The 72,089-nt window shown below is 43.6% G+C and overlaps 3 protein-coding genes across 3 annotated transcripts; all 3 read right to left on the bottom strand.

The window, feature by feature from the left end:
* Positions 1-34,297: 34,297 nt before the first annotated feature.
* On the bottom strand, positions 34,298-39,135 carry LOC124701257. Its single transcript, XM_047233304.1, has 7 exons — positions 38,684-39,135; positions 38,260-38,574; positions 36,565-36,842; positions 36,042-36,413; positions 35,456-35,929; positions 35,284-35,362; positions 34,298-35,174 (listed from the first exon to the last, which is right to left on the bottom strand). Exons 2-7 carry the CDS (start codon positions 38,414-38,416, stop codon positions 34,501-34,503), a joined length of 2,034 nt encoding a protein of 677 aa, XP_047089260.1. The 5' UTR covers positions 38,417-38,574; positions 38,684-39,135; the 3' UTR covers positions 34,298-34,500.
* A 14-nt stretch (positions 39,136-39,149) lies between these two features.
* LOC124701255 lies at positions 39,150-43,689 on the bottom strand. The gene is made up of 5 exons (XM_047233302.1): positions 42,014-43,689; positions 41,828-41,925; positions 41,608-41,677; positions 39,415-39,543; positions 39,150-39,234 (listed from the first exon to the last, which is right to left on the bottom strand). The coding sequence occupies exons 2-5, from the start codon at positions 41,894-41,896 to the stop codon at positions 39,179-39,181; spliced, it is 324 nt and encodes a 107-aa protein (XP_047089258.1). The 5' UTR covers positions 41,897-41,925; positions 42,014-43,689; the 3' UTR covers positions 39,150-39,178.
* A 4,908-nt stretch (positions 43,690-48,597) lies between these two features.
* On the bottom strand, positions 48,598-49,120 carry LOC124701256 (histone H4). The gene has a single exon (XM_047233303.1). It carries the CDS (start codon positions 49,082-49,084, stop codon positions 48,773-48,775), a length of 312 nt encoding a protein of 103 aa, XP_047089259.1. The 5' UTR covers positions 49,085-49,120; the 3' UTR covers positions 48,598-48,772.
* Positions 49,121-72,089: the final 22,969 nt, after the last annotated feature.

Here is a 72,089-nt window from a genome sequence, read left to right as displayed (position 1 = left end):
TATTGTTGTCGACCTCGAGCCTTCTCACTCTACCGTATCATATGGCGACAACACGTGCTCTAAGGTATTGGGTCTTGGCAAGGTGGTGGTAACACCCGACATCTCACTTGTGAATGTCCTCCTTATCGAGACCCTTGGTTACAATTTACTCTCCGTTCATCAAATTTCTCGTATGGGTCTATGTACTTTCTTTGATGAACATATGGTGGTCCTCTTGTGGAGCAAGACACTCAATGTAGCTTTTGTTGGGTATGTAGAGAACGGTTTGTATGTTGTTGACTTCTCTGGAAAAACAACATCTTCCGCTCTTTGCCTATTCGCCAAAGGTGACAAGGGTTGGTTATGGCATCGCCGACTAGCCCATGTCAACATGAGGACTTTGCAAAGTCTTCACAAGGGTGGCCACATTCTCGGACTAAAAGAAGATGTCTCTTTTTATAAAGGTCGTGTTTGTAGGGCTTGCGTACAAGGAAAAATGCATGGAGCTCCTCACAAGGCCAAGACTATCATCTCTACCACAAGATGCTTGGAGCTCCTACATGTTGATCTCTTCGGTACACCGTCTCATGAAAGTCTTGGAGGAAAGAAGTATTGCCTCGTCATTGTTGATGACTATTCACGCTATTGTGGGTATTCTTCTTCAAGTACAAGAGTGAGACTCAACGGACCATGATGGAGTTTTCCAACCAAGTTCAACGCAAGTACGACAACAAGATCCTCGCAATAAGGAGCGACAATGGAACGGAGTTCAAGAACTACACCTTGGATGACTTCCTCGGCGAAGAAGGAATCCAACTTCAATACTCCACGCCATATACTCCCCAACAAAATGGGGTCGCCGAAAGGAAGAATCGAACCTTGATCGAAGCCGCTCGAACCATGATGATGGAATACAAGTCTAACTACAATTTTTGGGCGGAAGCTATCTCTACCGCATGCCACGCTACTAATCGTCTCTACTTTCGCAAAGGTCTTGAGAAGACACCATATGAGATCCTCACCGGCAACAAGCCAAATGTGTCATATTTCAAGGTCTTCGGATGCAAATGCTATGTGCTTGTCAAAGACACACGCCTATCTAAGTTTGATTCAATATCTCAAGAAGGAATTTTCGTTGGCTATGCTACGGATTCTCACGCCTATAGAGTCTTCAACAAGTCAAGTGGGTGAGTTGTAGAATCTTGTGATGTGACATTCGATGAAGATGATAGATCTTTGGAGGAGCGAAGTGCTTCTTGTGAGAAAGGAGATGTAATTTCACCGGATACCATAGGAAGGATGGGTGTTGGCATTCGCCGACCTCAAGAGCTACCTTCTATGAGTACCGGGGAAGGACCAAGTTCCACCCAAGTGGAGCCATCTACACCGTACAAGGCCAAGCTTCATCTGTTGATCTTACAAGTGAAAGCCAACCTCTACAACAACCTCAAGTTCAACCTCAACAATTACAACAACAATCAAGTCCAAGTTCACCTCAACAAGCTCAAGAACAACATTCACCGCAAGCTCATCTACCACAACAACCAACATCAAGTGACCAAGGCCAAGCTTCAAGTTCTTCTCCGAGTGGTTCAGGGATAATCTTTATGGACAATACTATTCCTAGTACCCCCGAGCCATCCGGCTCTCATGATGATGATGCCTCTTTCAACAACAATGGAGGTCAAGGTGAGGACCTAAACCGTGATGAAGGCCAAGAGGACTCACAAGAAACTTCTCCTTTAGCCGACACTCGCCGTGAAGATCCTACTACAAGACACTTGCGTCTCAAGTCTCATTCCTTGCGTAATATCATTGGTGATCTAGAGAGCAAAGTAACCACCCGAGGCAACTAGCAAACTTTTGTGAGCACTACGCCTTTGTCTCTATGGCGGAACCACTCAAAGTTAATGAAGCTCTTGAAGATCCCGATTGGTTGAATGCAATGCAAGAGGAACTCAACAACTTCAAGAGGAATGATGTATGGACACTCATGAAGCGACTCGATCATTGCCGCAATGTTATCGGCACCAAATGGGTTTTCAAGAACAAGCAAGATGAAAGTGGCATGGTCATCCGCAACAAAGCAAGATTGGTGGCACAAGGCTATTCTCAAGTCGAAGGCGTGGACTTTGGTGAAACCTTTGCACCCGTTGCAAGGCTTGAGTCCAGCTGTATCCTTTTGGCCTTTGCCTCTCATCATGGCTTCAGGTTGCAACAAATGGATGTTAAGAGTGCTTTTCTTAATGGTCCTTTACATGAGGAGGTATATGTGAAGCAACCCCGGGGTTCGAGGACCCCCATTTCCCGCACCATGTCTTTAAGCTCAAAAAGGCCCTATATGGACTCAAACAAGCTCCTAGAGCTTGGTATGAGCATCTAAAGGAGTTGCTTGAAGACCGTGGTTTCGAAGTGGGGAAAATTGATCCCACTCTTTTTACTAAGAAAGTCAATGGGGAGCTTTTCGTATGCCAACTCTATGTAGATGACATCATATTTGGCTCGACTAACACAAAATTCAATGATGAGTTTGCTATGTTGATGACAAATAGGTTTGAGATGTCAATGATGGGTGAACTCAAGTACTTTCTTGGATTCGAGATCAAGCAAATGCGACAAGGCACCTTCATCAATCAAGAAAAGTACCTCCAAGACATGCTCAAGCGCTTTGATATGAAGGACGCCAAAGGCATTGGAACTCTGATGCATCTCAAGTGTCAACTCTCCCTTGACGAGACCGGCAAGGCGGTGGATCCCAAGCTCTACCGTTCGATGATAGGTTCGCTTCTTTACCTTTGTGCCTCTCGCCCGGATATAATGTTAAGCGTTGGTATGTGTGCACGGTTTCAAGCGAGCCCGAAGGAAAGCCACATTGTGGCGGTCAAAATGATATTTCGATATTTAGTTGATACCCCACACTTCGGACTATGGTACCCAAGGGACACGGACTTTGCTTTGGTTGGTTTCACCGACTCCGATTGGGCGGGCGACAAGGTTGATAGGAAGTCTACATCCTGAGCTTGTCACTTTCTCGGAAGATTTTTGGTGTGTTGGTCCTCGAAGAAGCAAAATTGTGTCTCCGTCTCCACCGCGGAAGCTGAGTATATTGCCGCGGCAAGTAGTTGTGCTCAAATCTTGTGGATGAGGCAAACCTTGCGGGATTATGGACTCGAGTATAGCAAGGTGCCTCTTTTGTGTGACAATGAGAGCGCAATCAAGATCGCCTACAATCCGGTTCTTCATGGCAAGACGAAGCACATTGAGATACGGAACCACTTCATCCGGGATCACATTGCTCGCGGAGATATTGTACTATCCTACATTGGTACCAAGGAGCAATTGGCGGACATCTTCACAAAGCCCTTGGATGAGAAGCGTTTCATTGAGTTGAGGCATGAGCTAAATATCACTGATCCATCGAACTTTGCTTGACCGTCGTGCGCAAATACCACTCCTAACCTTTATATCTAGATGAAAGGCACGCATGAACATAGGGGGAGTGCGGTTTAAATCTATTGAGCTATCCATCCCCCCATAATGCATAAAGAAATCCAAAACATATGCTATTCGTCAATTGAGTGACTTATGAGCTTCATGTTGAGATGTAGTCCGTGAGTCCTAGATACATCTACGCGACCATGATACGTCTCCAACGTATTTATAATTTCTGATGTTCCATGCTTGTTTTATGACAATACCTACATGTTTTGTTCACACTTTATGTCATATTTATGCGTTTTCCGGAACTAACCTATTGACGAGATGCCGAAGTGCCGCTTCTGTTTTCTGCTATTTTTGGTTTCAGAAATCCTAGTAAGGAAATATTCTCGGAATTGGATGAAATCAACGCCCAGCATCTTATAATTCCACGAAGCTTCCAGAACACCCGAGAGGCACTAGAGGGGAGCCCTGTGGGCCCCACACGTGTGGGCGGTGCGGCCCAAGGGGGGCGCCCCCCTATTGTGTGGCGGCCCCGTAACCCCTCCGACTCCACCTCTTCGCCTATAAGAAGCCCCCTGACCTAAATCTTCGATACGAATAAGCCACGGTACGAGAAACCTTCCAGAGCCGCCGCCATCGCGAAGCCAAGATCTGGGGGACAGAAGTCTCTGTTCCGGCACGCCGCCGGACGGGGAAGTGCCCCCGGAAGGCATCTCCATCGACACCACCGCCATCTTCATCACCGCTGATGTCTCCCATGAGGAGGGAGTAGTTCTCCATCGAGGCTAAGGGCTGCACCGGTAGCTATGTGGTTAATCTCTCTCCCATGTACTTCAATACAATGATCTCATGAGCTGCCTTACATGATTGAGATCCATATGATGAGCTTTGTATCACTATTAATCTGTGTGCTACTCTAGTGATGTTATTAAAGTATCCATGATGTAATGGTGATAGTGTGTGCATCATGTAGTACTTGGCGTAGTTTATGATTGTAATCTCTTGTAGATTATGGAGTTAACTATTACTATGATAGTATTGATGTGATCTATTCCTCCTTTCATAGCTTGATGGTGACAGTGTGCATGCTATGTTAGTACTTGGTATAATTGCGTTGGTCTATCATGCACTCTAATGTTACTTAAATATGAATATCGAATGTTGTGGAGCTTGTTAACTCCGGCATTGAGGTGCTCTTGTAGCCCTACACAATTAGTGGTGTTCATCATCCAACAAGAGAGTGTAGAGTGGTTTTATTATGTGATCAATGTTGAGAGTGTCCACTAGTGAAAGTATGATCCCTAGGCCTTGTTTCCGAATAGAAAAGCTACACCACAAGATTCCTATCTCCCACGTCAACTGCACGCCAGCAAGCTATTTTCTGGTGCCATTGCCGGGGGAGGTCACCGTTTATTTACTGTTCCACTGCATGTTTACTCGCTGCCATATTTTATTCAGATTGCTATTACTACTCATATACATCCATATCACTTGCATCTCACTATTTCTTCGCCGAACTAGTGCACCTATACATCTGACAAGTGTATTGGGTGTGTTGGGGACACAAGAGACTTCTTGTATCGTGATTGCAGGGTTGCTTGAGAGGGATATCTTTGACCTCTTCCTCCCCGAGTTCGATAAACCTTGGGTGATTCACTTAAGGGAAAACTTGCTGCTGTTCTACAAACCTCTGCTCTTGGAGGCCCAACACTGTCTACAGGAAAAGAAGCGTGCGTAGACATCAAGCTATTTTCTGGCGCCGTTGCCGGGGATGAAAGGTAAAAGGCACTCACACTCTGGTCCCAGGTAACTAAGTTATTTTCTGGCGCCTTTGTAAGTGCTCGAAGCTATTTCCTTTAGATTCTGCAATTGCATCTTTTTGTTTCTTGTTTTTCACTAGCTAGGCATAATGGAAAGTAACAGTGAGCTTTTTAAGCTATTTCCTGAGTTAAGACATGGATTGTTTGATGCAAAAATTAAAAAACCTTATTTGCATGCTAGTAGCAATGATATTAGTATGAACGCTTTGAACACCATTGTTGCTAATGATATAGAAAGTTCTAAGCTTGGGGAAGCTGGTTTTGATGAGCATGATATTTTTAGTCCCCCAAGCATTGAGGAGAAAATTTACTTTGATGATACTTTACCTCCTATTTATGATGATTATAATGATAGTAGTCTTTTGGTGCCACCTACAATGGAGAGTAAATTTTATTATGATGATACTATGCCTCCTACACTTGATGAGAATAATAATGATAGCTACTTTGTTGAATTTGCTCCTGCTATTACTAATAAAATTGATTATGCTTATGTGGAGAGTAATTATTTTATGCATGAGACTCATGATAAGAATGCTTCATGTGATAGTTATATTGTTGAGTTTGCTTATGATGCCAGTGGACATTATTATGAGAGAGGAAAATATGGTTGTAGAAATTTTCATGTTACTAAAACACCTCTCTATATGCTGAAATTTTTGAAGTTACACTTGTTTTATCTTTCTATGCTTGTTGCATTATGCTTCATGAATTTGTTTATTTACAAGATTCCTTTTCATAGGAAGTGGGTTAGGCTTAAATTTGTGTTGAATTTGCTTTTTGATGCTCTCTTTTGCTTCAACTCTTATTTCTTGGGAGTGCATCATTAAAATCACTGAGCCCATCTTAATGGCTATAAAGAAAGCACTTCTTGGGAGATAACCCAAGTGTTTATTTTACTACAGCACTTTTATTTTATATTTGAGTCTTGGAAGTTGTTACTACTGTAGCAACCTCTCCTTATCTTTATTTTATTGCATTGTTGTGCCAAGTAAAGTCTTTGATAGTAAGGTTCATACTAGATTTGGATTACTGCGCGTAAACAGATTTACTGCTGTCACGAATTTGGGCAGGGTTCTCTGTAGGTAACTCAGAAAAATCTGCCAATTTACGTGAGTGATCCTCAGATATGTACGCAACTTTCATTCAATTTGAGAATTTTCATCTGAGCAAGTCTGGTGCCTCTAAAAAATTCGTCTTTACGGACTGTTCTGTTTTGACAGATTCTGCCTTTTATTTCGCATTGCATCTTTTGCTATGTTGTATGGATTTCTTTGTTCCATTAACTTCCAAGTAGCTTTGTGCAATGTCCGAAGTGTTAAGAATGATTGTGTCACCTCTGAACATGTGAATTTTTGATTATGCACTAACCCTCTAATGAGTTTGTTTTGAGTTTGGTGTGGAGGAAGTTTTCAAGGGTCAAGAGAGGAGGATGATATATGATCAAGAAGAGTGAAAAGTCTAAGCTTGGGGATGCCCCCGTGGTTCATCCCTGCATATTTCAAGAAGACTCAAGCGTCTAAGCTTGGGGATGCCCAAGGCATCCCCTTCTTCATCAACAACTTATCAGGTCACTTCTCTTGAAACTATATTTTTATTCCGTCACATCTTATGTGCTTTACTTGGAGCGTGTGTGTGCTTTTATTTTAGTTTTGTTATTTTCATTCTCTGAATAAATGCTTGTGTGGTAGAGAGACACGCTCCGCTTGTTCATATGAACACATGTGTTCTTAGCTTTTAATGTTCATGGCGAAGGTTGAAACTGCTTCGTTAATTGTTATATGGTTGGAAACAGAAAATGCTACATGTGGTAATTGGTATAATGTCTTGAATAATTTGATACTTGGCAATTGTTGTGCTCATATAGATCATGTTTAAGCTCTTGCATCATATACTTTGCACCTATTAGTGAAGAAATACATAGAGCTTGCTAAAATTTGGTTTGCATGATTGGTCTCTCTAAAGTCTAGATATTTTTTAGTAAGGGTTTGAGCAACAAGGAGGACAGTGTAGAGTCTTATAATGCTTGCAATATGTTCTTATGTAAGTTTTGCTGTACCGGTTCATACTTGTGTTTGCTTCAAATAACCTTGCTATCCTAAGCCTTGTATTGAGAGGGATTACTTCTCGTGCATCCAAAATCCTTGAGCCAAAAACTATGCCATTTGTGTCCACCATACCTACCTACTACATGGTATTTCTCTGCCATTCCAAAGTAAATTGCTTGAGTGCTACCTTTAAATTTCTATCCTTTGTCTTTGCAATATATAGCTCATGGGACAAATAGCCTAAAAATTATTGTGGTATTGAATATGTACTTATGTATCTTATTTCTTATTAAGTTGCTTGTTGAGCGATAACCATGTTCTCGGGGACGCCATCAACTACCCTTTGTTGAATATCATGTGAGTTGCTATGCATGTTCGTCTTGTCTGAAGTAAGGGTGATTTATCATGAGTTGAATGGTTTGGGTATGCATATTGTTAGAGAAGAACATTGGGCCGCTAACTAAAGCCATGATCCATGGTGGAAGTTTCAGTTTTGGACAACAATCCTCAATCTCTTATGAGAATATTATTTGTTGTTGAATGCTTATGCATTAAAGAGGAGTCCATTATCCGTTGTCTATGTTGTCCCGGTATGGATGTCTAAGTTGAGAATAATCAAAAGCGAGAAATCCAATGCGAGCTTTCTCCTTAGACCTTTGTACGGGCGGCATAGAGGTACCCCTTTGTGATACTTGGTTAAAACATATGTATTGCGATGATAATCCATGTAAATCCGAGCTAATTAGGACAAGGTGCGGGCACTATTGGTAATCTATGCATGAGGCTTGCAACTTGTAGGATAGAATTTACATAATGCATATGCTTTATTACTACCGTTGACAAAATTGTTTCTTGTTTTCAAAATAAAAGCTCTAGCACAAATATAGCAATCCATGCTTCCCTCTTCGAAGGGCCTTTCTTCTACTTTTATGTTGAGTCAGTTTACCTACTTCCTTCCATCTTAGAAGCAAACACTTGTGTCAACTGTGCATTGATTCTTACATGCTTACTTATTGCACTTATTATTTTACTTTATGTTGACAACTATCCATGAGATATACATGTTACAAGTTGAAAGCAACCGCTGAAACTTAATCTTGCTTTGTGTTGCTTCAATGCCTTCACTATGAATTTATTGCTTTATGAGTTAACTCTTATGCAAGACTTATTGATGCTTGTCTTGAAAGTACTATTCATGAAAAGTCTTTGCTATATGATTCAGTTGTTTAAGCATTATCTTTATCATTTCTTTGAATCGTTGCATTCATCTCATATGTTTTACAATAGTATGATTAAGATCATGGTGGTAGCATGTCACTTCAGAAATTATCTTTGTTATCGTTTACCTACTCGAGGACGAGTAGGAACTAAGCTTGGGGATGCTGATACGTCTCCAACGTATCTATAATTTTTGATGTTCCATTCTTGTTTTATGACAATACCTACATGTTTTGTTCACACTTTATGTCATATTTATGCGTTTTCCGGAACTAACCTATTGACGAGATGCCGAAGTGCCAGTTCCTGTTTTCTGCTGTTTTTGGTTTCAGAAATCCTAGTAAGGAAATATTCTCGGAATTGGACAAAATCAAAGCCCAGCATCTTATAATTCCACGAAGCTTCCAGAACACCCGAGAGGCACCAGAGGGGATCCATGTGGGCCCCACACGTGTGGGCGGCGCGGCCCAAGGGCGGGCGCGCCCCCTATTGTGTGGCAGCCCCGTAACCCCTCCGACTCCGCCTCTTCACCTATAAGAAGCCCCCTGACCTAAATCTTCGATACGAATAAGCCACGGTACGAGAAACCTTCCAGAGCCGCCGCCATCGCGAAGCCAAGATCTGGGGGACAGAAGTCTCTATTCCGGCACGCCGCCGGGACGGGAAGTGCCCCCGGAAGGCATCTCCATCGACACCACCGCCATCTTCATCACCGCTGCTGTCTCCCATGAGGAGGGAGTAGTTCTCCATTGAGGCTAAGGGCTGCACCGGTAGCTATGTGGTTAATCTCTCTCCCATGTACTTCAATACAATGATCTCATGAGCTGCCTTACATGATTGAGATCCATATGATGAGCTTTGTATCACTATTAATCTGTGTGCTACTCTAGTGATGTTATTAAAGTACTCTATTCCTCCTCCATGATGTAATGGTGACAGTGTGTGCATCATGTAGTACTTGTCGTAGTTTATGATTGTAATCTCTTGTAGATTATGGAGTTAACTATTACTATGATAGTATTGATGTGATCTATTCCTCCTTTCATAGCTTGATGGTGACAGTGTGCATGCTATGTTAGTACTTGGTATAATTGCGTTGGTCTATCATGCACTCTAAGGTTACTTAAATATGAATATCGAATGTTGTGGATCTTGTTAACTCCGGCATTGAGGTGCTCTTGTAGCCCTACACAATTAGTGGTGTTCATCATCCAACAAGAGAGTGTAGAGTGGTTTTATTATGTGATCAATGTTGAGAGTGTCCACTAGTGAAAGTATGATCCCTAGGCCTTGTTTCCGAATAGAAAAGCTACACCACAAAGATTCCTATCTCCCACGTCAACTGCACGCCAGCAAGCTATTTTCTGGTGCCATTGCCGGGGGAGGTCACCGTTTATTTACTGTTCCACTGCATGTTTACTCGCTGCCATATTTTATTCAGATTGCTATTACTACTCATATACATCCATATCACTTGCATCTCACTATTTCTTCGCCGAACTAGTGCACCTATACATCTGACAAGTGTATTGGGTGTGTTGGGGACACAAGAGACTTCTTGTATCGTGATTGTAGGGTTGCTTGAGAGGGATATCTTTGACCTCTTCCTCCCTGAGTTCGATAAACCTTGGGTGATTCACTTAAGGGAAAACTTGCTGCTGTTCTACAAACCTCTGCTCTTGGAGGCCCAACACTGTCTACAGGAAAATAAGCATGCGTAGACATCAGACCTCACACTACTACACTCTTACACGGTGGCTTCGGCCACCAACCTCCTCTTTGAGGAGTTTTTCGGTTCTTTGTGTTTCTTTGTGACCTTCTTTTTGTCCTTCTTCTTTGCTATATTTTTCTTCATGTTTTTGGAGAACCTCATTCAAGCTTGTTTTCCCTTTTGGTTTTTGCAAGTTTGGTTGTATGTTCTTTTTCTCCATCCTTCTAGTTTCTTTACCCTCCTTTTTGGTGTTCCGATGCCAAAGGGGGAGAAGTTCCTATGTGGATGGGGACCTTTGTTGTTTGTATCCTTTTGGTCCTAGTTGCTTATCTTTTCTTGCTTATCTTTTCTTATAGCTACATCAACAACTCTATGGAGGCATCTTACGGTGAGTTTGGGTATTCTCAAGGCTATGGTATGATAACTTCACCCAAATCTCCTTACATGATCTTGTGTTGCCTCCATATTGTGCATATGCTATTTGAACATGTCAATTATCCGTGTTGCATATGTGCTTGGTTTGTAAAAACTAGGGGGAGTGATGCCTCTAGAACATGTGTATTTGTATTCAAATACATATTCATGATATGCACATGTGTAGGGGGAGCTCCGTTGAGTTTTTGCAAATCTAAGTATCTCATCGTAATATCATATTTTATTGTAAAGTCTTGTGTTGTCATCAAACACCAAAAAGGGGGAGACTGAAAGAGCAAAGTCTAAACCCCGGGTTTTTGTGTGTTTGATGACAACACTTGAGTAATCTCACTGTGTGCCTTGAGTATCATTGTTAGATTTGCAAGTGCACGGTGACCTCGCTGGACACGTCAAGATCGGAAGACTGAAGCATAGTTTATAGGTTTTCTGGTTTTGTGTGTGTATCGCGAGGTGACATGGCTGGAGAGAAAAAGGGGAGAAAACCAGTTTCTGCCAAACCGGTACTACCGGTACTAGTAGCGGTAGTACAGCTACCCCTACTAGTACCGCCCACGGTACCGCTCTGTAGTTCTACGCTGATTTGACCCACAATACGAGTTACGGTACCTCTGCGGTACCTGGAGCGGTAGTACCGCTTGCGAGCAGTAGTACCGCACATGGTACCGGTCAGGTACCGTAACTAGTTACGGCAGTACCGCTCTGGTACCGCCCTGGTACCGCTTTGAGTCCAGTAAGGTTTGGACCCTATTGCGGTACCTCGAGCGGTACCGCGAGCGGTAGTACCGCTCTGTGTCCACGTGGACCAGATCTGTGGGATTTCGAACTCAGGGCGGTAGTGCCGCTTACCCAAAGCGGTAGTACCGCTTAGGCCAAAACTGGTCATAACGGTTGGATTTGGAGGAGCCTATTTAAGGGCCCCTTCTTCCCACCCTCGTTTTAATCTCTCCTCTCTCTCTCTCCATTATTGATGAGCCAAAACCTTGAGGATCTCCCCAACCATCCAACCAATCTTGCCCAAACTTTGAGGAGTGGTGGAGGAGACCCGATCTATAGTTCTACCAAGAGAGATTTCACCAATACTAGCTATTCCTTAGTGGATCTTGGTGGCAGGGTTCCTATGGTGGGATCTTGGAGAAAGTGCAGCTATGGAGGCTAGCTTGGTGACGTACTAGCTCCATAGGGTGTTGGGAGCCTCCTTGGTGTGGAGCTCGCCCCAACCTTGTGAAGGAAACACCGCCTCGACCGATGCCTTAGTGGAGAAGGGGGAGCACCTTCGTGGAGCTCTCTCGAGGAAGAAGGTGGGGCCTTCCTTCGTGGTGTGGCCGTCTAGTCTCTTGTGTGAGACTAGCACCTCCTCAACGCAGACGTACTTCCTATTGTGGAAGGAACTACGGGAAACAAACCTCACATCGTCTCTGCGCCCTCCGGTTGTCTCGCTCCTTACTCTTACTATCTTGTTGATTCCTTTGCTTGTTGCACTTGTCCTAGGATCATTGTAGGAACACCGCTATCGCTAAAGCTATCACCTTTACCTTCCGTTGCACTAAAAATTGAAAAAGGCTAAAACTTGTCGTTGCGCCATTCCCCCCCCCCCCCCCCCTCTTGTTCGCCACGATCCATTCATTTGTGCTTGTAAACTAAACGATAGTTTAATTCCGCATTCTTACAAGACAAATCCGCAAGAGTTTTTAATTGCCTATTCACCCCCCCTCTAGGCGACATCTCGATCTTTCAGCCGGGCGCCCCGGCGCAAACCGACTCCTACGCTGATGACATCCGGGGGCATTACTGCACAACAATGACCTGCCCCGGTCAAGGCCCGGTCCCAGCTCCGGTTTGGACCAGATGGCCCTTGCGCCGGTCGGCCCGGTCCCAGGCCCGGTTGATCGGGTTCCTCTAGGAAGTTGCTGAGGTGGCAAGTCATCAACGGCCATATTTCAAGTGACACTATATATACCCCTTCTCCTACCTCTGAAGGGTTAGGCACTACACTACAAGTTGTTCATGAGCTCTCTCTCACATACTCCATTGTTAGAAACACCAAAAGCCTCAGATCTCTCTCCTCCTCCACCCAAACTCAAATCCCTCCGGGAAAAAGATAGAGAAGGACCCGATCTACCGTTCTACCAAGCCAAATCTTGTTCCCCTTGTATTCATCAAGATACTTACTCTCTAGGGTTCCATGGAAACCCTAGGTGGGCAAAAGAGGTCCGGAAGCATCCGGGCTGCGGATTTGCTCCTGACAAGATTGTGAAGGCTTGGAGGCTACCTCAAAGTCTACCACAAGTGAATGAGCTATTCCTTCGTGGGATAGGCTCCGGAGAATAGGGTGAGCCTTCGTGGAGTTGGGGAATCCTTCGTCGGACCTCCACCCCTCCAAATGTGATGTACCTTCTTACAAAGGAAGGGAACACGGGAATAAACCCTCGTCTCCGCGTGCTATCGGTTATCTCTAACTGAACTCCTTACTTGTGATATAATTTCCTATGAGAGCCTTCATGCTCGAGTTACTCGTATCATCATATAGGTTGCCTCACCTAGTTTGCATTAGGCTCACCTTTATATTCGGCAAAGCCTAATATTGCAAAGAAAGAATTAAAATTTGTAGAAACCTATTCACCCCCCTCTAGGTTTACCATCTCTGGACTTTCAATTGGTATCAGATCCTGGACTCTTTTTAAGGGCTTCACAGCCTTAAGAGTGAGATGGATAAACTATTCGAGGGTCTGGATGAGGATTCTACCCTTTCAGTTAAGGAGATGAAATCCAGATTCTTGGCATATGATGATGAGAAAAAGTTGAAGGAGGATGAAGTCCAAAGCCAAATGGCACAAATGACTGCCATGCTTAAGAACCTGACTAGTGGAACCTCTAGTGGGACTTCGGTTCCTCCGGAAGGTTTCCATCAAGTCAACCATGACTATCCCAAAAACACTTCACTCATGCCTCATATAAACCATAGTGGGAATGTTCCCCATTTTGACGGAACTCACTTTCCTTTTTGGAAATCTTCTATGGAGTCTCATATTCGCAGCTGCAGTGTGGAGTTGTGGGAGATCATTGTTGATGGATACCGGAAGCCAGAAGATCCCATTCGGTTGACCTCCACTGAATTCTACAACTGTCAACTCAATGCCTCCACATGTGACAAGATTAGGAGTGGCATCAACCGCAAGCTCCTTGATCAAGTCAATGACATTGACTCCGCTAAAGAGTTGTGGGATCGGATCGTAGTACTCCAAGAGGGAACCGATCTGATCCAATCAGCTCTCTATGAGTCAGCAAAGACTGAGGCAACTATGTTCATGATTAAACAAGGAGAATCCTTGGCCGATGCCTTTGGAAGGCTTGGTGCTCTGAGAGTGAAGGTGGCCTTGGATGTGAGAAATACAACGACGACTTTGAGATGAATGAAGCATTCATAAAGTCCAAGGTCATTGCCATGATTGCAGTCAAGCAAAAGGACACCAACCTTGCACTCAACTTGCAAATCATTACCAAGAGCGCTGATCTGAATGCATATGATCTACTCTCCTATGTGGCAGCCAATGAGAACATGGCCAAGATAGGAGAAGGCTCATGGCGATGAACCGTGTTGATGAAGCCTCACACAACCTTGCCCTGAAGGCTAGAGCTGACCATGAAAGAGAAGAAGTCTATGAAATTGAAGAAGATGAAGAGATGACTTCAACTAGTGACATCGCGACAGACTTTGCTTTCTTTGCCAAGAAGTACAAGGCAAAGTTTCCAATGTTCCTCAATGAGAAGAAGAAGAAGAGAACCTGCTACAACTGTGATGAAGATGGCCACTTTGCAAATGAGTGCCCTTATGAGAAAAGGGTAGACAAGCCAAAGTTTTTCAAAGGAGTCAAGCCAAGATTGAAGCCAAACCCAATCAATGATCGATACAAGAAGAACAAGGGAAGAGCCTTTGTTGGGGCTGAGTACACTTCCGATGAAGAAGAGGAAGATGAGGAGAAGGAGGCCGGAGTGGTTTGTTTGGCTTTCTCCAAGCCCGGGTCACTCTTCACATATGACTACTCCAAGGATTACTCCACGGAGAATGATGTTAGTTCTTCCTTCATGGCAAGAACAACTCAAGATGATGACTTTGATGACTCTCCCTCCTCTACAATCGTTGGCTCTTGTTTAATGGCAAGAGAAACAAAATGGTATTCCTCCGGTGGTCCAAAATGGGTGTTTGATAGTGGATGCACCAATCATATGACCGGAGGAAGAGGTGTGCTTGACCAATTCATTGAGGATATTAACAAGAAGTCAAGCATCACCTTTGGAGACAACTCAAAGGGAAAGGTACTTAGGTATGGCAAGGTGGCAATCTCTAAGGACTTGTGCCTTGAGATGGTCATGCTTGTTGAATCCCTTGGCTATAACTTGCTTTCTATATATCACCTTGCAGATGCCGGTTATAATTCATATTTTACCAAGTATTGTGTGAAAGTCTTTAGGAGTGATAACCTCAAGTTGGTCCTTGTTGGATATGTGGAGAACAACCTTTATGTGGTTGACCTCTCGAAAGAGAGCCCCTCTCCCTCCACATGTCTAATGGCGGCCAAACATGACGAAGGTTGGCTATGGCATCGCCGCCTTGGTCATGTCAATATGAGAAATCTTAAACAACTCCTAAAGGGTGAGCACATTGTTGGACTAACCGGCATTTCTTTTGAGAAAGATCGTGTATGCAGTGCATGTGTAGCCGGAAAGCAACTTAAGAAGAGACATCCTATCAAGAGCATCGTCACCACGTCTAGCCCTTTGGAGCTCCTTCACTTGGATCTCTTTGGGCCATCACATTATGATACTCTTGGTGGGAGCAAGTACGGACTTGTCATTGTTGATGATTACTCAAGATACTCTTGGGTCTTTCTCCTTAAGTCTAAGGATGAGACCCATAGAGAGTTCATCATCTTCGCCAAGAAGGCTCAACGTATGTATGAATCTGAGATCAAGGCGATAAGGACCGACAATGGCACCGAGTTCAAGAACTACACCATGCAAGAGTTTGTTGATGATGAGGGCATCAAGCATGAGTTTTCAGCTCCATACACCCCTCAACAAAATGGTGTTGTTGAAAGGAAGAACCGGACCATTGTTGAGATGGCAAGAACTATGTTGAGTGAATTCAACTCACCCCATAACTTTTGGGGAGAAGCCATCTCAACGGCTGTCCACTACTCCAACCGGCTCTTTCTTCGTCCCCTGCATAATAAAACTCCATACGAGCTTCTTACAGGTAACAAGCCTAATGTCATGTACATTCGTGTCTTTGGATGCAAATGCCTTGTTAAGAACAATAAGGTGAAGCTCGGTAAATTTGAAGCTAGATATAGAGGGTACATTTGTTGGTTATGCGGAGAACTCTCACGCCTATAGATACTACAACAAGTCCACTGGGACTATTGAAGTATCTTGTGATGTGGTGTTCTTGGAGGATAATGGCTCCCAAGTGGAGCAAGTTGTTCCATGTGTTGCAGGTAATGATGATGATCCTTCTAGTGCCATCAAGCTTATGGGCATTGGACACATCCGGCCCACAGAAGTTCATAATGATGATCAAGATGATGGAATAGAAGTATCAAGCTCAGCCTAAGTAGAGCCTAGTGATACGTCTCCGACGTATCGATAATTTCTTATGTTCCATGCCACATTATTGATGATATCTACATGTTTTATGCACACTTTATGTCATATTCATGCATTTTCTGGAACTAACCTATTAACAAGATGCCGAAGTGCCAGTTGTTGTTTTCTGCTGTTTTTGGTTTCAGAAATCCTAGTAAGGAAATATTCTCGGAATTGGACGAAATCAACGCCCAGGGTCCTATTTTGCCACGAAGCTTCCAGAAGACCGAAGAGTCAACAAAGTGGGGCCACGAGGTGGCCGGGAGGGCAGGCGGCACGGCCCCACCCTTGGCCGCGCCGCCCTGTCTCCTGGGCCCCTCGCGACGCCCCCTGACCTACCCTTCCGCCTACAAATAGCCTTCGTCGCGAAACCCCCAGTACCGAGAGCCACGATACGGAAAACCTTCCAGAGACGCCGCCGCCGCCAATCCCATCTCGGGGGATTCCGGAGATCGCCTCCGGCACCCTGCCGGAGAGGGGAATCATCTCCCGGAGGACTCTACACCGCCATGGTCGCCTCCGGAGTGATGAGTGAGTAGTTCACCCTTGGACTATGGGTCCATAGCAGTAGCTAGATGGTTGTCTTCTCCTCATTGTGCTTAATTGTCGGGTCTTGTGAGCTGCCGAACATGATCAAGATCATCTATCTGTAATTCTATATGTTGTGTTTGTTGGGATCCGATGAATAGAGAATATCATGTTATGTTGATTATCAATTTATATCTATGTGTTGTTTATGATCTTGCATGCTCTCCGTTATTAGTAGATGCTCTGGCCAAGTTGATGCTAGTAACTCCAAGAGGGAGTATTTATGCTCGATAGTGGGTTCATGTCTCCGTGAATGCGGGGAGTGAGAGAAACCTCTAAGATTATGGATGTGCTTGTTGCCACTAGGGATAAAACATTGATGCTATGTCCGAGGATGTAGTTATTGATTACATTACGCGCAATACTTAATGCAATTGTCCGTTGTTAGCAACTTAATATCGGAGGGGGTTCGGATGATAACCTCGAAGGTGGACTTTTTAGGCATAGATGCATGCTGGATAGCGGTCTATGTACTTTGTCGTAATGCCCAATTAAATCTCACTATACTCATCATAATATGTATGTGCATGGTCATGCCCTCTTTATTTGTCAATTGCCCAACTGTAATTTGTTCACCCAACATGCTTGTTTATCTTATGGGAGAGACACCTCTAGTGAGCTGTGGACCCCGGTCCAATTCTCTATACTCGAAATACAATCTACTTGCAATACTTGTTCTACTTGTTTTCTGCAAACAATCATCATCCACACTATACATCTAATCCTTTGTTACAGCAAGCCGGTGAGATTGACAACCTCACTATTTCGTTGGGGCAAAGTACTTGGTTTGTGTTGTGCAGGTTCCACGTTGGCGCCGGAATCCCAGGTGTTGCGCCGCACTACATCTCGCCGCCATCAACCTTCAACGTGCTTCTTGACTCCTACTGGTTCGATAAACCTTGGTTTCTAACTGAGGGAAACTTGCTGCTGTACGCATCACACCTTCCACTTGGGGTTCCCAACGGTCGCGTGCTGTACGCGTGTCAAGCTAAATTTCTGGCGCCGTTGCCGGGGAGATCAAGACACGCTGCAAGGGGAGTCTCCACATCCCAATCTCTTTACTTTGTTTTTGTCTTGCTTAGTTTTATTTACTACTTTGTTTGCTGCACTAAATCAAAATACAAAAAAATTAGTTGCTAGTTTTACTTTATTTACTTGTCTTGCACTCTATATCAAAAACACAAAAAAATTAGTTACTTGCATTTACTTTATCTAGTTTGCTTTATTTACTGTTGCTAAAATGGGTACTCCTGAAAATACTAAGTTGTGTGACTTCACAACCACAAACAATAATGATTTCTTATGCACACCTATTGCTCCACCTGCTACTACAGCAGAATTCTTTGAAATTAAACCTGCTTTACTAAATCTTGTTATGCGAGAGCAATTTTCCAGTGTTAGTTCGATGATGCTGCTGCCCATCTCAATAATTTTGTTGAACTTTGTGAAATGCAAAAGTATAAAGATGTAGATGGTGACATTATAAAATTAAAATTGTTCCCTTTCTCATTAAGAGGAAGAGCTAAAGATTGGTTGCTATCTTTGCCTAAGAATAGTATTGATTCATGGACTAAATGCAAGGATGCTTTTATTGGTAGATATTATCCCCCTGCTAAAATTATATCTTTGAGGAGTAGCATAATGAATTTTAAACAATTGGATAATGAGCATGTTGCACAAGCATGGGAAAGAATGAAATCTTTGGTTAAAAATTGCCCAACCCATGGATCGACTACTTGGATGATCATCCAAACCTTTTATGCGGGACTGAATTTTTCTTCGCGGAACCTATTGGATTCAGCTGCTGGAGGTACCTTTATGTCCATCACTCTTGGTGAAGCAACAAAGCTTCTTGATAATATGATGATCAATTACTCCGAATGGCACACGGAAAGAGCTCCACAAGGTAAGAAGGTAAATTCTGTCGAAGAAACCTCTTCCTTGAGTGATAAGATTGATGCTATTATGTCTATGCTTGTGAATGGTAGGCCTAATGTTGATCCTAATAATGTTCCGTTAGCGTCATTGGGTGCTCGAAAAGAATATGTTGATGTGAATTTCATTAAAAACAACAATTATAATAATTCTAGGCCATATCCTGCTAATGGTAACTCTTATGGTAGATACGCTTCACCTAATGAGGAAAAGATGTTAGAAATTGAAAGATCCACCAAGAACTTCATGCAATCACAATATGAGCAAAATAAATTGTTTACTAAAACTATGAATGAGCAATCTACCTTGTTGAAGAATATAGGAAATCAACTTGAAAATTTGAATATGGAGATTTCGGGGTTGCAAACTAAACTTGCTAATGCTGAAAACCGAATCTCATACATGTCTGCGTCACAATCTTCTTTAATTAATAAAATGGCTGCTAAACCTGAGGATATAGATAATAAAATTACTACTACAGCAAATGCCATCCAAGTTAGAATTAATGAGAATATAAGATTGATGGCCGAATTGCGTGCTAGGTGGGAAAGAGAAGAAAATGAAAAAGAAGATAATATAGCTAAAGTCTGGACTATTACCACCACTAGTAATGCTAATGCTACACAAGTTGCTGCACCTCCTACTATTAATGGTAAAATAATTGGTGTTGGCAATGTTTCCACTTCTAACGCAAAGCGCGAAAAACTGCTGAAGCTGCTAAAGCTGCTTGAAACTGCTCTGTGATAAAGTCTGCTAAATTTTTTTCCAACATTGGGGATGATGATCCCATTGCTTTAGATTATAATGGTTTGAATTTTGATGATTGCCACATCTCTGAAGTTATAAAGTTCTTACAAAAACTTGCTAAGAGTCCTAATGCTAGTGCTATAAATTTGGCTTTCATAAAACATATTACAAATGCTCTCATAAAAGCTAGAGAAGAGAAACTAGAACGCGAAGCTTCTATTCCTAGGAAGCTAGAGGATGGTTGGGAGCCCATCATTAAGATGAAGGTCAATGACTTTGATTGTAATGCTTTATGTGATCTTGGTGCAAGTATTTCCGTTATGCCTAAGAAAATCTATAATATGCTTGACTTGCCACCATTGAAAAATTGTTATTTGGATGTTAATCTTGCTGATCATTCTACAAAGAAACCTTTGGGGAAAGTTGATAATGTTCACATTACCGTTAACAATAACCTTGTCCCCGTTGATTTTGTTGTCTTGGATATTGAATGCAATGCATCTTGTCCCATTATATTGGGAAGACCTTTTCTTCGAACTGTTGGTGCTATCATTGATATGAAGGAAGGTAATATTAAATATCAATTTCCTCTCAAGAAAGGTATGGAACACTTCCCTAGAAAGAGAATGAAGTTACCTTTTGATTCTATTATTAGAACAAATTATGATGTTGACACTTCGTCTCTTGATAATACTTGATACACACTTTCTGCGCCTAGCTGAAAGGCGTTAAAGAAAAGCGCTTATGGGAGACAACCCATGTTTTTTACTACAGTACTTTGTTTTATATTTGTGTCTTGGAAGTTTTTTACTACTGTAGCAACCTCTCCTTATCTTAGTTTAGTGTTTTATTGTGCCAAGTAAAGTCGTTGATAGTAAGGTTCATACTAGATTTGGATTACTGCGCAGAAACAGATTTCTTTGCTGTCACGAATCTGTGCAAAATTCTCTGTAGGTAACTCAGAAAATTATGCCAATTTACGTGAGTGATCCTCAGATATGTACGCAACTTTCATTCAATTTGAGCATTTTCATTTGAGCAAGTCTGGTGCCTCAATAAAATTTGTCAATACGAACTGTTCTGTTTTTGACAGATTCTGCCTTTTATTTCGCATTGCCTGTTTTGATATGTTCGATGGATTTTTCGATTCCATTGACTTTCAGTAGCTTTGTGCAATGTCCATAAGTGTTAAGAATGATTATGTCACCTCTGAACATGTATATTTTGATTGTGCACTAACCCTCTAATGAGTTGTTTTGAGTTTGGTGTGGAGGAAGTTTTCAAGGATCAAGAGAGGGAGATGATACAACATGATCAAGGAGAGTGAAAGCTCTAAGCTTGGGGATGCCCCGGTGGTTCACCCCTGCATATATCAAGAAGACTCAAGCGTCTAAGCTTGGGGATGCCCAAGGCATCCCCTTCTTCATCGACAACATTATCGGGTTCCTCCCACGAAACTATATTTTTATTCCGTCACATCTTATGTGCTTTGCTTGGAGCGTCGGTTTGTTTTTGTTTTTGTTTTGTTTGAATAAAATGGATCCTAGCATTCTTTGTGTGGGAGAGAGACACGCTCCGCTGTAGCATATGGACAAGTATGTCCTTAGGCTTTACTCATAGTATTCATGGCGAAGTTTCTTCTTCGTTAAATTGTTGTATGGTTGGAATTGGAAAATGATACATGTAGTAATGTGCTAAAATGTCTTGGATAATGTGATACTTGGCAATTGTTGTGCTCATGTTTAAGCTCTTGCATCATATACTTTGCACCTATTAATGAAGAAATACATAGAGCATGCTAAAATTTGGTTTGCATATTTGGTCTCTCTAAAGTCTAGATAATTTCTAGTATTGAGTTTGAACAACAGGGAAGACGGTGTAGAGTCTTATAATGTTTACAATATGTCTTTTATGTGAGTTTTGTTGCACCGCTTCATCCTTGTGTTTGTTTCAAATAGCCTTGCTAGCCTAAACCTTGTATCGAGAGGGAATACTTCTCATGCATCCAAATACTTGAGCCAACCACTATGCCATTTGTGTCCACCATACCTACCTACTACATGGTATTTCTACGCCATTCCAAAGTAAATTGCTTGAGTGCTACCTTTAAACAATTCAAAAATTATTACCTCTGATTTGTGTCAATGTTTTATAGCTCATGAGGAAGTATGTGGTGTTTATCTTTCAATCTTGTTGGGCAACTTTCACCAATGGACTAGTGGCTTCATCCGCTTATCCAATAATTTTGCAAAAAGAGCTGGCAATGGGATTCCCAGTCCCAAATTAATTAACAAAAAAATAGACACTCCTCCATGGTATGTGATTGTTGGACGACACCCGAAGGATTCGGTTAGCCATGGCTTGAGAAAGCAAAGGTGGGGAGGAGTGTCATCATAATAAAACTAAAATAAAAAGGCACTCCTTCATGGTATGAGATTGTTGGCAGGCACCCGAAGGATTCGGTTAGCCATGGTTTGTGAAAGAAAGGTTGGAAGGAGTGCCACACAAAAATAAAATAAAATGGGAGCCGCTCTTTGAAGGTTTGTCTGGCAAGGGGGTTAGAGTGCCCACTACCATTCGTTGACAACAACAAACACCTCTCAAAATTTTACTTTTATGCTCTCTACATGTTTTCAAAATCAAAGCTCTAGCACAAATATAGCAATCGATGCTTTCCTCTTTGAAGGACCCTTCTTTTACTTTTATGTTGAGTCAGTTCACCTATCTCTCTCCACCTCAAGAAGCAAACACTTGTGTGAACTGTGCATTGATTCCTACATACTTGCATATTGCATTTGTTATATTACTCTATGTTGACAATATCCATGAGATACACATGTTATAAGTTGAAAGCAACCGCTGAAACTTCATCTTCCTTTGTGTTGCTTCAATACCTCTACTTTGAATTATTGCTTTATGAGTTAACTCTTATGCAAGACTTATTGATGCTTGTCTTGAAGTACTATTCATGAAAAGTCTTTGCTATATGATTCATTTGTTTACTCATGTCATATACATTGTTTTGATCGCTGCATTCATTACATATGCTTTACAAATAGTATGATCAAGGTTATGATGGCATGTCACTCCAGAAATTATCTTTGTTTATCGTTTACCTGCTCGGGACGAGCAGAAACTAAGCTTGGGGATGCTGATACGTCTCCGACGTATCGATAATTTCTTATGTTCCATGCCACATTATTGATGATATCTACATGTTTTATGCACACTTTATGTCATATTCGTGCATTTTCTGCAACTAACCAATTAACAAGATGCCGAAGTGCCAGTTGTTGTTTTCTGCTGTTTTTGGTTTCAGAAATCCTAGTAAGGAAATATTCTCGGAATTGGACGAAATCAACGCCCAGGGTCCTATTTTGCCACGAAGCTTCCAGAAGACCGAAGAGTCAACGAAGTGGGGCCACGAGGTGGCCAGGAGGGCAGGCGGCGCGGCCCCACCCTTGGCCGCGCCGCCCTATCTCCTGGGCCCCTCGCGACGCCCCCTGACCTACCCTTCCGCCTACAAATAGCCTTCGTCGCGAAACCCCCAGTACCGAGAGCCACGATACGGAAAACCTTCCCGAGACGCCGCCGCCGCCAATCCCATCTCGGGGGATTCAGGAGATCGCCTCCGGCACCCTGCCGGAGAGGGGAATCATCTCCCGGAGGACTCTACACCGCCATGGTCGCCTCCGGAGTGATAAGTGAGTAGTTCACCCCTAGACTATGGGTCCATAGCAGTAGCTAGATGGTTGTCTTCTCCTCATTGTGCTTAATTGTCGGGTCTTGTGAGCTGCCGAACATGATCAAGATCATCTATCTGTAATTCTATATGTTGTGTTTGTTGGGATCCGATGAATAGAGAATACCATGTTATGTTGATTATCAATTTATATCTATGTGTTGTTTATGATCTTGCATGCTCTCCGTTATTAGTAGATGCTCCGGCCAAGTTGATGCTAGTAACTCCAAGAGGGAGTATTTATGCTCGATAGTGGGTTCATGTCTCCGTGAATGCGGGGAGTGAGAGAAACCTCTAAGATTATGGATGTCGTTGTTGCCACTAGGGATAAAACATTGATGCTATGTCCGAGGATGTAGTTATTGATTACATTACGCACAATACTTAATGCAATTGTCCGTTGTTAGCAACTTAATACTGGAGGGGTTCGGATGATAACTCTGAAGGTGGACTTTTTAGGCATAGATGCATGCTTGGATAGCGGTCTATGTACTTTGTCGTAATGCCCAATTAAATCTCACTATACTCATCATAATATGTATGTGCATGGTCATGCCCTCTTTATTTGTCAATTGCCCAACCGTAATTTGTTCACCCAACATGCTATTTATCTTATGGGAGAGACACCTCTAGTGAACTGTGGACCCTGGTCCAATTCTCTATACTCGAAATACAATCTCTCGCAATACTTGTTCTACTTGTTTTACGCAAACAGTCATCATCCACACTATACATCTAATCCTTTGTTACAGCAAGCTGGTGAGATTGACAACCTCACTGTTTCTTTGGGGCAAAGTACTTGGTTTGTGTTGTGCAGGTTCCACGTTGGCGCCGGAATCCCTGGTGTTGCGCCGCACTACATCTCGCCGCCATCAACCTTCAACGTGCTTCTTGACTCCTACTGGTTCGATAAACCTTGGTTTCTAACTGAGGGAAACTTACTGCTGTACGCATCACACCTTCCACTTGGGGTTCCCAACGGTCGCGTGCTGTACGCGTGTCACCTAGCTCAACTCAAGCTGATCCATCAAGTGCAACTCAAGATTTATCCTCTACTCAAGATGAGCCACATTCTGAAGAACAAGAAGAAAGCCCTCAATACACTGAGCAAGATCATGATGATGATCAAGAAACATCCTCAACTCATGTTCAAGCTCAAGTGGTCCCTCATGATCAAGTATTAGCAAGAGATGAATTTATTGATCATGAAGGAACCATTCGGAAGATGAAGGCTGCTACAAGGGCAAGTGACATGAAAGTAGATCAAGTCCTTGGTAGCATCTCAAAAGGAGTGGTAACTCATAGACATCATGCATTACTTATCACTTATTGTCACCACCATGCTTTTGTGTCTAGTTTTGAGCCACTCAAGGTACATGAAGCCTTGGTTGATCCGGATTGGGTAATTGCCATGCAAGAAGAATTGGAGTGTTTCACTCGTAATGAAGTATGGTCTCTAGTTGAGAGACCCAAGGATCATCGCATCAATGTTATTGGGACCAAATGGGTATTCAAGAACAAGCAAGATGAGAATGGTATTGTCATAAGAAACAAAGCAAGGTTAGTGGCGCAAGGGTTTTCCCAAATAGAAGGTATGGATTTTGAGGATACATTTGCGCCGGTAGCCCGTCTTGAAGCTATTCGTCTATTACTTGCATTTGAATCTTTCCACAATTTCAAACTATATCAAATGGATGTGAAAAGTGCATTTTTGAATGGTCCCCTAAAAGAAACCGCTTATGTGGCTCAACCCCCGGGTTTCGAAGACCCATGCCAACCCAACCATGTGTACTTACTCCATAAGGCACTCTACGGTCTCAAGCAAGCTCTGCGTGCTTGGTATGAGTTCCTTAGGGATTTCTTACTACATGATGGGTTTTGCATGGGTACGGTCGATTCCACCCTTTTCACCAAGCGGGTTAAAGGGGGTGGCTTATTTATATGTCAAATATATGTTGATGATATTATCTTTGGTGGAACTAACCCCAATCATAACAAATCTTTTGAGCTATTGATGACTAGGAAATTTGAGATGTCCATGATGGGCCGGAGAGTTGAAGTTCTTTCTAGGCTTCCAAGTGAGGCAACTTGCAAAAGGCACCTTCATCTCTCAAGAAAAGTATGTGAAGAACATGCTCAAGAAGTTCAACATGACCAATGCAAGCCCAATAAAGACACCCATGCCCGTAAAGGGGCAACTTGGCTCATGCGATGGTGAGAAGGATGTGGATATAAAGGTATACCGTCCCATGATAGGATCCTTGCTCTACCTTTGCACCTCTAGGCTGAATATCATGCTAAGTGTAGGGATGTGTGCTTGTTTTCAATCTGCTCCTAAGGAGAGTCATTTGATGGCGGTCAAACGGATTCTAAGATACCTTGTTCTTACTCCTACTCTCGGGATGTGGTATCCAAAGGGGTCAACCTTTGAACTCATTGGCTATTCGGATTCCGAATGGGCCGGTGATAAGTTTGACCGAAAGTCTACCTCCGGGGCTTGCCAATTTATTGGCTGGTCATTGGTGAGTTGGTCATCCAAGAAACAAAGCTCCACCACTTTATCCACTGCCGAAGCCGAATACATATCCGCGGCATCTTGTTGCACTCAGTTGTTATGGATGAAGCAAACCTTGAAAGACTATGGTGTGTCTCTTGGTACGGTGCCTCTTTTATGTGACAATGAAAGTGCAATAAAGATCGTCAATAACCCGGTTCAACATTGTCGCACCAAACACATTGACATTCGCCATCACTTCCTACGTGACCATGTTGCTAATAGGGACATTGATCTCACTCATGTGGGGACAGCGTACCAATTGGTGGATATTTTCACTAAGCCTTTGGATGAATCCCGGTTTGTGAACTTGAGAGGAGAACTTGGTATTCTTGATCCTAAAAACTTAGATTGAATAACTTCTTGCACTATATTATTGCATTTATCTTGCTATCTAGCTTAGAGGTGCAGCACATATGGGGATAGTCATCTTACCATGTCTTGGTATGATGCATACCTATGTGTGCAACACAAATAGACCCAAATGTCATTATATGGACCCAAGCATGTCTCTTCGAGGTCTCATGACATTTGCGCTTTAACATAGAGGGAGTAATCCCCCGCCCCTCATTAAGCCTCAATTGCAATTTGATTTGAATATGTAAGGCTAAATGATCTTATTGCAAGAACTATTTCAAAATGATTTGTGATTCTTGATATATATTTTTCGAATCATGCCCATTGTTGCTATTTACATCTTGTTTGGATTTTCACTCCAATGGGTATGCCTAGAAAACCTTGTGTTTCCTACCCCATGTCTATGCTCATCTCATCATACATCTATCTATCTATATGTACATCTCATCTTCTGAGCATATACACACAAGTGCACAAAGAATAGGGGCAAAACGAGGCAAAACGAGGCAAAGCAGTAGTGGCCGGTCTCTGGCCCGGTCGGACCGGCCTCTGCGCCGGGCCACCCGGCCCCAGGTCTGGTCAACTGGGTGGCGCGCCGGTCGTGCGGCTGGTTAAGTGGGGAGGAGGTTACCCCTTGGTGGCCTTCTTCCTCACTTCTCCCCTTCCACCATAGACTCCATTTGCGCCGCCCCCTTCATCTCCACCTCTCCCTAGGGCTTTCCCACCACTAGAATCCTCTCAAACTTCACCCCACCATAGATCGGGCACATTGGATCATCTCACCAAGGAATTTGGTCTCTTTCAAGCCACATTTGGAGATCTTGAGCATTTGGCCCTCAAGCCTTCTCTCGCTGTTTTCTTTGTTCCTTTGAGCAAGGAGAACCATGTCTTCGGGTAAATTCCCTCTTCCATTCCCTCTCATTCTCTTTTCCTCACACATTGCATATCTATGAGGAAATTTGAGAAAAAAATTAGGGTTAGGGTTTGTAAGTCCTCATGCCATTAGAGTGTCTCACACCACAATGCACATGTTCCACTCTACAATGCTATAGTATATGTTCAAGTTTATGAGTTTTTGCATGATTTTGTGGTTGAATTTCTGGGCAAACCTAACAAATCGACAGCACCCGGCCCTAGGCCCGGTCAACCGGCTGTTCAACCGGCCGGTTCAGCGCGTAGCCCGGACGACCGGATGGCTGACCGGCCCGTCCGGTCTCCCGTCCAGTTGGACCGGACCATACGCCAGGTAGCCCAGTTCTTCACACAACTCCGTCGAAACACTTGAATATATACTATACTATTTGGCCTCTGTATTTCTGATGACATGTACACTTATCCCACTGCTATCCTCCCTCTATTTGCTCATTCACAGGTGGTTCAAGTGATGATGGTCGTGGCACTGTTTCCAAGAGAGGCAGACATGAGAGGCCTCCAGGGTGTCGTACTAGCTCTCGCTTGCCTTGTAGAGCACCTCAGAATACTGGTCCAGGTAGTTCAGATGGAGGTAGAAGCAAGACATTTGCCAAGAGAAAGAAAGACAAGCATGTAGCTGAAGATGATGATCTTATTGAGAGAGTGCCACAATTCAATGTGGGTGGAGCACATCTTGCTGATTGGAGAAGAGTTAGAGAGGCGAATCCGTATCGGTTCGAGGAATGAACCTACACTGGTGGGGACAGATTATTCTGGACCAACACTCAAAAGAGCATATGGGAGGATTTCTACAACTCTAGAGAGTGTGTGAAGAATGGTGTCATTGTGATGCCAAAGGCCATCAACAAGGAAGTGCTTACCATGCATGAAGCCACCAAGTACCGCTTTGTGGTTGATACCTTGAAGGGTATGGGGCTGTATGATCTTGTGTGCTTGAAGCACGGTGATGAAAAGGGAGCTGGGCTCTATTCTCCAATTCTTGTCCGTCAATTCCATTGCATTGTGTTCTTTCATGATGATCCCGATCGCACTATGACCTGGATGACTAGTAAAGAGAAGTACACTTGCAACTATCTTGATTTCTGTGAAGCCATGGGATTTGGTGGTGGCCGTGCTCGTGGATTTAAGATTCACTCTCAGGATAAGTTCACTCATGGAGACATTGCTTTCTGCTATCCTTCAGAGCCTACAGCTGGTCCTCCCACTATCTCTGGGATGTATTACTCTTATCTTGTGCTTGCCAAGCTATTCCGTGAGAATCTCATCAGCAAGTCAGGAGAATCAAGTGAATGCCATGCCTACCACCTTAACCTGATGTACTATTGCCGTCCTGAGAACATTAGGACAATTGATGGTTGTGACCTCATCTACTGTGAACCGAGGCGTTCTGTTTCGGATCGCATGACTCCAAACTATGCTCAGTACATTCAGCAGCTCATCAATAAGGTGGTGCCTTCTCCCTACAACAAGAAAGATCAACTGGTCAAGATGGATCCATTCAAGTTTCCTACTAAGGACAATAAACCAGAAATCCCAGCCATGATGCCCTCTGAGCACCGTTCCAAGGAAAGGCATGACCCTGCAGCTAGCTCCAGCTACTCTAGGCGCCCCAAGCGCGGTGCTTCTCTCTTCTTGACCAGCTTGTGGCATATGTGCAGGAATACCAATGATGTTGCTCATCAAAGCCTTGCCTTGAACCAGAGACCAGGACGCGCCAAAATGAGTTCATGGCTGCAAGGAATCACCTTGTTCCTCCTCATGGACCTGAGATGGAGCATGTGATTGCACCAACTTGGGAGATGCCTCCCATTGATGATGAGATGCTCCAAAACTTTGATTTCTCCATGTATGATCATGGTGGTCTTCCCCCTAGATCTGCTCAGGACCCTGTTACTGCTGGATATAGAGAAGCTGATGATGAAGACAATGAAGAGTATGATGATGAGGATGATGAGGTTGATGATGACGAGGATGATGATGATGGCTCTCCACCCGCTGGGACCGAGTTCTACTGATGGGAGCGCTAGCATCCCTACTCTTTTCTTCGCCTTTTTGGTGTTCCGATACCAAAGGGGGAGAAGAGAGTAGAGTCTAGGATCACGGGGTTCCTTGGTTGCACAAGCCATGATTGATACTTTATTTGCTTCTTATTTGGCTTGTGCTTATTTGCTTTCTTTTTCAAGAACCATTTGCTACTTTAAATAATTCATGTATGGACAAGTACGTGTATGCTTAATCTCTATATTAGGATGATCATGCTTTATGCTTATATATCTTGATATACACATGACCATACCATGCTTGTTTCCTAAAGATATTGGGGGAGCTTCTCATATTCCACAAATGGTGCACTTTGCATTCAAACACAATTTCTCCAAGTGCACACATTATGGGGGAGCTGTCTTAATATCTTATATGGAATCAAGGTTTAAAGCTTATCATAATATATATATGTGACCCTAGCTCGGTTTGTCATCGTATACCAAAAGAGGGGGAGATTGTAAGGGTATTTTACCCTTATCCATTATTTTGGTAACAATGACACCGTGCTAGAGTATTTGGCCTAATACATGTCTATGAGGTTAATCCCAGGTATTTGCCAAAGAGGCATAAATGGTGTATCAATGGAACAAGAAGGTAAAGGGAAACCCCCCACTTCGACAAAAATCAAGAAGGGCTCTTCAGCACCTGGCCGGTCATAGGCCCGGTCAGACCGGCCCTGGCACCAGCTAGCCCGGCGCCGACCGGCCTCTGGACTGGTGCAAACTGGGGGATGTTCTGTAAGACACAGAGCCCTCCTGGTCATGGCCCGGTCGATGGCCCGGTTTGGACCGGGCTGGTCCGGTCATGAGCCCGGTCGGACCGGGTTGTGGGCCGGGCGCCCCGGCGCCAACCGACTCCTACGCTGATGACATCCAGGGGCATTACTACACGACAATGACCTACCCCGGTCAAGGACCGGTCCGAGCTCCGGTTTGGACTTGATGGCTCGGTCCCTGGCCCGATCTGACCGGCCCCTGCGCTGGCCGGCCCGGTCCCAGGCCCGGTTGACCGGGTTCCTCGAGGAAGTTGCTGAGGTGGCAAGTCATCAACGGCCATATTTCAAGTGACACTATATATACCCCTTCTCCTACCTCTGAAGGGTTAGGCACTACACTACAAGTTGTTCTTGAGCTCTCTCTCACATACTCCATTGTTAGAAACACCAAAAGCCTGAGATCTCTCTCCTCCTCCACCCAAACTCAAATCCCTCCGGGAAAAAGATAGAGGAGGACCCGATCTACCGTTCTACCAAGCCAAATCTTGTTCCCCTTGTATACATCAAGATACTTGCTCTCTAGGGTTCCTTGGAAACCCTAGGTGGGCAAAAGAGGTCCGGAAGCATCCGGGCTGTGGATTTGCTCCTGACAAGATTGTGAAGGTTTGGAGGCTACCTCAAAGTCTACCACAAGTGAGTGAGCTATTTCTTCATGGGATAGGCTCCGGAGAATAGGGTGAGCCTTCGTGGCGTTGGGGAATCCTTCATGGGACCTCCACTCCTCCAAACGTGACGTACCTTCTTGCAAAGGAAGGGAACACGGGAATAAACCCTCGTCTCCACGTGCTATCAGTTATCTCTAACCGAACTCCTTACTTGTGATATAGTTGCCTGTGAGAGCCTTCGTGCTCGAGTTACTAGTATCATCATATAGGTTGCCTCACCTAGTTTGCATTAGGCTCACCTTTATATTTCGCAAAGCCTAATATTGCAAAGAAAGAATTAAAATTTGTAGAAACCTATTCACCCCCCCTCTAGGTTTACCATCTCTGAACTTTCACAAGGGCTGAATGAAATGTTGTGGGCAAGGAATCTGTTAAGTGAACTAAAGGTATTGAAGAACAATTGCATGAATGTATGGTGTGACAACAAGTCTTCTATTAACCTAGCAAATAACCCAGTGCAACACGACAGAACAAAGCATATTGAGATAGATAGATTCTTCATCAAAGAAAAACTCGATGATGGGATCATCAACATAGATCATGTCAGTTCAGGGCAACAAATTGCAGATTGCTTAATTAAAGGTTTGGGAACCAAAGAACGCAACTTGGCATGTGATAAGATGGGAATGCTAAATATCTATGACCCCTCTTGAGGGGGAGTGTTGAAGAGTTGTTGGGTTGTTCTGTACCTGGCCCATGTGACCCAGTTAGAGTGTTACCTTAAGGAGCTATATAAGGGGTTTTGTTCAGGGTTCCTACCCTAGCCGCCACAGCATAGAATCAAGTTAGCTACTTTCTTTGCTCAACATGAGTCGTAGTCTCGAAGGGCATACACAATTTTCAGGAAGAGCTTCCGGCTCATCCTGAAACGACACCTAAAAACAGCCTCACCGTGCAATGGATTGTCGGCGAAGTAGTCGGCGTAGAGCATGCATTAGCCCTCCATTCGCTGCCTCGGCTTGCACTTCCGGCGACCTGGTGCCGACCCACCATGTCGACCAATGGCCTTCTACGCGTACAGGCCGGACAAGCAAGCTAGGATCAACATGTGCTCCTCGTCTTGGGCGGTGGCTGCCATCTCTTCTTCAAAAGCTCGGCGAACATCTGCTCCTCCTCCTCGTCCGAGTCCATCTCCGTCCAGGCAAATGGGCGAACACCTGTCGGGTGTGGTCGATGGGAGGCGCGGCGCGAGGAGGGACGGCGGAATATAGGCAGACGGGAGGAGGGATGGCGTAATATAGGCTGACGGGAGTTGGGACAGCGGAGTGCAGACAACCAGCTGGCGGATTGGCGAGGGGTGGTGCCAACGACGAGAGAGCTACGAGAGGGGAGGGGGGATTTGCGTCGAGAAAATGGTGGGGTTCGCGTGTTCTCTCACCGACAGAGCGGGCCCGTCCCCGGTTTTCTCTCGTCCTGAGTCCTCGAGCGCACCCCGGGTGGGCAGGGATGGCCTGGGCTCTCCGGATGGATTAAGGACCTATTCCGGGGGGGAGAAACGAGTAACCGGGGGCGCGGCTGGGCCAAATAACACCATCCAGATAAAAAAAAGGTTGTTGGGGAGACGGCTAGAGGTGCTCCCATCGGTGTTTTCGGAAGTACATCTCCCACCTAGATCATCGTCAAACTCTGGAACACCTCCAGAGCTGCGATGTGCTTCTGCATCTTCAGTCCTGCCAAAAGTGAGCTAATTACATTTGTCCCGCATGTGCAAATCAGTCCCACAACTTGCAAATGTTGATTGTCGTGTCAACGAGTTGACATGCGGACTGAAACAGGTACACGGTGGCAAGTGGCACACTCCTCTATTTGGCTTGTTTGCAAAATGCCCCTGCGTCTAGACTGAATTTACTGTTTAGACCCTTCTTTTATTTTAAAAGAAAAAAACTTAAAACGATTCCTTATAATCCCCAATCCATAACCCTAGCTGCCATACAGCAGTGACAACACGCGGCGAGGGTGGAGATTGACAACGAGGGTGGTTGGCTATGGCGAGCGGCGAGGTCGTAGATTGATGACAAATTTTATGGAGAGCATTCCATTTTGGAAAAAAATGTTCTCTCGCTTTGTCAACTGTCATTTAAGTATAACCAGAGGATCTAAAATGAGCCAAATAGCGGTCATACATATACTTGCTCCGCATATGCAAACCAGTCCAACAACTTGCAAATGGCAATCACTTTGCCCAACAAGTTGACACACGGACTGAAAACATGCACACACTGGATGTGGATGTGGATACAACGACACAATTTCAACTGGAATGCCCAGCGGTTTGTTTGCAGAAAGCTCCTGCGTCCAAATTGAATTGACTGTTTAGATCCTTCTTTTATATTAAAAATAAAAATCCGAAATCTTTTCCTCATAATCCCCAATCCTTAACCCTGGCATCCAATGTGTAAGTCTTTGTGTGGCGATTGCAGGCATTATTCAAAAAATCGGCCGAGATACCGATTTATCGGCCGATTTATCGTGAATCGGGTGGTAACCGATAAGATTTCGGCATCTCGGCTAATTTATCGCCACACCGATATTTCGGCCGATTTTCAGTTCGATGGCCGATATTTTGGCCGATTTTCAGTGAAATTTTGCTGAAATTCGGGTTGGCAGTCGATATTTTCGTTCTATAGTCTTGTAGAACTATGCATTAGCTCAAAATTTCCATTTTCATTGATTCAAATGCAAGGAATCAAGGTAATACTTCTGTTCAATGCTTCAATATTATCTATACATAGCATATTATAGAGAATTTAGTGCCGAAAATTAGAATTTACAAAAAATTAAGCCGATAAATGGCCGACCGATAAAATCGATTAATCGTCCGATTAGCGATTAATCTCTATTTTGAGGCTGACCGATAAGTTAGCGATTCACGATTTCTTGAACATTGATTGCAGGAGTGTCGAGGGACAGTCAAGTGCATGACAAGTTTTCTTGGACTGGTACTAAGTCAGGGCTGTACTAGTTTTCTTGGACTCGTGCTAAGTCAGGGCTGTACTCGGCCAGTGATACGCACAGACTACTGATGCCGATCTGGAGATCTTTCGCGCCACTGAAATGCGAAGTCTTTAGCTGGTTGGCTGCGAGGAAGAGGTTGTGGACGTCGGATAGAAGGTTTCGACACGGTCTTCAGGATCAAACAAGTGCTTGCTTTACCAGCCTGCAAGAGGAGGATACAGACATACAGTCGAACATGTCATCGTCCAATGTGGGTATGCACGTCAGGTTTGGCACGCCTGCCTTCAGGCTGCAGGGCTGCAAATACATCATCTTGCTGAAAGTTATGGAAGCAACGCAACGCGAGTGTTCGATAACACTAGAGAGCAGTTTTCACTTTTGCAGCTAGCCTAGCGTATCAGAGCGGAATTTGGACTTTGGGAGGCTGCAATCTTCGGAGGGAAACAAAACCAGGAGCGAGAGTAGGATTAGAGTTCTAGGAGTGTTGGGGTTTAGGTGGGTGTGTTGTTTAGCCAATCCCATTGCTAGCAATTAGCTCTTTGGTTGTCTTGTAAATGAGTTTCTACCTTCTATAAAAACAAGGCACTTCTTTGGCGTGATTTAAAAAAAAAAGTAATTAGCTCATTTTGGATCCCATGATGACAATTGACAAAGTGGGAGGACATTTTCCCACGAAGGGATACCCTGAATAAAATTTGTATGTATATATTCATTTATATCTGCACTTATACAACTCATATGTAACAATAGTTTTTGATACAGGTTAATACACCGACGTACAAATAATGACGACAACCTCCAATTATACACCAGCAGTTAATAGACGCACGCGCCGCTACCAAGGTTATAGCAGAACAAACAAACAAATATTGTTACAGTCATGATCAGAGATAGTCGAATCGAAAGACCTTTCAGTGATTGCACAGCCCTGGAGCGCGGATGGCCAATGCAGAGGTTAGAAATGCCCATTTCCCACTCAAAAACATGGAGGAAATGCCCTTGCTCCCTTTGGGCAGCCCAAACTGCCACGCACTGTTGCACCCATCGCAGCCCCATCCCGGCTTCACTTTCTTCGCCTTCTTCCCAACCGGCTCTTCTTCCTCAGTAACTTCCTTCGGTGCCAAGAGGAGCGACACGATTTGCAGCAGCTCGCTCACTGTCGTCTCCGAACTCTGGTACTGTGATGACGATCTCCTCGTCAGGAGTTTGCCCCTGATGAGTGCCTTCACCTTCCCAAAGATGGAAACCCTACTACTACCACTAACTTTGGACGTGACGGGGAGATAACGGAACTTCTCGATCGCCTTGCCGACCTCACTCGCCACAGGGTTCAGGTGGAAGCTGACCATCTTGGGTGGCTCGACGCGGTGGAAGAATGTCTTCGACGCGCCGACCCGTGAAACGAACAGCCCGCGCTGGACGTCAACCTTCTCGTATAGATCAAAGGATGCGTCGGGGTTGACGTCGTCATCATTGTCGAAACCCATAGCAGTAGCGAAGTCGTCAGGTTGAGATTGCGAGAAGATAGGGGCCATGTCGATGACGCCTGCGTCAGTGGTATCGGTCAGGTGATGACCGGCTTCTCCTGCAATCTAGCACTCAGTTAGTGCATGCTTGAAGGCTCTGAGTAAGAGCTAAAATTAAGCTAACTGATTACCCCATTGGAGTGCATGTTACAGCTAAAATTTAAGTACCTGAATTGTCTGCGGTATCTTTTATAGGATAATGTGTGATGCCTTCTGTTGGATTGCTTTCATCTCCTTCTACAACGATCTGATTGACAGAAATGGATTATTGTGATTAGCAACCATTATATCTCACAGTATATATACACTAATCAGATTATCGTGGAAGCAAATTAATTACCTCCCCAAGGTCATTGTTCACCAGCTTGACACCTCTGAGGTTCTCCACCTGCTTCTTCTCTTCCTTGAACTCCTCCATTTCACTGATCTCAACCAGCCTACCTGGTTCGTCACGGCTCATCGACGCCCCAATACCGCACAGCTGGTAGAAATTGTCAGCCTCTTCCTTTGCCTTCGACGCTCCGAGATCAACAAGAGAGGACAGCTCGTTCATGTAATGGCTGCCAGCACCAGCACTGCTCGTGCCGGCACCTAACCACATATCAGGATAGCTGCTGCTGCAGGAGCCATTGATCAGCTCCTGCGACGCCGAAGCCACGGACAGGAACTCCTGAAGGATGTCAACCTCGTTGGGGTTGCTCCGGAGTATGCCGGTCTTGGTATCGAGGCTGACATCATGCGGGAAATCCTCCACCTCCAATGGCGGCAGAGCCAGCCTGTGCTGCAGCCTTGCACACTCCAGTGCTACATCCACCTGCATTAACATGTATACACATTAGGCATTCAAAAAATTACTGCATTTGATCTGAATATATTACTACTGGAAGTCTGAGTCGGTGGCGTTATTTCTGTATATGTATATGTACCTTGGATGGAATGCATGAGAAGTTAGAGGTAGCCGGGTTCATGAAGTAAGGATTGGTGGCGTTGAAGGCGTCTTCGCTCAGGAACTGCATCCACCTGCCATCCTCGTGAGGCGCCCCCATCATCTGCATCCCGAACCCACCGCCGTGCATGGATCCTGTTGCCATCGGCGCTTCTGTCGGGAACGAGAAGCTGCTGCTCTCGAAGTCGTCTCCACCTCTTCCATCACACGACACGTCCAGCGTCGGGGAGCGCTCGACGCTGCTCGCCGCCCACTGAGGCTGCTCGGTGTCGTACTGCACCACGCCATAATGCTCTATGATTTTTGGCCCGGGCGCAGTCTTCTTGAAAATCCGACACAGTGCGTACGCGTCCTGTATACAGATATGCAAACACGTTTGTGTCAAAGGCCCAACTACGCCACGTTTAGGGTTCCAGAAGCAGTGATGTCCAGAAGAGATTAAAAGGCTAAGTAACATGCGAAACCTCACATGATTAGGTCAGGATTTTCCCACATTGTAGTACCTGTAAGCCATTGTCGATCTCACATTCCCTCTCATCGAGGCGGTACTCGTGCATCACCCAGTCAGTGCGAGAGCCATGAGGGGCTCGACCACGGTAGTACACAAGGGTCTTCTTCATACCAACAGCACGCTTCTGCGAATTTACTTTACGATCCTTCCCGGTTGCCTTCCAGTACCCAGCTTTGGTTGCGCGGTTTGTCCTTGATCCGTTCGGGTACTTGCGGTCCCGAGGGCTGAAGAAGTACCATTCCAGGTCTTTGCTCGGAAGGAAGGATTTTTCTGAATATTCAGTTACTGGAGAAGTCAGGTATACAGTACACATATATACAAGACAAACCATCTCTTATGAGTAGGTGCGCCTTAACCATGATTAGTGCTAATTGTAGAACCCAATTGTGTCTATTGACCGTTATACAGCTAGCCTACCATCGTTCAAATGAAATATAATAACACTTTATATGCATTATCTTGTCTTGGAAACTGTGCAACTTTTGTTCATCTGCTTGACTTATGAAACTTTTGTTCAGCTTCTTGATTTGACTTGACTCAGTGACTTGTGTCCATCTTTCAAAACCTTGTTCTAATTTCTTGATTGGTATTGTCACTCACCAAATAAGAAGAAGAAAAATAACCCATTTTGTTTAACCTTTCGTTTTTTTCACAGCTCCAGTTTCATACAATGCAGCAAAGTGAAATTTAGCAAACGATCAAGCCTGAAAGCAAATTGCAAGTGGATAAAGAGAATATATCTTTTCTTCAAATCTATGTGTGATTGTGACATGATCCAAAATATATAAGCTTTCGCTTTGCTGTCACTGAGATGAAGGATTTCTTTCCCTTTCAAGTAGCTCAATGCAGAGACATATCTACATGATGACCTTTACACTTGGCAGAATTTTGACATTTCTTTTGGAAGATTAACTTCTTTCAACAAAAAGGATCAGGATCTATCAATATCACAGCTTTCGGTGTGCACAAAATGTTTAAAAGTAGAAGCAAATTTCACGGTGTAGTTTTCACACACACAAAGCGCTAGCATGGGAAAAATTCAAAGTAGGATAAATTGGCGAAATATAGATGTTTCAGTCAACTAAAAAATGAAATGGTACCAAAATAGATCACTGAACTTTTTTTTGTGAAAATAAATTGGGAAAATGAATATACAAATGCATGCATACATTAAATTAAATGTGTTGCAATTTTACAAGACTAGTCGTTATTTGAATATAACAGGACGATGAAGTGCTCATGAAGAAGGGAACATGTGATTATTCTTTCCTAAGAATAGGCGTTGGCATTTCTTGGGAGGGATGGTAGTACAAGAATTGAATAAGATTGCTTGGTGTCTTCACAGCAGGGTATCCAAAACAAATATCAGAACCACGCATGTACTTTCCTTGGTGAACAATTAAGGTTTATGAATTGCAAAACCCCATAATTAATTCACAGTAGACCTATAACAGTGTAATTCAAAGTTCAAGCAGCTATTTATCTAAAATAGAATTTAATTAACTAATTACTACTAGTCTTGTATCTCCTTATTCAGAGCTATCCCCAATTCAAACCTATATAGGAAGCCAAGAATGTGAACTGATTGCTGATACTTACATGGACGTAGGGTTGGATTCAAATATCTATCAGGAGCTAGCTAGGGAATCACACAAACATAGAAACTAATAACAATCTAGAGATGTACCTGGTAGATCCCACGGCTCACACTTGTAAAGATCAACCTCTGGGATGATTTCAAGCTCTATCTGCCTCCCGTTGATCTTCCTCTTAAGGTAGTAGATTATGAGCTCCTCATCGGTGGGGTGGAACCTGAAACCCGGCGGCAGACTCACGGGTGCCATATCTGCTTTCTTCTTCCTCTCAGAACTCTCACGGCAAACGATTGGTTGGAGCTAGGCAGGCAGGCAAGGCTATCCAAAGCTAAAATGCGGACAGCCACACCAGCCTTGCTTCAATAGCTAGCTATGTGAATGAATGATCAGCTACAAATGTACAAAACCTGCAAGATGCAATTGCACATACATTAGTCACAGGAGCTAACCAAGATTGTGATCATATAGCAAAGGTAAGAGAAGCAGTGAAGATGCATCAGGAAGAGGAGGGCGTACCTTGGTGCCAATGGCTAATGGCCAAGGAGAGAGGAAGAAGAGAGAGGGAGGGAAAGGGGCAGGGGAGGGAGTCTGGCTTTATAGCAAAGTCTGGGTGACTACAATATGTGCATGTAATGCTTGGATTCTTCTCGTCTTACACAAGAAGCTATGCAGCCATCTCTCTTCTCTGTCTCTGTCTCTCTCTTCTTTGCTTTTGCTTTCCATTGTGTCTTGTGTCAGTTACTTTAGAGATAGAAATATCCCAATCTTCTGCTCTTGTCTTTGGCTGGCCAAGGCCTGAAGGCCAACCTCTCCAAAGCTATAGCTACGGCCTAGCTAGCCATGGGGTGTGCGTACTGTAGCCTGTAGGTGCATGCAGGGATGGCGAGATGCCATTGGCTGCTTTGTGGGCCACCAGGGACGTGCCTAGTCAGCTCCCGTTGGAAAGAGTGAGGGCCCCAAGGTTGGTACTCGATTCCCGCGCTTTTCCCCGCCCCGCTTCCCTTTGACGGTTTACGTCACGTTCATACACGCGGCCCCATGTAGATTTTGCCGGAGGGACCTGTACCCTGCATGCATATGCCTCGGTGTGAGTGCCAGCATGATTAATTAGAGGCTAATGCATGTACTGCTAGATCACAGTTATGCTTTTTTGCCAGCACTGATTAACTGTCTCTCAACTCAGTGGCACTGGCAATGCTGAAGGCATGCATGCACGGTCTGTAACATTGGTACTTGATTAAGTTTACCTGCTCTGTTCTTCTGGTTGTTCCATCGATCGAGACTGGATTGGCAAGTTATGCTCACACTGGTCTTTGTGTCGTCTGTGATGGCTGCACGCATGCACGCCGGCAGGTAGATTTGCCACCTCGGCGACACTGTCAGTAGAAGAGAGAACTCAGGATTGCTCCATATATGAAGTGTTCTGAATAGATGTAGTAACTGAATATAAGAAGCTAGTATAATTGGTAAAAATAGCTGGCTTGCTAGTTCACTAGTGGAAATCTACTTTCAGGAAACTACCAGTTCAAGCAGCCAGTTCACCCTGAGATCAGCAGATAAATTTCATCTGTTACCAGATAACAGAAATATGCTAAGATGCAATAGCCACGCAAAATATATATTAATCCACCACAGCTTGTTGCAACTCGCACGCGTACCTGCGACGGTTAGACAAGCTAATGATTGTTTAGATGGAACATGCTAATGTTAATGTGCAGATAATGTTGCTGCTAATAAAGATTGTGCCGGAAACCCAGGAACCCCAAAAAGATCGTGCTCACACTGTCCACACTGGAAGGGCTGAAAAGGCTTCTGTTGGAGCTAGCCGGGTGACAAGGAAAACAGTCATCCGAGGACCCACTAAATGCCCAGAAAGATTTCGTCCATTCACATCTGACTGATCATGAGTTTTTGGGGGTAAAAACGATACTTCCACCACCGTCCATTTACCCAAGTCGGCAGGAACCGCTTTGTTCGAGGAAGAAAAATGGTCCATAAAGGAAACAGGGTCAAAATCCGGAGCATAAATCAGCTGAATAAGATGGGTCTCCGTCAATTTAACGACAACTCAACTGGCTGGCTGGTTTATGGTCGAATTATACTCCAGTCCAGTCTCGGCGGCGTGCGACGAGCTAATGATGGCGACCATCTCTCTCTCATTCAGGCAGCAGCTAACAAAATTACAAAAAGAAGTTAACTAAAGGCAGTGACATGATCCGGCAACTGTACTGTGATGGCACAGGCTTTCGACACGTTCCCCCAGCTATTTGCTACTGCTACCACGCCTACATGGCAAGTGCAGGAGCTGGGTCCCGGGCGCTTTCCAACTTGCGGCTGCTCAATGGTGTGATGCATAGCTTGTGGGCCACTTTTCCTTTTTATCAATCCATCCATCCCCGCCCCAGGGCCAGCTTTAGGTTCCTTTCTCCTTTTCGAGTTTATGCTTCTCCCCACCCCACACAGCGGGTATCTCCAAAACCCAAAACCATCTTAACCTATTCTACATACATAGCACCATCCTACCTCTATAGCTTATCATGTACACATACCACATGTATGTATAATAATGTGCTAAGTTAATTAGTTACTGGGGTTACCTCGTGAACATTACCATCACAATGTCCGTCTTAAGAATTTTTTTACTGTTGTCTATGGGCAGTGGAACTAGATAATGTTCTGGTGTGACATGCAGGGAACAGTTAAGCAAACTAGTACTAAAACTGAAAATTTTGCTATGGCGTAGAATTTCAACTGTGATTGTAGTTTGTGGCACTGATCGATGCAAAAGTTGGATGAAGGACTAGAGTACCAATGTAGCATAGTGACGTCATGCATGGGTCGACGGTAAAACTAGTCGGTAGATCCGACAACCTAGAGTAAACAGGAAGGGCACACATGACGCGGTTCATTTTAAAATTTAGAAGTGTGTTGATTTATCTAGTACTAGTCCTTAATCTAATCAAATGATAAAGTATGATCGGCCAGCTTGATTAGCAAAAGAGGCACAAATCTCCACAACTTCACATGGCTTTAAGGAATATGAGCAGAAGAAAGGGAGAATTTAACCCACCTGGACCCAGCAAATCAGGTCATGTATCTTCCTAATGATGCCAGAGACAAAACACGCGTACTGATCAAACTAATGATTAAGGTCTTAATCGTCATGTTGTTCTATGATATTGAACCAAAACTGTTCGCCTCATTTCGTGGCTTTTCAAGAATAATCTTCCTTCGCTTTTATATCTTCAAATAGAACCATAATGTGATAAATTAACCTGAGACCTCCTACAAAAATTTGCTTCCATTTTACTGGAGGCCTTTAGAGTTCAGGGAGACAGCTATGTGACAGTACTAGTCTGGATAAAATATAAATGAACAGCAATAAATTAACTGCGATCGGAATAATTCTTACAACTTTGAAGGTGGTATTGGGATCAGACCTTGAGTGCCCACATTGCCATCCGTGGAGATATGGGTGGCCTCTGCAAGCCGCAAGCAAAGTACTGCAACCTGGGTACAGAAATAACTGCAATTAAGATATGCTGAGACATATTCCATCCAAAAGCATTTCACACAAAGTTATTTAATCGCAAAGGTTGCAGAGCTGAATGCAGTGTCGGTTCTGGTAATAGGAGAAGAGGAATCAGAAGAAAAGAGAACCCAACAGTGTAGCCGAAAGGGTAGGCCACCCCCTAGCCTCACAACTTTTGAAGGGCAAAAGTAGGCCATTGTGCAAGTATCTTGGCTTCCTCAAGAATCTGCTAGTACCCAAACAAGGAAAGATATCTGAATACCTTGCACCAGATGATGAAGCAATACGATACGAATAATGTAACAGGAAAATACTTTATCTGTTTCCAATGTAGACAGTTGGTGCTGTTCAACTTATAAGACAAAAGAAATTATGTTTATCATGTAGCAGTCTGGAACTCCAAATTCCGTTCCGACTGATGTCATTTTCTTGACTATGATGATTAACACCCACAGGACTATAAGTACCTGTAAAGTAAAGCAGTCTAGGGCTTTAGGAAACTTGCAAACATTTTGCTTGTATTGGGTTCAGTCACTATCTGAAGCTTTTACATAGTTCACTACTCTCTCGTCAGCGCTAGTGATCGCCATGACAAGTCCAGATATTGAATATTTTTAAGCATGAAAATGCTATTCCAAGAAATAATAGTTAGAGAACTTAATTGGTCAAAGAACACTAAGGGTAAGAATCAAAGCTCAAAGGCCAAAGCTCACTTGTTACACTAAATATAATTAGCTAAGTGATAAATTTGTCAGATTCATTATATAAGCTACATTGCAGACACTTTTGCTTATAGGTAAACATAGTGTTTTTCAAGAAATGTTTCAAGCAAAAAAAGGATTGATGAATCTGGTCATGAAATCCAATTACTTGGGCATTGACATCTGAGTCCCGGCAAAGCACTGAATTGAACACCTGATGGACGATCTGTTCGTGTGCTGCTGAGAAAAGAACTCGGACTCAGACCACTACCTTGGTTCTGTACCGTTGTGGGCCGGTATATATAACCCATGTTACCATGCTAGTACCATGAACAACTTCAAATAGTTGTAATTAAAACCACAGAACATTAGCTGTAAGTTAAACTTAGAATTAGCATCTAGATGTGCTTACTTCTTACTGGGAAACACGCAGTTTCATCATTGCAACTCATTGCAACTATCCTATGCTCTTGATTTTAAACCCAAATCCTAAGATACATGCATCTCAACTCTGAGGCAGTAACTGCAACAATGAAAATATACAGAAACTAAAGTTTATAGTATAAAAAATAGCAAACTATTTTTTTCAAGAACATAGAACACAATGAATCTGCCCCAAGCAAATATAAGTACTAGAGCATCTGCAAGGAGAGAAAACAAATGTGCTCCTTTGATATTCTAATATAGTGTCTTGTTCAACACAGATCTGACAAGAATAGCTTGGATGAGCAAATAACTTCGCAAAAGATGCAGTCCTATCCCCTACATAACTTGAAACATAAAAAACCAAAGCATAAACGTGGGGAAAACATGACAAAATGCAGACTTCAGCACGAAAAAGCAATTATGCAACTGAGGTCAACATCAAAAGGAAAGTTGAGCTATTCTCTTTAATCATTGCATACTTCAAATAGATTTCTAAGATACAATGAGGAAGCTGCACATGTTTAACATGTTTGCTTATCTCATGATGAAAAATAAGAAAGCAATAAAGCTTGTTAGCTTATTTTTTGAGAATTAACTCTTTGTTGGCTTCAGAAATTCTGCGACATGTAATTTAATTAGTGATTAGTTGTAGGTATTTTGTACAGTTGAAGGTGAAACGAAGAAAATGCTGCAAGACTGCTGTCTTTGATTTTACCATTGATGGAAAAATCATCGTTTACAAAAAAATGCGCAAAAATGCTTAAGTATATTTGCAGGTAACCATCTCTAATCAGAAAACCTCAACTGTTGATGTGGTCAGTTCCTCTTGAAAGAAGCAACGTCATGATACTAGCATCGCAGTATCCAGCTCCATGCAAAAAAAACATGATAGAGATAAAAAGGAGCAGTCGTTTTCAGTTCTGCTGCAAAACAAAATGGCACGATACAAGGGTCAAAAGACGCTGCATGAACTCATAGTGAAGATAAAGATGAAGGCATAAGCATAAGGGCTTTTGACTGTATTTTTAGATCCTCTGCTCCCCTATTACATGACCTGCTGAATTAAGCTCATAGATAGTTGACAGTCTTAGTCCTGTGCAAAAGGTTCACACTGAAACAGTATGTTACTTTTCATTTACTGTGGGAACATATTTACGCATTTCGCATTGCTTACCCCAAAATTACTCACGCTAAACAACTGTTAAGAATAATACATAATATTAATAAAATAAGATTAAGAACCACTGAGCTCTGAGATAAAAGAATTAGAATTTAGAAATTTCGTGTTACATGTCATTAGAAGAGCTTTTGCGCGTCCTTTCTTACAGTGGTTTCCTAGTCCCAGAAGCGTAAATGGAACTCCAAGGCCTGAAAAAATTATGTATATGTTTAACTGGAGATTCTGATGAAAACCAAAAGGAAAGTAAGCAAACCCAATAACATGTAGTTATACCTTATATGCCACTACTACTTCTATGCTTATAGGATTATTCCAAAATGTATCTTATTGATGCCTCGGAATACAACTCAGTTAAAAGGTTTAATGTTTAACTACATCAGCAGCTCGAGTTTCTTGAACAAAAGTTTAAAGTTAAAGGTCATTGTAATTGCAACTTGCTTGTACAATGAGACTCCGCATAAAGTTCATAACTACCATGTTGACATGCAGCTGCCTAGAATTTTACATCATAAACCTGGGGCAACATGAACAAGTTATCACACTTGGAACAACTGACAGATTTCTCCCAAAGTGACAAAGTTATGTGCGGAGGTTCTGTCTCTCGAAAGGCATATTATGTACCAAAGTAAATGCCTCATTAACTCACTAACATGTGAAATATAATCATCCTGCAACAAAAGTGCCAGAGATACGCCAAGGTGCCATGTGCAATTCTGGGTTTATGAATTTGTGGGAAACAAATATCCCAGCTGAGTGCCACTGTTATTGTAATGGGAGATTTTCCCCAACTGTGGTTCGTAATAAAGCTTATGCTTTCATGTAAAAAAAAGAATCGAGATATGCTAAGGAGATCATGTTGAATATGCAGTATGCATCAGATAAAACTATTATACACGGTTGAGATATATCTCTTTCAAACACGCCTGAATTATGTTCAACGAAGAGTTATGACTGTTGAGTATGGAAAGTACAGCAGAGATGGAATAGCAGTGAAACAAGGATAAGTTGCTTAGTTTTTTTCTTCTGCAACAGACAGAAAGACTAGAAATCGCTGACAACATAGGCATGCAGGCTTTGTGTTGTACGCCACAGTTCCAATCAGAAAAGCCCAACTTCCTCGTAAGCACAATGTACTAGTTCGAGCCCATCAAAAAATAGATAATATATAACATGATGAATGCCTTAGCAGTTTGTACTAAAAGGTATATGTTTATTCTGCTTTTGTTTCTAGGTTCAACTGCACCTGAGAAGACTCACCTGTGTGAACAGTGCCAGCACGGGAATAGATCAGTAGCTGCACTACGCCAGCAGGCTGGAAGTAATTAGAACTATTTTTGCTTGTGTTCCCAGACCAATAGTAAGAAAAGTTATATAACTACAACCATTTGTTGGATCTGTCTAACTACAGTCCAGATGTTATTTATTACACGGTCGCGTACTTGTGTAAAGGAACAGTAAACCAGTTCACGGTCTATGCTTGGTTCAAACTACTACCATTTTCGGAATTCCAGAACACAGATCAACACACACCTTCATTCAGTGAAAGCGTTTCTGCATAATAACCAAATGGAAAGGCCATTCGTTATTCTCTAATACTACCAATATACCATGCTACCACACCAATACCGAATCCCAGCAATTTCAGACCCCAATTGAGCACTGAATGCTCCCACGTCGTACCAAATGGAGCAGACACGAATTCCTGGTGAGCGGGGGCATACCTGCATCAGTACGCCTCCAAGGACTGAAGACGGAGAAGCAGCGGAGGCCCGAAGGCAGGGTGGCCGCACCTCCGCTGAACTCGAAATCTTCGACGCAGCGCGACCTCGCCGTGAAGGTAGCACGGCGGCGGGGGGCGGTTCTGATCGCCGGACGGCGCGCGCGATCGCGGCGGGTTTCTCGGCTGGTGGTGGTCCGTCACGGCCGCGACGGGAGACCTTGGGGCCACGACACTTGGCATGTGGGCTTCGGCCCAAGTGCTAAATCGAAGCGCCGAGGCCCATGTCCTGAAAATTAAGGCGCGGCGGAATCCGAAGCACAGCGCGGCGGAATCCGAAGCACAGCGCGGCAATCTGAATTTTGAGACTTGGCAGTGATGAAGCTTTGCACGCCTAGTATCGGCCAAAATTGCTTCAACTTTTCTTTTGAGGAGAAAATTGCTTCAACTTTGGAGAAAAGAGATCAAGACCATTCTTCAGTTTTGGAGTACTCCCTCTTTATGGGATGATAATAAGACATCTCCATCTCAAAGGGATTTGGGGTGCGTCAGACCTTCAACCGCTCTCAGCCACACGTCCCAAAGCGTTTTTCCATCCGGCGATGCCTAATATGGTGTCCGGCACCCCGAGACCATCCCCGATACATAGGGGACGCTGCAGGGGCACCGGACGTAACGAAAAGCGACGTGGCGAGTGGCGGACCTGCCGTGTCAACCACATAAAGAAAATTCCATTTATCCCGCCACTTCATCCCTTCACATCGCTTTTTTCATTTGTCGCTCCCGCCTCTTCTTTCATTCGTCCCCTCTCGCTCTTTTCTCTCATTTCTCCCTCCCGCCATTTTCTCTCCCACCTAGACCGCTGCCGCCACGCGTAGACATGTCGCCGAATAACCCCAAGAACCCGGTCGACTAGGCGGTAGCCAAGCTACCGGGCAAGGCGCCAGCGAAGAAGGGGGAGAAGGCGCCCTTCTCGAAGCCGCAGAAGGCGCAGGTGATGAAGAAGAGGCCGGAGTTGAGATCCAGGAAGCACCGTCGACATCGCCAAATCCCTTCTTCTAGTGTTGTTCAATTTGATGTTATATTGATCGCGTCGCCTATGGCGGCTACTTTGATCGTGATGACTGTAGCGGGAACAATTACTGTTGAATGTCCATGATTTTTCGATTTTTTTCTTTTTTCGTAGCAAATTCTGTTTGGGGGACATCTTAGGGGACGCGCCCCAAAAGCAACACCACTAGGCGGCGGCTCCCAAACGATTGATCTGGCGCATTCGTCGAACGCGATTTGGGGGACGCAATTGTTGATGCTCTAAGCCCTCCTCGAGATTAGAGCCTAACTTTGACCATAAAATTAACTAACAAAGAGGTTCGGGGTACTTCCTCCGTCCCAGTTCGCAAGGCAAAGTTTTCAAATATCTTGGCCCAAGGTGAATTCTTATTGGCTCTAAATTTCCACGTAAAAACATTAACATCGATGCTGCAATTAATTGGGAAATTTTAAAAAAATTATTTTCTACCCTTTAATTGGTGGGATACGAAAGGAGGAGTCTTTTGCATGCAATAATGAATCAGTTTTACTCCCATATTAAATGCAAATATGCCTAGAAGGTGAGACATTTTGGGACAAATATTTTTTGGAACTTTGCCTTGCGAACTGGGACGGAGGGAGTAGTAATATTTGATAGTACCAAGGTATATAATATTGCAGTTTTTTGAAAAATCCAAACACCTCGAGAGTATTTAAAACCATGATATTTTCAGAAATCACAATATTCTTAATAGTACTTTGAATTCCCCTGCCAAACACGCCCTACATTTATCTGTAAAATGAATAAGAAAGAGCATAAGTGCTAAATTATGTCAATAATAATACTTCTAATCATTTTCTTTGAACTTCTAATAAGACCTAAATTAGGCTCACGACGAGTTACGACTATTAGCATCAGAGCATGGAACATGTATAGCTCAGAAGAGGTGAAAATAACAGTGAAGGGACATTTTTTTAGTTTCTTCTTGTTAAACAGACCGCTAGACTAGAAGGCACTGTCACCGTACAGATACAGAGCTTTGTGTTTCTACGCCACAGCACACTTACAAGCAGAACGGGCCAATTTTCTTACAAACACAGTGTACTAGTTCGAGCCTATCATAAAATAACACTAGAAAGGTATATATCCAATGTCTTCGTATCAAGGATCAACTGCAACTGAAAAGATTCAAAGGTGCAGAGTGGTAGCATGGCAAGAGATCAGTAACTGCACAGCATGCTGGAAGTGATTTGAACTGTTCTTGTGGGTGTGTTGTTGCCAGACGAATAAGAAATGATATAACTACTAGAACCATGCCTAAATGTGCCTAACTAAAGTCCAGCTACTGACGAAGAAGATGGTCGTGTAGAAAATTAGCAAGCCAGTTCGTGGTCTATGCTTGCTTCGATATACCCTTTTCAGAGATGCAGCGCCCAATTTCAGAGAGGAGCGACAATGCAACTAAAACCATTTTCCGTTGAATCTGTCTACTAATTGACGTTGAGATTTTACTTTGGTACTGACGGAGCAGATGATTCTGTAGAGGCAGATATCTATGCTTTGCTTCAAACTACAGTGGAGTAGTATTATTCCGCAGCATTTTCAGAGGTGCGGAACAAACTACCTGCATACATGATCACATATCTGAACTTCTGACATCGGCTGAGCAGCACCTATTCGAAATTTCAGACGGAACATTCAGGAGTTGCTCTTATTAGCTGCCAACGAAATTTCCCACGCACTGGATATTGCAGATTTTTGAAAGAAAATAAAGCGAGATTAAGTGGTGCTTGTCCACAACAGAGTAGGAGATCAGGGTACCGGAGATAAATTGACACCAGACAGATTTTAACAACGCTGGTGCCATGAGAAGTGGCACCAAATCCATTAATCATAACCGACACGCAACACAACTTGACTTCACAGTACATAACCCACAGATCTAAGAACTGCTAGAAGCATCGTCAACGCTACCAACACCAGCACTCTGAAAGACACAGGGGCCCGACGGAGATCAGATCAGCCCCCGAAGCCGTAGAGGGTGCGGCCCTGGCGCTTGAGCGCGTAGACGACGTCCATGGCGGTGACGGTCTTGCGGCGCGCGTGCTCGGTGTAAGTGACGGCGTCGCGGATGACGTTCTCGAGGAAGATCTTGAGCACGCCGCGGGTCTCCTCGTAGATGAGGCCCGAGATACGCTTGACGCCGCCGCGGCGCGCCAGGCGGCGGATGGCCGGCTTGGTGATGCCCTGGATGTTGTCGCGGAGCACCTTCCGGTGGCGCTTGGCGCCGCCCTTGCCGAGCCCCTTGCCTCCCTTGCCGCGGCCCGACATGGCTGGAGCTTGCTGGTGGTGGTGGAGGATTTGGGAATTGGGGATTGGGATTGGAGATTGGTGTGGGGAGAGGTGCTGGTGGTGGGGGGTATTTATAGCGGATGGGGTGGGGATTTGGGCGCGGGGGTGAGAAATGGTGATCTGTGGGAGACGGGATGTGGAGCGTCCGATCGGGATGGACGGTGGGGATTGGGTGCGGGTGGGAGGAGCGGGGCAGGGCGATCCGTGGGACTGGCAACGGGGCGATTTGATTGGTTTGCTAGCTGGAAGGTGGGTTGATCCGTCGGAATGGCAAAGGAAGGATGTGATTGGTCCATTGGAGGGAGGGTCGGATCGGTGACATGGCAGATGTGTTTATCTCACGAGTTCCTCCCTTCCTCAAGTACCACTCGCCCTCTTCCTAAGAGCATCCCCACTCGTTGGCGCTCCCCACGCCTAAATCCAGCGAAATTTTCGTCCGGATTGGAGGAAGATTTGGCGTGGGGAGTAGTAGTTTCCCAGCCGCGTGCCCAGGCGAAGTCGACGATGCGAATTTAAAAAACGGAAACTTGACAAACTACGGCTAAAAACGGGTGAATATAGACTAAATTTAATGATATTTATTACATTACGGGAGGAGTTCATACATAGAGGCCGAGTCGACTATATTTCGAATTCGGCTAGAGGAATTCAAACGCTAATTTTAAAACACGGCGCTCTACATGCCGAAATGGCGGTAGAACACCGTGTAGTCGCCGCCGTCGTCGTCGGAGCCGTCGTCGTTGGCCTTCGGCTGCGCGGCACTGGCTGCTCGCCGCCCGGCCGGCGTCTCCCCACCCCGGGGATGGCTTGTACCCGGTCGTCGTCGGAGGACTCGAGGTCGACGACGGGGACGACGACGCCGGATGGAGGTGTCGCGAGACGGCGGTACCGCGCGACATCGTCGTTGGCGGTTGGAGCGGCGCGGGCGGTGAGTTGGCGTGCGGCGGCCGAGTCCAGCGGCCGCCGCTGCTGCTCCGCCTCCTCGCGCTCCCGGTCGCGCCCGGCCCGGTCCGGTGCGGCGTCGTCCGCGCGCTTCTCCTCCTCCATGTCGTGCGGCGACACGGCGATCGCCTCCGCCATCGCGGCGTCCTCCGCGCGCTTCGCCTCCTCCTCGGCGAGCCGGCTTGCGGCGGCCTCTTTCTTCGTCTTCTTCCGGCCGCTCTGCGGCGCGGAAGGCTGTTCTCGGATGACGAGGGCGCCGGCTGCTGCGCCCTCTCGGTCGCCGGCGGAGACGCCGGCTCCTTCTTGACGCGCACCGGCGTCGAAGGCGACGTCGCCTCCTCCCTCTTCACCGGCGCCAAGGATGACCTTGACGCTGATCCGGAAGACGACGAGCTGGCAGCCATGCGCCGTGGCCGCCGGACGCTTCCCGACGGCGGCTCGCCGATGCCCTCGATGCCGATAGAGGGGGCATCGTGAGCACCGGGAAGTTGCCGCCCTCGATGTGCGCGATGACGTTCGCCAACGTCCTTCCGGCGCGCTCCACCACCGTCGGCGGCCCGCGGCGTTGTTGCGCGCAGGCGGAGGCGGCGGGCCGTCGTAGGCCGCCGGCTCCCGCTCCCACCGGCCGGAGGAAGTAGGAGTTCCACCGCGTGTAGTTCTCGGGGTGGTGGCGCGGGTCGGCGCGCTCCTCGTCGGTCATCGTCATCCTCGCCTCCTCGATGGCGACGTCGAGGGCATGGCCCCGCGGCGGCGGCGGGATTGGAACGCCGCCAGCACTTAGCCGCCGGCCGCCTCCGGGAGGCCTCGTGTCCGGCGGGCGGGGGTACCCCGCCCGGTGGAGGAGGTGCCCCTCCCACGCGTGGAGCGACCGGCGGGGGAAGCCGTTGTTGGCTGCGCCGTCGTCGTCGTAGAACGCCATCTTGAGAGTAGAGGGAGAGTGGAGGGAGAGTGGAGCACGGGGTACGCTTCGCGGCGAGTGGACCGGCGTATATAGGCGTGGCTGGCGCGGGGATTAAATGCCGCGTGGATTGCGACGCGTCCGCGGCGAGCTGACCGGCGGCAGCCTTTAGTGCGCGCGGAAGACGATGCGTGCGCGGAAGACGACGACATTAACTCGCCGCGTGGCCGGCGAGTGCGGACCGGCGGCAGGCCTTTACGCGCGCGGAAGACGATGCGATGAGGACGACGATCGGTTTCTCTCGCCGACAAGTTGGGGCCACCGGACGCGCGGGAAGTTTCCTCGCCGTTTCGCGCGCTTTCGTTTCGTCCGGAGTCCCGAGAGCTCCCGGGGGCCGGGGATGTCGTGGGATCGCCGGATGAATTTAGGCTCAAATCCGGACGAAAACGAGGAACCGGGGGCGCGACTGGGCCGAATTACGCCGTCCGGATGGAAAAAACGCTCGCCGGGGGCCTGTTCGGGGGGACGAGTGGAGATGCTCTAAGGCTGCTCATAGTGGGGAGTAACATAAGGTGGTGTCATGCATAAGTTACTAGTCCATGTTACTATCTTCATAGTGCAAAGTAACATAGAGATGGTATCATGCTGAGCCTCATTTATTAGTTTGTAGACTCATTTTATCTTGGGGTGTGTGATGTTATGGTAACATAGCTAGTTACCACCTCCCTCTCTTTCTTCATTTATTACTATGCCATGTCACCAAAACACCTTGAAATGTGTGATGTTACTACCTAAGTTACTCCCACTATGAGCAGTCTAAAGCATCCGACGCAGCTGATTTAAGTCTTAGGCTCCGTTTGTTTATGCTTATGCTTCTGCTTTTGCTGCTTTTGGGGTCTAAAAAGCAGCAGCTCAAACAAACAACAAAAAATTGGAAAGTGCTTGTGAGAAGCGCTGCCAACAAATACACAGCGCGGGCCGAAGCAGGTCGAGACCTGCTTCCCGAGCGTCTCCCTGCTTCCCGAGCGACACAGTTCGAAAATACCCCTACCGCTTCGACAATATTACGGAAAAGTTGCCATTCCTTATATGTGGCCGGGTCCTTGCAATTTTTCCCTGCCCGAGCCCCGACCAGACCTGGCGTTCTTTTCTCTTCTCCCCCTCCCATTCCCTGGACAGAACAAAAGAGGAGATAGGGTTAGGGTTCCCGCCGCCGCCTCCTTCCCCGGCCGCCGCCTCCTTCCCCGGCCGCCTCCGTCCCGTCGTCCTGAAGGTCGAGCTGGCGTCCCCGTCGTCCTCAACGTCCGTTGCCGGCGACAGTAGGTCGAGGCGCAACCGTCCCGTCGTCTTCAAGGTAGCGCCGGCGTCGTCCTCCACAAGGTCGCGCCGCCCCCGTCCTCCTCGAGCTCGGCCGGCCAGCATCCTCTCCAAACGACAAGGTGAGGCATTTCCCTCTGTATGTTTGCTGTGATATTGTGTACTGGCTAATTGAAGTGGTGTGATAATGGTGTGATAATTTGCTGTGATATTGTGTACTGCCTAATTGAAGTGATATGAGTTGCTATTGTTGTAATCTGTGGGCATATTCTTGTCATATTATTTGCTGTAATATGTGATTTTCTCTAATCACTGCACATAGATAAGATTAATTCTAGTGCTGTGAGTTGATGCAATGTTCATTAATTTGGATGGATCAAGATAAGGTACCTAAGGCAAATTGGGATGCATTGTCCACCACAATATTCTGTGAAATCTGCATGAAACAAAAAAAAGGCAGGTAATAGGCCTACTGCTTTTCTCAGTCCAGAGGCTAGCTAGAGAATTTGGTAGTAGAACAGGGAGAAACTACACGAAAGCACAATTCAAAAATAAATGGGATTCAACCAAAGCATTGTATCAAGCATGGGTGTATTACACTACGAAAGCAACGGGACTTGGTTGGGATGCGGTGAAAAGGACAATTACAGCAAGTGAAGAACAGTGGGCTGAATTGATCAAGGTATTATATATACCATGTTTATGTCATATTTACATTGCAAAATAGATGGCTCACTTTATGGTTATTAACTTGTTCAATCTTATGTAGGCAAACAAGCTTATTGCGGGTTTCAAGAAAGGTCCACTGGAGAACTTGGAGTTCATGGTGATCATGTATGAGGATGCCCATGTTGATCGGACTTCGACGGTAATGCCGGGAGTGCCAAGAGAAATTCCCGCTGATTTGGTTGAACTTGTAGCTGATGATGAAGGCTCGGCGCCAACACCTCCTAGTGTGAATAGAAAGTGTGGGCTACTAGGATTGCATGTAGCCCAGGGAAGAAAAAGAAGAATCCCATGCAATTAGAGTTCAAGCGTTTTGTTGATCATTGCATTAATGAAGATCGTGGAACATCATCTTCCACCCAAGTAGTTCAAGACATTGAAGCCATAATGAAAGAAGTTGTGGAATGTGGAGCCGTTGAGGGTAGTGTTGAGCATTACATAGCAACTAAAATATTTGGCAAACTTAAAAATCGAGCTTTCTTCTATACCATGAAAACTAAGGAGGGTCGGCTTCGTTAGTTGAAGATGCAATATGAGGATAGGAAGAGAAACTAGAGCTACTTTATTTACATCTATGTCAATCTCAAAATGTATCCTTATGCTACCTTGTTGTTACTACTTTTATGTACCCATAAGACTTGGAACATCCTTTTATATATAGAATTGGTGCTGTTTTGGTGCTATATGGTGCTGTTTTGGTGCTATATGGTGTTGTTTTGGTGGTATGTGGTGTTGTTTTGGTGGTATATGGTGTTGTTTTGGTGGTATATGGTGTTGTTTACTCATATATGTTGCTGTTTTGGTGGTATATGGTGCTGTTAACTCATATATGTTGTTGTTTTGGTGGTATATGGTGCTGTTAACTCATATATGTTGCTGTTTTGGTGGTATATGGTGTTGTTAACTCATATATGTTGCTGTTTTGGTGGTATATGGTGTTGTTCACTCATATATGTTGTTGTTTTGGTGCTATATGGTGCTGTTTTGTTCATATAAAGTGCTATTTTCTCACATATGTTGTTGCTTGTTGTTTTTAGATGAGCACAAGTCAGAGTAGTGATGAAAGTGACGGCGATGATGCCATCGAGTCCGCACTTATGGAATCAAGAAGGCGTCGGCGGCTACGGAATGCACAAGTGATGTACCATGTTCTTGAACATTCCGAGAAGCATCTTACGAAGAAAAAAAAGGGTAGAACCAAGATGCACCGGACAACAATGGGTATTCGATAACTTGGGCAGCTCGAAGGATTGTTATGACATGTTTAGGATGCATAGGGCATGTTTTGATTCTTTGCATGACACTTTGGTTGAAAAATATGGTCTCAAGGGGTCAAACCGCATGTGTTCCGAGGAGGCACTTGGAATGTTTCTGTGGACTCTTGGTAGTCCACAATCCGTGACTCAAGTTCAAAACCGATTCAAGAGATCCAGGGAGACAATCAATAGGAAGTTTGCGGAGGTTCTATATTGTGTGAATCAGTTAGCGGGAGATATCATCAAGCCTATTGATCCACAGTTCCCAATAGTGCATGAGAGGCTACGGGATTCTAGATTCACACCTCATTTCAATGGTGCAATTGGTGTAATTGATGGGACACACATGCCAGTTATTGTGCTAGCGGTTGATATAGTCAACCATGTTGGTCGCCTTGGATATCCAACACAGAATGTTATGTCTGTTTGTGATTTTGACTTGAGGTTTACCTCCATTGTTGCCGGATGGCCAGGTTCCGTACACGACACAAGGATATTCAAAGATACCTTGCTTAAGTTTGAAGCAAATTTTCCTCATCCTCCTCCAGGTATATGTTTGGCTTGTGCACTCTTCATTACGTCATATTGGTGTCATATATGCTAGCACTAACTTGTGTGTCATTCAGGAAGATACTATCTAGTTGATTCGGGTTATCCCAATCAAGATGGTTATCTTTCACCATATACAGGAACCAAGTACCATCTACCCGAGTTTCGACTAGCTGGACCGCCATCTGGGAAGCAAGAAATATTCAACCATGCTCATTCATCTCTTCGAAAATGCTATTGAGAGAGCATTTGGGGTATTGAAGCAGAAATGGCGTATCTTACATGGTATATCAAGTTATCCAATAGAGAAGCAGACAGAGATTATCATTGCATGTCTAGCACTCCATAACTTCATTCGTGATAGTCAATTGTTTGATCTACACTTCTATAGATGCGATATTGATGAGAACTACATGCCTCCGGGGCATGTTAGTTCCACATCCGGAGGCAATGTAGGCGACAATTTAGGAGGGGATCATGTTACCATGAACAACACTCGTGACAACATAGCTAATGCTTTGTTCGCGGCAAGTGGAGGTGTCTAGACATTAGAACACTTCTATCTCTTTTGGGTACATGTGAAGAAGTGAAAAACTTGTTGCTCTTTTAGGTTGATGAGACGTGTCTTGTAATATAAATGTCACAACACTCTCGTATTATCTTGAATATATTAATGTTTTATATTTAATATGAACAAGTCTCGTAAAACAGTCAGAAATAGTTGATTCGTGTCAAATCGGCATTTATACAACTTCTTCAGAATTCAGGGGCATTTCAGAGATTTCATCCTTCATCATAGCTGCAGCAGCTAGTAACAGCACTCCTGCCAAACATCAAATTTCTGCTTCTCACAGCTGCTTCTCACAACTGCTTTTCCACAGCTCAACAGCTACAGCTGCTTCTCAAAAGCTGCAGCCCAAACAAACAGACCCTTAAACAAAGTTGTTCCTAGAGTAACAGGGGTGATGAATGATAGATTGAGAAAGCCTTTTCAAGCAGCTGAAGTAAAAAAGGCTCTGTTTTCTATTGGGGACATGAAGGCGCCTGGCACAGATGGTCTCCATGCGATTTTCTTCAAGAAATGTTGGAATATTATCGGCGATACTCTCACAAAGGAGGTCTTGGAGGCTATCAATAATAAAATTATACCTGATGGTTGGAATGACACAATTATTGTCTTGATACTGAAAACTGAAGAACCAGAATTGATCTCCCAATACAGACCAATAAGTCTGTGTAATGTTATTTATAAGGTAATTTCCAAAATGATTGCCCTACGGTTTAAACATGTTCTTGATGATGTAATTTCACCTGTTCAAAGTGCTTTTGTTCCTGGAAGAATTATTACTGATAATATTCTTGTTGCTTACGAGTGTCTACATACAATCAAGAATAATAAGAATGGTAAAGCTGGATATTGTGCAGTCAAGTTAGATATGCACAAAGCTTATGATCGGGTGGAGTGGAATTTTCTGGAGAGAATGCTTATCCAATTGGGATTTCATGAAGAGGTTGTGGAGCTTATCAGGACCTGTGTTCGATCTGTCAAATACAAAGTTCGATATAATGATCAAGAGACAGCAGAGTTCACACCAACTAGAGGTTTGAGGCAGGGAGACCCCTTATCTCCCTACCTGTTTCTTATTTGCGCTGAGGGTTTATCAAGTTTATTGGCTCACCAAGAGGAGTTTCGTGGCATAGAAGGAGTAAGGGTTGATACGTCCAAAACGTATCTACTTTCCCGAACACTTTTGCTATTGTTTTGTCTCTAATTTGTGTATTTTGGATGCAACTAACACGGACTAACGATGTTTTCAGCGAACCGTTGCGGTGTCTCGTTTTTGTGCGGAAATCCAACTTTCAGGAAAATCCTCGGAAATTATGCAGAAGGCCCTATTTTCCCAGAATACTGACGGAGCCAGAAGGTCAAGTAAGGTGGAGGCCCGAGGGCCCCACACCATAAGGCGGCGTGGCCTAGGGGGGGGCCCGCGCGGCCCTATGGTGTGGCCCCCTCGGCCGGCCTCCGACGCCCTCCTTCGGACTATTTATCGGCCTCGACCTAAAAACGCACGGAGAGAAGTCGAAGTCGCCGAAACCCTCCGAACGCCGCCACATCGCGAAACTCCGTCGCGGGAGCCGAAGTCTCCGTTACGGCACTCCGCCGGACGGGAATTGGAGGAGATCATCGCCGCCATCACCGCCAACGCCTCTACATCAACCAGCCATGTTTCCCCCATCCATGTGTGAGTAATTCCCCCGCTGTAGGCCGAAGGGGATGGTAGGGATTGGATGAGATTGGTCATGTAATAGCATAAGATTGTTAGGGCATAGTGCCTAGTGTCCGCAATTGGTACTTTGATGATATTGTTGCAACTTGTTATGCTTAATGCTTGTCACTAGGGCCCGAGTGCCATGATCTCAGATCTGAACATGTTATTGTTTCATCAAGATATTCATTGTTTATGGTCTTACCTATAAGTTGTATACACATGTTGCTGTCCGGAACCAATGGCCCCAAAGTGACAAGAATTGGGACAACCGGAGGGGATGGTAGTGATGTGAGGATCACATGTGTTCACGGAGTGTTAATGCTTTGCTCCGGTACTCTATTAAAAGGAGTACCTTAATATCCAAGTAGTTTCCCTTGAGGCCCGGCTGCCACCGGCTGGTAGGACAAAAGATGTTGTGCAAGTTTCTCATTGCGAGCACGCACGACTATATATGGAACACATGCCTATTGATTGCTTTGTACTTGGACACCGTTTTATTATTATCCGCAAATGCCCTGCTATGATTGTTACATGAGTTTCTCTCATCCATGCAACGCCCGTTCATCCAGTCCCCGTGCCTACGATATTTTAATCCTGCTCGTTTACTATAATCACTACTGCTGTCTTTGTTACTCTGTCTGTCGTTATTTCACTATCGCTCATTGCTATAAAACTGTTACTATTGATAAACTCTTGCGAGCAAGTCTGTTTCCAGGTGCAGCTGAATTGACAACTCCGCTGTTAAGGCTTCCAAGTGTTCTTTGTCTCCCCTTGTGTTGAATCAATAAATTGGGTTTTACTTCCCTCGAAGACTGTTGCGATCCCCTATACTTGTGGGTCATCAAGACTATTTTCACGGCGCCGTTGCCGGGGAGCATAGCTTTATTTGGAAGTTCACTTGGATTAATATTGTTCGCTGCAAATTCTTCATCATGGGTAAACCTCGCGATACTAAGGTCGCCATATTACCATCCACTACAAGAAAAGGTACAATTATGAATACCTCCGCTACACTTGATTCACCATCTGTGATTGATAAACTTGTTTCACCGCCACATGCTTCACATGCGGGTACTTCTGCTGAATCTGAAAACTCTCATGATATTGATAATATTTCTGCTTGTGCTTGATGATAGTGGTTCATTGGGATCTTTTCTAGATGCTACAATTGCTAGGTCTAGACAAATTGAAAATACTCGAAACTCCTAATGCTACTACACCCGTTAATTCACCCGAACTTGATTATTTTAGTGATGATCCTGATGAAGATTATGTGGAGCTTAATGATGATTTTATTGAAAAATGCAATGCTACTACTGATGCAAGAAAATTTAAAAAGTTGCTTGCAGAACATGCTGTTAGATATAAACTGTCTCTGATCCTAAATTTGCCACATCTCCTATAAACATTAAGGATAAAGATTATGATTTTTCTCTTGATCTATCTCATATAGCTATTGTTGAGAAAACACCCTTTTGTGGTACTGAAAAAGAAAGTGTTGTTGAACACATGATTGAGTTATCTACTCTAAGTAGCTTGTTTTCTGATGATGTCAAGATGCGTACTTACTTTGTTGCTAAAATCTTTCCATTCTCGTTAAAGGATGACGCTAAAACTTGGTATAATAGTTTGCCACCTAATTCTATTAAAAGTCCAAAAGAATTGCTTGATGTTTTCTTCCGTAAATACTTTCCTGCTAGTGCTCAACATATTGCTTTGCAGAGAATTTATAATTTTAACCAGGAGGATGGAGAGAAATTGCTCGAGGCTTGGGCGAGATTTTGCTCTCTTATTAGAGCTCGGTACGACCATGATTTGGAAAAGCATGATTTACTTGATATATTTTATAGCGGACTAACCGTTGAGTCTAGGGCATACCTGGATAGTTGTGCTTGGTTGTGTTTTCGGAAAAGAACTCCAGACGACGTCGAAGAATTATTGGCTAAAATAGGCCGGAATCATGATGATTGGACTACGCCTGAACCAACTCCAACGCCAATATTGAAGAAGAGGGGTATGATTAAATTAAATGATGAAGATATGAGGGAAGCCAAGAAGTCTCTCAAGGAGAAAGGTATTAAATCTGAAGATGTGAAGAATCTTCCTCCCATAGAAGATATATGTGAGATAATTCTCCCTTCATCCATGATTGAGGTAAACTCCCTTCAACGCTTTACTAGGGAAGATATTCCGTATTCGAAACCTCCCTGCACAATGCTTAGATGAGTTTGATAATTATATTGTTAAGCAAGAAAATTTTAATATGAGAGTAGAGAATCATTTAATGGAAAATTCTCGAGCTATTAGTGAATTGCATGATATTGTAGAGAGAACCTCCAATGATGTTAAGATGCTTGTTAAACATTTTCATATGGTTCAAACTCAAATTGATCAACTCACTAAAGTGCAAAATGACTTGTTGGGGAATAATTCTAAAGAGAAACATGCTTATGAAGTAACAACTAGAGGTGGTGTCTCTACCTAGGATCCTCTATATCCTGAAGGGCATCCCAAAAGAATTGAACAAGATTCTCAACGCATTGAACCTAGTGCTCCTTCTAAGAAGAAAAAGAAGAAGAAACATAAAAATGTTGTAGAATCCTCTGAACCTGTTAATGATCCTAATAGTATTTCTATTTCTGATGCTGAAACTGAAAGTGGTAATGAACATGATAAAGATAATGATAAGAATGATGCTTCTGATAAAGAAGAGGTAGAAGATGAACATGAAAAGCATGCTAAAAATAAAAAGTACACTAAAGAAGATTTTATTGCTGAGAAACATGGTAATGAAAGAGAACCTTGGGTGCAAAAGCAAATGCCCTTTCCTGCTAAGAAACTAAAATCAAAGGAAGAAGAACACTATAAAAAAATTTGTGATTGGATGAAACCTTTATTCTTGCAAATCCCTTTGATCGATGCTATTAAATTGCCTCCTTATTCAAAGTATATGAAAGATATTGTTACTAACAAAAGGAAAATCCCCAATGAGGAAATTTCCACTATGCTTGCTAATTACTCTTTCAATGGCAAAGTTCCAAAGAAGTTGGGCGACCCGGTATACCTACTATTCCTTGTTCTATTAAGAATAATTATGTTAAAATTGCTCTATGTGACTTGGGAGCCGGTGTTAGTGTTATGCCTTTTTCTCTTTATAAGAGACTTTACTTAGACAAGTTGATACCTACTGACATATCTTTGCAAATGGCTGATAAATCTACTCTATTCCTGTTGGTATATGTGAGGATGTTCATGTTCAAGTTACTACTAATTGCTTGATATTAACTGATTTTGTTGTGTTGGAAATGCCTGAAGATGATAATATGTCTATTATTCTTGGGAGACCTTTTCTTAACACCGCAGGGGCTGTTATTGATTGCAATAAAGGAAAGGTTACTTTCAATGTTGATGATAGGGAGCATACCGTCTATTTTCCCAAGAGGATTGAGAAAGCGTGTGGAGTTAATACTATTTTTAATGTGAGAACTATCAAAGTGGGAACTATTGATTGTCCTATATATGAGCCTAAGGAAGAATATCAAACTCTCGTGATTGGATCCATATCAATACAATTCAAGGTAACATGATTGATTTGAGGTTTATTTCTTCTTATGCTATGTAAAATTTATTTGGTGGCAAGACTTGATCAACCTTGTTAACAAATACTTTTTATATGCATAGAGGAGGTAAACAACATCTCTTTCTTCCTCCACTTGCTCTAGTTGTTGTAGCACTTTTAATTTGCAAAGTTCCTTAGTTAATTGGAGATTTCAAAATTTTCCTGGCCAGTAATAATAAACTTAATACCCAGAAATGTGTATTTTTCAAAGTTTTCAAAAATTCACAAAAATTATACCGTTGGTCCTATTTTTCGACGAGGCACTGGGAGCACCGAGAGGATGACCTGTGGGGCACCAGAGGGTGCCACACCACAGGCCGGCGCGGCCAAGGAGGTGGGCGCGCCACCCTGTGGTGTGGGCCCCTCCTTGCCCCACTATTTCATCTCTTTCTCCTAGCATCTTCTCTCTCCCGAAAAAACTCGAACCAGCTTCCTCTCACTCGCGTTTTTGCTCAAGAACTCCAGATTTCTCGATCTCTTTGCTCAGCCCAGATTTCTGTCTGAAATTTGGCACATTTGCTCTTCGGTATGTGACTCCTCCGATTATCCAAACAGAATTTTGTTTGGTTGAGTATATCTTGAATATTTTGCTGCTGTAGGTAACATGTTTAGTGAGCTTGCATGCTTGTTCTAAGTTGTATAAACTAGTTTTGATGCATGATTAGTACTCTAGCAAGTTCCTATAGTAGTTCCCCTTGATTATATGTCACCAAATCAAATTTTATATTGTTTGTTGAAAATTTCAGAGAATGGAGTGGAGTAGATATCAACTTAACCAACAAGAATTGGAGGTCCAACAAGTTATGAGAGTGAATCGTGAAGAGGGAGTATACCCCTCTTACTACCCGTGCGCGGATTTCATGAGAAGCGCATGAATATTGGAAGATGTTCGGAGTCTAATTTCTCGAGCAGGGCTGAGTGATTTTGTTGAAGGAGAGCCAAGACAATATGCAAAATTAACTATGTCTTTTGTGCAGGACTTTAAGTTCAATTGGTCGCGATCTAACCCCACGGTTCGAGTATAAAATTTACAATAAAGTCTGTCAACTTGCCATTCGGTGATTTTTGTGCAGCAATTAGAGTACCGCAATGGGGATCATGCGAGAAGATAAGGGGATCGCCGCAAGAACTCTTAAACCTCTTCAAGATGATTTGCTATGGAAGGAGTTTCTCAGAGGATAGTGGTAAAATCACTAGCATTCAGCTCCCGGCTATCCGCTACTTTGCCTATTTCATTACTAAATGCGTTCTTGCTAAAAAAGATTGGCGGTAAACTATCTATCCCGGATTTAGCTTTTCTAGCTGCGGCACTGCAAGGTAGTAGGACTTATAATTTGGGGGCATTGATAGCTTATAGACTTGCTACTAACCGTGAGAAAGGTGGAATTTGTGGAGGTCTCATCGCCTCTCGTTTACTAGCTTTTCATAATGTAGAACCTCATCATTTTGATATTCCATTCCCCATAGAAAAACTTGACATAGCCTCTATGATTAAACATGAATTTGTTTCTGATTCCTCCAACTTGGGTAACCTATTTTACAAGATGACATTTTATAAGAAAGTCCGGAGAATAACTAAGAAAAGCGAGAAACTAGTAAGATTACTCGCTCCTGTTCTGTCTAACCTTGATTCCAGGGGAGATTGGTCGGTCACAGAAGGTGCACTGGATGCACACATAGAGGGAGGAGGCCATCATGCAAGAGACGACTCGGAGGTCGAGGAGCACCTCGACTCATCATCCGATGCAGCAAGTTCCTCGCATCAACATGTTGGACATGTGGAGCCTCCACGCTTTTCTTACTGCACAGGAACTTTACTATGACTACGCCATGAATTATCCACCGGCGAGGAACAGCGATCCTCGTTGGGGTTGAACTCCACTTAGGCCAAAGGCCTAAGCTTGGGGGGAGGTATACCGGCATCACTCATTCTTTGCATATTTTGATTGCTGGATACTTGTACATACTTGTTTAGTCTCTTTGAGTGGTTTTCTAATGAGAGGGAGATGATATTTGGGGAAGTGCTGCCTGAAAACAGATTCTGGGCTGTTACTAGAAAAATTCGTGCGCACAGCCAGGACGTTATTTTGAGCTGCCAATTTTTGTGCAGGTTCCCCAGGTTGTTATCTAACTTTCATTAGTTGAACACTTTTCGAGCTGAGCAACGTAAGATTTTTGTAAAAATCGATTTCTGTACTGCTGTCAGGTTTTGGCAGATTTCTGTCATCCTGCTGTTATGTGTTTCTTTTAGTTTTCATTTTCTTGTTCTTGCTTTGTTTCTTTCTTAAAACACAAAAAGACCAAAAATATTTCTGTTGTTTCTCTTCATCATTTGTTTTCTTTGGTTTCTTGCATTTGTTTCGCTTTATTTGCTATTGCCAGTTTGCTATAAGAAAACCCAAAAAGATTTTGCTTTGTTTGTTTGTTTCCTTTTGTTCTTGTTCTCAAATTCGAAAACACCAAAAATATTTGATGTTCTTCTTTGGTTTTGTAAAGTTCTTTATGAGTTTAATGGTCTTCGGTGGCTGGAGCGTGGTTTTCATTTCATATTATCCAAGCTACACAAGTGAAAGGCAATAATGACGATCTACGACAATCTGATTGTGGTGAGAGGCTGGTATGAACTCTATTTGTTTTCATTTTTGTACATATACTCATCCATGTGAGCATGCTTAGTTGGTTCATGTGAGGTATATGTTATTTGAGAAAGTCTAGTAGTTTATGATCTCTTATGTTTAACTCCAATTTATTAATATGAGTAGCATGTCATGGATGTTTGTTGCATTGTTTTATTCATAAGTAAGTATGGCATTGTGGTATCCTCCTCTGAATAATTCATTTATATCGACTTGGCACATGCTCACGCATGCATATGACTGAACCAGAGTCAATTAAGCCTCGATGATTTATATTGCTTCGAGTTCTTGTATCACTTTTATGCCTCCAGTTAATTTATTTTGCCGCAAGCATGATTATGACGATTCTTGCTCTCTTGATTTGTCGCTCCCTAGTCTTTTGCTAGCCCTCACTTGTACTGAGCGGGAACGCTGCTCGTGCTTCCAAACACATGAAAACCAAGTTATTCCAGAGTGTCCACCATAAATACCTATGCATAGCATTTCAAACCATTCCAAGTAAATTCTCATGCGCTACCTTTAAAACCTTCAAAATGCTTCTCAATTTGTGTTTATGTTTCATAGCTCATGAGGAAGTATGTGGTGTTTAGCTTTCAACCTTGTCATTTACTTTTGACGGACTCTCATATGGACTAGTGGCACATCTGCTTATCCAATAATTTTGCAAAAAGAGCTGGCAATGGGATTCCCAGTCCCAAATTAATTAACTTAAATAGACACTCCTCCATGGTTTGTGATTGATGGACGGCACCCGAAGGATTCGGTTAGCCATGGCCTGTTTAAGCAAAGGTTGGGGGGAGTGTCATCATCATAATAAAACTAAAATAAAAAGGCACTCCTTCATGGTATGAGATTGTTGGTAGGCACCCGAGGATTCGGTTAGCCATGGTTTGTGTAAGAAAGGTTGGAAGGAGTGCCACATAAATATGCAAATAATTCATGGGAGCCGCTCTTGGAAGTCCGGTTGGCGAGGTAGTTAGTGTACCCATTACCATTCGTCGACAACAACAAACACCTCTCAAAATAATTTTACTCATGTCTTTATAAAAATGAAAAGCTCTAGCGCATGTTAATCCCTGCTTCCCTCTGCGAAGGGTCAATCTTTTACTTCTATGTTGTGTCTCCATTATTTCTTTGAGCACTATCTTGAGAGCACAACTGTCATTCTTAGTATAATATGCTTGTCTCAAAATATGATTGATTGTGGTATAACTTTGATGCTTTTATCTTTGACAATCACTACTTCTAGTCTTTCTATGAACTCCGGAGGTGCCCGGGCATTTATGTTTTGCCAATCAAATACGAACAAGCGAGATACCACTTTATCATACTCTCTTATGAACATTGCAATCTTGCTTATATACATGATTCATGATGCTTATTATTAATTGTTGGTACCTCTCCATGATTGACATAGGTTGTTAGATGATCTTATTTGCACGTATCTCATTATGAACTTGCTTAAGTATTAGCCATAGCATGAGAATATATACATCATATGAGAAAATGTGTTCGTGAAAGTTCTTTTATCGCTCGGTTGTTAAGCTGAATTGCTTGAGGACAAGCAATAAGCTAAGCTTGGGGGAGTTGATACGTCCAAAATGTATCTACTTTCCCGAACACTTTTGCTATTGTTTTGCCTCTAATTTGTGTATTTTGGATGCAACTAACACGGACTAACGTTGTTTTCGACAGAAGCTGTTACAGTGTCTCGTTTTCGTGCGGAAATCCAACTTTCGGGAAAATCCTCGGAATTTATGCGGAAGGCCCTATTTTCCCGGAATGCGACGGAGCCGAGAAGGTCAAGTAAGGTGGAGGCCCGAGGGCCCCACACCATAAGGCGGCGCGGCCTAGGGGGGCCGCGCGGCCCTATGGTGTGGCCCCTCGGCCGGCCTCCGGCCGCCCTCCTTCGGACTATTTATCGGCCTCGACCTAAAAACGCACGGAGAGAAGTCGAAGTCGCCGAAACCCTCCGAACGCCGCCACATCGCGAAACTCCGTCGCGGGAGCCGAAGTCTCCGGTTACGGCACTCCGCCGGGACGGGGAATTGGAGGAGATCATCGCCGCCATCACCGCCAACGCCTCTACATCAACCAGCCATGTTTCCCCCATCCATGTGTGAGTAATTCCCCGCTGTAGGCCGAAGGGGATGGTAGGGATTGGATGAGATTGGTCATGTAATAGCATAAGATTGTTAGGGCATAGTGCCTAGTGTACGTAATTGGTACTTTGATGATATTGTTGCAACTTGTTATGCTTAATGCTTGTCACTAGGGCCCGAGTGCCATGATCTCAGATCTGAACATGTTATTGTTTCATCAAGATATTCATTGTTTATGGTCTTACCTATAAGTTGTATACACATGTCGCTGTCCAGGAACCAATGGCCCGAAGTGACAAGAATTGGGACAACCGGAGGGGATGGTAGTGATGTGAGGATCACATGTGTTCACGGAGTGTTAATGCTTTGCTCCGGTACTCTATTAAAAGGAGTACCTTAATATCCGAGTAGTTTCCCTTGAGGCCCGGCTGCCACCGTGCTGGTAGGACAAAAGATGTTGTGCAAGTTTCTCATTGCGAGCACGCACGACTATATATGGAACACATGCCTATTGATTGCTTTGTACTTGGACACCGTTTTATTATTATCACGCAAATGCCCTGCTATGATTGTTACATGAGTTTCTCTCATCCATGCAACGCCCATTCATCCGATCCCCGTGCCTACGGTATTTTAATCCTGCTTGTTTACTATAATCACTACTGCTTGTCTTTGTTACTCTGCTTGCTGTTATTTCACTCATCTGCTATCGCTATAAAGCTGTTACTACGATAAACTCTTGCGAGCAAGTACTGTTTCAGTGCGTGCTGAATTGACAACTCCGCTGTTAAGGCTTCCAAGTGTTCTTTGTCTCCCCTTGTGTCGAATCAATAAATTGGGTTTTACTTCCCTCGAAGACTGTTGCGATCCCCTATACTTGTGGGTCATCAAGGGTGTGCAGAAATGCACCATCGGTATCACATCTACTATTTGCTGATGATTCCCTAATCCTTATGAGGGCAGATTTAACTAATGCAACTTCAGTGAGACAGGTTCTTGATTTATATTGTGCAAATTCGGGTCAGTTGGTTAGTGAAGCAAAATGTAGTATATACTTCAATCCTAATGTGGAGGTTCAATTGAAAGCATATATCTGCTCGGAGTTAAATGTGATGACAGAAGCACTCTCAGATAAGTATTTGGGACTACCAGCTATGATTGGAATTGATAGAAGTGACAGTTTTGTTTATCTGCTAGAGAGAATTATAGCAAGGCTGAGTGGGTGGAAGGAAAAATTACTTTCAATGGGAGCAAAGGAGATTTTGATGAAGGCAGTTCTACAAGCAATCCTAGTGTTTGTGATGGCAATTTTTAAAATCCCCAAAAAATTAATAAAAGAGTTGACTGATGCTATTGCTGGATTTTGGTGGGGGGATACAGAAATACAAAAGAAGATGCACTGGTGTGCGTGGTGGAGAATGTGCATTCCTAAGAAGGAGGGTGGTATGGGGTTTAGGGATCTATACTCATTTAATAGAGCAATGTTAGCAAAGCAAACTTGGAGGCTCTTATCTAGTCCTGAATCTTTATGTGTCAGAGTGCTAAGGGCTAAATATTACCCCACTGGCGACCTCGAAAGCGGGACCAAAAAAGGGCTCTTCATTCACGTGGCAAAGCATCTTGGAGGGGCTCAAAACTTTCAAACGAGGACATATTTGGAGGGTTGGGGACGGCATGAAAATTAATATCTGGACTGATCACTGGATTCCTACAAGTGCTTCTCGCAAGTTGGTGACAGAAAAAGGCCGTGCATTCTGAGAACTGTTGATGAACTGATTAATCCAATAACTGGTACATGGGATGAGGATTTAATTAAATCTATATTAAATCCTTTTGATGAAAAGCAAATCATAAGAATTCCTTTGAGTCGAAATTTAGAGGATGATTTCATTGCTTGGAATAAATCAAAAAATTACATATTCTCTGTACGATCTGCTTACTATTCAGAATGGGAACACCAATTTGGGACAAGAATGAGAAGAGCTGATGGACAAGGTACTGAATTGATCAATCTTGTGTGGAGTACTCTTTGGAGTTTAGATGTTCCGGCCAAGATTAACTTTTTTGGATGGAAAGCTCTCCATGGTTTTATTCCAGGAAGAGGGATCTTAGCAAACAGACATATTAAAGTGTCTGCTCAATGTCCTATCTGTAATTCTGGCTGTGAAGATATAAAACATCTGATGTTTACTTGTAAGCGTGCAAAGGAGGTCTGGAAGGAGCTGGGTCTAGAAGATTATATAAGAACGGCTTGTGATATTGACCACTTTGGATCAGTAGTGTTGGAAGAAATTCTGAGAGGTCCTCTGAAGAACAATGCAATTATTGGTCTGTTAGGCCTAAAGGAAACAATCCTAGTTGTTGCTTGGTATATTTGGTGGCAACGTCGGGAAGTAGTGGGAGAAATTGTGGCTCCGGTTAACAAATTAGTTTCTCAATACAAGCAATCACATCAAACTATAGGGCGTCATCTCGTGTGACAGCTCCGAAGGAAAACGGATGGACGAAACCTCCACCAAGTAATTATAAGATGAATGTTGATGCTTGCTTCTTCCCCTCAGGTGTTGGCGCGGTTGCGGCAGCGATTCGGGACTCAAGGGGTTCAGCGATGGCGGGAGAGGCGTGCCCAATGACTAGTATGTTGGATATAGGTACAGCGGAAGCGTTGGCGTTAAAGAGGGGGCTAGAATTATTATAGAGAATAAAGTGTTCCCCAACAATAATCGAATCTGATAACATGGCTCTGGTGGATGGTTGCAATGGAGAAAGGGATATTTGGATTCCTAGCACAACTATCTTAATGGACTGTTTCGATATTATACAAAGAATAGGATCTGTTTCTTTTAATTACTGTCCAAGTGAGTCTAATAGGGTAGCCCACAATTTAGCTAGATTTAGTTTTGAGGCTAACAGAGTTATAGCTTGGGTCGATGATCCTCCGGATCATGTGATTTCTGATGTAATCGCTGATGTAACTCTGTTTTGAACTCGGGCAGCAAGTTTCAGACACACTCTTTTCCTTACCACGGTACCGAAGGGGACTGGAAGGTTTTTAATGAGGCAGCTTGCAAGCTTAATATATTGTGTTTTACTCAAAAAAAAAAGCATCCGACGCAGTTGTTTTAGATTCATCAGAGCACATAAATTTAAAATTTTAAATCACACTGACAAATAAATAAAAAAATTAAACAGTGTCTTTGAGAATCCACGAGTGACTTTGAGAAACCAAGCTCGCTAACGGCGTCTCTCTCTTAAGTTTAAAGTAGTCGATCTTCCTCAAATTCTCGAGTAGTTTGAGCTATTCTTCCGTGGCATTTTCTCGCCACGCCGGCGCCCCCCAATTGACTATGCCGGCGGCCTAGGGGCACCAGATGGAGAGATGGGCCATGCCTGACAAGGTATTAACTTATCAATGCCTACAGATTGTAGACTAGGGTTTTAGTCAGAAGTAGAGGGCAAGTAGATCTCGAAGGTTTCAGTCGAAAAGTACTTGACGATATGAAAACTAGGGTTGCATGAAACAATGAATCGATGCTTTCTTTATCCCTCGAATAGAGTTGGAAGAAATCAAAGAATCAAAGTAAGAACCATGGTTCAGAGACAGACACTAATGGATTCCAGGAAGAATCTGGACAAGGGATATATTCAAATATATCCAACAAGATCAATACGGAGTTCGAGAAAAGATATAGTCTGCACAAGTCAGATCCACACTCCGAAACGTGAGGGAGATCAAACTTCGAGGACGAAGTTTAGTTTAAGGGGTAGAGACTGTAATATCCCAGGTATTGGGGTTACAAAAATAGAGGAAACAGATGTGTGCATTGCATTCATGCATAGAAAATCTGCGGGAATTTTCGCGCTTTAAAGTAAAACGAGTCCACGAGTAACTGAAGTTTCACTTGACCTTGGTGGAATTGAAGTAGCTCATCAAGTCAAGCGCTATAAACCTCAATGTGACTTTGCTAAAACCTTGTTTTGGGTAGAGATGATTTGATCTAAGGGGTTAGATCAAATGGAACTAATAATCAACACAACAACACTTTACTCAATGATCCATTGCTTGATCTTATAAAAGATTATAATATGGGAATCCTTGTCATAACATATGAACCCCAATTCAATTGCAAATCAAGTAACACTATAATGGAGAAACCATTCTTCACTTATCTTTTCCATGTCTTAAACTAATCCTTGATCCTACCATGAACCTCATGGTGTTCATTTTACTTCATTCTTGGAAACATGACATGGAGATAAACTCTATAAATATATATCCTTCTCCATTCCAAATTATTATACATCAAACCTAAAGAGGTGAGAGTTATATATAATTTATTAGAGAAGCAATGACAAACCTTAAGCTACACCTTGGATATACATCCATGTAATCAAAACATCATCCTAAGACCATAACCTTGGGATAATATTAAGTCCTTTCCAAATGAGAGTGACCACTCATACTAATCCAAGCTTTACCTATTTAAGAATAAAGGACAATCTTTGAACTAAAGTACTGGGTTGTAAAACCATTTCATCTTGGAGTGGTGAGACAACATAATATCACCTGGAATAAGATTATATCCAAGGATTGATAAGGAAATGAGGAGATTAATTCAACCAAGATAGCCAAGTGGAGTTTTAGACTTGATATCTATTGAGGTATGCTTGAATACACCATAAACCCTAGAATAAACCATTCCTTTATAAGAGAGACCAAGCTAAGGTGTTACACTCAAGAAAGTTAAAGCCAACACTTGAATGTGAGGGAGAGAACTATCCATATACTCAGATGATAATATCAACATTATTTAAGTGGAACCCTAACAGAATATCTCGGGCATTCTGCTTGGGATATAATCTATAGAGACCACCATAGCCATGTCCACCCAAGAAACTATAAGGGAGATATTATGCTTACTTGATCATGTCAATGCTTGATCATAGAAGTGAGAACCCATTTAATGAGAGATACCTTAGGAAGCCAAACCTTGATCATTACAAATTGGGTAATGATCATAAACCCTAAGAACTTGAGGTAAAAATATTAAGAACAAGTTGATCATGATTAATCCATGATCATACTCTTGAAGTATGTGAGGATAAGTTAAACCCTAATAGGATAAGCATATATCATTAGCCACATGAAATTACTGGGAGATCACTAGTAAGCAACCCTAGACTTATATCCCAACCTTTACTTGTGAACCACTTGGTGCTCACAATTAGAATCCTACCATGTCTATATTTCCTTAGTTAAGGAACCCAAGAGAACCTTAGAGTTAAACACTATACTTTATGTCGTGAGAAACCATACATCCATGTGACCAAAGTTAACTATAAAAATAACTATAACCAATGTAGCTACTTAAATGATAAATTGAGGTAATAATAGAAGCCAATTGGTAGAAGATAAAACTAATTCTCAATATCATGATAACTAGAGGAGAACCTAAAATGTTAAGTAAGTAACCATCTTGTCTGGGTTAGGGAGATTAAACCCTAGCACATGCAATATGGAGACACCCCATCTCTATAACCTAGAATTAAATCTCAACCCTAGTTTATGTATCACTATGGTGATCATAATACAAACCAGGCCATAGTTGAGAGTCAAACCAATTGCCATTAGATGAATCTCATTAGAACCCTAGGATTGCTAATAAACTACATCTTATGTTTCAATTATGAACCTAAGATTAACCTAGTGTTAAATATCATAATTAAAATCATATGTGTGATCAACCACTTATCCCCATAAGTCAAACCCAAACTATGTTGAGAATAATGTTCACCCCAGGGCATTCAAGATATAATTAATACAAATTCATTAGCACATAGTTATGCACATAAAATAATAGGCAAGTGACAACCTTTTCAAATAGGAGGTCAAATCCTTAGAGATATTCTAACACATGAACTTATGCTATTAAGTCACCCCTTATTGAAATTCATTAATAAGTATTACTTTGGGATTGTTTCATACAAAGTAATACCAACAAAACTCCATATATCACTAAGTAATAAAACCATCATATGGAAAACAATTTTTAACATTCTTAAAGATAATAGTCAAATTCATGTCCATATGGATATTTGAATTCAAATCCCAATAATAACAACTAAACCAAGGTTATAGTACCCACATTAAACTTTCTAATACATTATCAAAGTGGATGATGAATCTTGGGCTATTCCTTGTATTATTCAATTAAGAAATACCTGCAACATAGAAAAGGATTCAAATTTGAATTTAAACCAGGATTTAAAACAGAATTTGAAAACAGAAAATAAAAACAGAAAAGAAGAAAAGGGGAGAAAGGCCTTACCTGGCTACCTGGACCTTGCCAAGCCGACGCAGCCCACCAACCAGCCCATCGACACGGCCCAAACACCAGCCCAGAGGGAGCCCGTATACCCCTTCGTTAAAAAAATAATGAGGAGCTCGTCCTCATCCCTTCTTCACGCCTGGAGGCCACCTCGACGTCGTGGCCGGCTTCTCCTCGCGCTGGCGCCCTCTCCTTCATCGGCGTCGTGACGAGGCGCGTCCTGGCGGCGTATAAAAGCCTGCGATGAACCCTAGCCTCGGTTTGCTTCTTCCTCGTCTCAATTCTTCCCCAAATCGAAACCCTCACCGAGCCGGACTCCGACCATCGCCGCCGGTAGGGA

This window comes from Lolium rigidum, chromosome 3 (assembly GCF_022539505.1).
Source record: "Lolium rigidum isolate FL_2022 chromosome 3, APGP_CSIRO_Lrig_0.1, whole genome shotgun sequence".
In the NCBI taxonomy this organism is placed as follows: Eukaryota; Viridiplantae; Streptophyta; class Magnoliopsida; order Poales; family Poaceae; genus Lolium; species Lolium rigidum.
Note: the sequence above shows the minus strand (reverse complement) of the source record. Positions and strands in the feature narration are given on the sequence as shown.

Bases quoted from the DNA above. Each gene is read 5' to 3' on its own strand.
- LOC124701257 (XM_047233304.1), bottom strand. From the start codon at position 38,416: ATGGCACCCGTGAGTCTGCCGCCGGGTTTCAGGTTCCACCCCACCGAT. The intron at 36,414-36,564 runs GTACTACAATGT...ATCTGTATACAG, and splicing joins AGATCGACAATGGCTTACAG to GACGCGTACGCACTGTGTCG. The intron at 35,363-35,455 runs GTAATTAATTTG...TCTGTCAATCAG, and splicing joins TGAACAATGACCTTGGGGAG to ATCGTTGTAGAAGGAGATGA.
- LOC124701255 (XM_047233302.1), bottom strand. From the start codon at position 41,896: ATGGCCTACTTTTGCCCTTCAAAAGTTGTGAGGCTAGGGGGTGGCCTA. The intron at 39,544-41,607 runs GTCTGATCCCAA...TTCTACTGACAG, and splicing joins TGGCAATGTGGGCACTCAAG to TGTCGCCGAGGTGGCAAATC. The intron at 39,235-39,414 runs GTAAACTTAATC...ATATGCATGCAG, and splicing joins CAACCAGAAGAACAGAGCAG to GGTACAGGTCCCTCCGGCAA.
- LOC124701256 (XM_047233303.1), bottom strand. From the start codon at position 49,084: ATGTCGGGCCGCGGCAAGGGAGGCAAGGGGCTCGGCAAGGGCGGCGCC.